This window comes from Prosopis cineraria, unplaced genomic scaffold (genome assembly GCF_029017545.1).
Source record: "Prosopis cineraria cultivar Desert tree isolate PC_DT_omini unplaced genomic scaffold, ASM2901754v1 PC2, whole genome shotgun sequence".
Lineage (NCBI taxonomy): Eukaryota > Viridiplantae > Streptophyta > Magnoliopsida > Fabales > Fabaceae > Prosopis > Prosopis cineraria.
The window spans coordinates 23,584,924-23,657,012 of record NW_026555333.1 but is presented as its reverse complement, the minus strand read 5'-3'; the positions used below and the strand labels follow the sequence as shown (position 1 = coordinate 23,657,012).

The 72,089-nt window shown below is 31.9% G+C and overlaps 1 protein-coding gene and 1 pseudogene across 1 annotated transcript; both read left to right on the top strand.

Moving 5' to 3' along the window:
* The first annotated feature begins 4,101 nt into the window (after nucleotides 1-4,101).
* Nucleotides 4,102-7,934, top strand: LOC129303595 (cucumisin-like). Its single transcript, XM_054943010.1, is given in 11 exon segments — nucleotides 4,102-4,203; nucleotides 4,374-4,462; nucleotides 4,582-4,676; nucleotides 4,790-5,024; nucleotides 5,508-6,027; nucleotides 6,115-6,218; nucleotides 6,306-6,527; nucleotides 6,624-6,735; nucleotides 6,827-7,040; nucleotides 7,181-7,456; nucleotides 7,459-7,934. Coding segments are annotated over 11 exon segments (2,193 nt in total). The 5' UTR covers nucleotides 4,102-4,119; the 3' UTR covers nucleotides 7,701-7,934.
* Nucleotides 7,935-42,522: 34,588 nt separating this feature from the next.
* Nucleotides 42,523-58,314, top strand: LOC129302657 (cucumisin-like; annotated as a pseudogene).
* Nucleotides 58,315-72,089: the final 13,775 nt, after the last annotated feature.

Here is a 72,089-nt window from a genome sequence, read left to right as displayed (position 1 = left end):
GTCAAATATTACTAAATACTTGACGATTATTTTTAAATAATCATCAAGTATATTCCTGCAATACACTGTGCTAGTAATGTTTAACTGATTACTTGACGGTTATCTTGAAATAATAGTGAAGTAATCTCTAAAATATTTGATGGTCTTTAACTGTCAAATAAATATATGGCGCCCTATTACTTGACGGTTAAAAACCATAAAATAATTTCTAAAATAACCGTTAAGTAAGGGGATATTCTGTAGTAGTGTGTATTTGATTTCTACTATGTATTGCTCTGATATTTTAAGATTTTGATAATTTTATAAAATAAGTCCTGGGTTCAAGCTTTTTAAATAAAATATTATATTGCAATTTGTGTTGTGCACGTGATGATTAAGTTATCCCCTCCTAATGTCAACTAGATATTAGGAGAGGTTACAATTTGTATGTTGTGGCCTTGTCTTATTCAAATCCTTGAACACTTTATAATTAAGAAGAATTTCATTAAAGTCCCTAAGATGTGATATAATTTTAAACAGGACCAAAAAAATTCTAAAATTTCACTATAGGTTTAGAACGTTGAAAATGAAATAAATTCTCTTAATTAAATGATCAAAATGCCCTTTAATTAAAATTAGCATTACTGGAATAACAAGTTATGATTTTTATAAGAAATATTAGTAGAATAATAAGTCAAGTTATGGGTTTTACTAGTAACATTACTAGAACAAACACAATTTCTCGTTATTATACTAATGTTACTTGTAAAAACTATAATTTGACTTGTTATTATATCAATGCTACTTACAAAAATCATAATTTGGCTTGTTATTTTACTAATATCACTTGTGAAAATTATAACATTACATGTCATTTTAGTTATGTAAAAACTATAATATAATTTGCTATTATAGTAATGTTACTTGTAAAAATCATAACTTGATTTCTTATATAATGTTAATTATAATTAAAGGGTATTTTAATTATTTAACTAAAAAATTAATTTTATTTTAATCCTCCGAGCATGTAGTGAATTTTCTGAATTTTTTTTTTGACCCTGTTTAAAATTATGTCACATCCGAGAGACTCTTAGATAAAATTTTCCATTACAATTATCTTAGTTTGCGTTTGGCTTCAACATTATCATCCTAACAACCCTCAATTAGTCCTACTTTGGAAAAGAAGAAAAGGAAAAGAAGCATCAATTATTAGTTTGCAAAAGCACCTCCGCTTGTTTGTTTGTTTTATTTTCTTCACCTTTTTGTCAGCTTTTGCAAAAGCATCTCATAAAGTAGAGTAAATCAACATCATTACTGGGGAGTTTCTGTCTACCACGCGCCCATCCGAGTCAAAGCCAGGATTAAAATTGATCAACTTTTAATTATTATATTTATATGTATAACAATATATTAAATCATTGAAAAAGATAATTTAAATTATAATAAAAACTACACACAAAAGTAAATTTGAGAAAAAATGCCAATTAGGTACCCATAAGAATATTCATAACAATTATAAATTTTAAATTATTGAAATTTCAATAATAGACTATGATCATTAACAATTAAAAAAATGTAAATAATCAGTTAAAAAAATTAACAAAACACACTTAAAATTATTTGTAATGTCAATTACAAATATACAAATATCAATTGTGAATTTTAATTTTTTGTTGCCAATACACATATAAATAATTTGAAAAATCAAGAAAATATATGTGAAATTATTTATAATATTAGTTGAAAATTTATAAATGTTAGTTGTAAATTACAAGTTAATTACTTTTAATTTTCTTGCACACGTGCGCTCGCACACACATACAATTCGCTTAGAAAATCTACAAAATATAATTAAGATTATTTGTAATGTTAGTTTAAAAATATATGAGATTTAGTTATGATTGTAAGCTAATCACTTATAATTTTTTGTTACCACTTGAGAAATCAATAAAAGATACTTGAAAATCTTTATAGTGTTAGTTGTAAATTTATAAAAATTCATTGTGAATCTTAAGCCAATCAACAAGAGATAATTTATGATTTTTTATTGGAATTTTAATAATTTAAAGTATATAATTATAATTAATGTTTTTGTGGGGTTCTTAATTGTCATTGTCCCTAAATTTTAAATTGTCAGAAATAATGAAAAAACATAATCCCATCAAAGGAATGCAGAAGCATCAAATTTCCCAATACTGACCATTTGGAAACTCCAACAAAGTGCTTAGTTCAATTCAATTTAGTTTTAGTTTAAAATCAAATAACATAAGTGAACTTTTTAAGGAAAAAATCATCAAGCTAATTATATTCACTAGATAAAACATCTCAATACATTGCCAACAAGCACTGGTCTATTCGGTAATTTAGTTCATAACCTATATGATTGTGAATTCAAATCTCACTGTCAATAGACAATGATTCTCTCTTGTTGTTTCCCTCAAGTTTTCTTCAAGTGTGTTAAACATCAACAACACCGCATTTCATTGGGTTTTCTCTTTCAACATATTTAGGGAGAATTACATTGAAGTAATTAATTTTCTTAAAAATATGTTGCAAATGGTCTTATGTTGTTAATGAATTTTACAATAATCAATTTTCTTGTGTAGAACTTGTATAAAATTTTTCCAAATATTTATCACTTTGTCATGCTTTTATGCACACTAGGATGAACTATATATGAGAGAATCTTTTCCTTGTTATCAATATAATAACCTAATTAGTAGATAATTTGTATGTATATTTATAAATATCATTTGAACTCAAAAGCATATACTCTAACCTCATTAATAAGCTAGGAGATTCAACTCAACTAAACTTCCCATTCAAAGAAATATACCAATACATAATCAATAATGATGAATATGTTTGGGGTATTTTTTTTACATAATTAAAATTTAAATAATAGCTATTCTATAATTTCTTATTGATAAAACCATCTTCCTGTACTTTGAGAAAACTGACATTGGTAAATAGACTTCATATTTCCTATATGAAATGCTAGAAAAATTATAAAAAAAATTTTACCTTTATTATTGTCTAGGTGAAAAGTTAGTAAATTTTAACAAATTAATAATTTTTAATTTTGATAAAATATATTAAAATTAACCAATACATAAAATCAGAAAGAGTAAGCCACAGAATTTTAAAATGAATACCACTATTAATAATTAAAGAGACAAAGTTATGCTATGTAGACTTTAGTGCAATAATGTCATATAAAAAAAGTTAGTCCATGATATAAAAAGCAAGTTTAGCTTTTGTACAATGAATGTGAATCACGTGTCATAGAATTGGGAAGATGCACCCATCCTTATCCAATAAATGCCATTGGACAGGTCTTGCTTTAAATACATCGAATTCTGTCGTTTCATTTAGAAAATTGAACATGTTTTCTCTAAGCTCCTGGCATCTTCTCTTGCCTGTCTATTTCAACATTCTTATTATTCAGACACTGTGATGATCGAAAGGTAAATTAATCCTATTGATAAATATTTAATTCATAATCTCCACGACTGTGAAGTCGAATCCCACTACCAACAATAAACAATGGTTCTTTCCTGTTGCTTCCCTCAATTTTCCTTCAATTGTGTTATAAAAACATCAGCAACATTTTTCTTTGGGTTTCATCTTTCAAAATATTTATCACTTTGTCACACTTCTATACACACTAGAATGGACGTGCTATGAGAGAATCTTTCCCTTTTGAACTACTCAAAAGCATACTGTAACACTAACAAGCTATGATCCAACTCAACCAAACTTCCAGTTCAAAGAAATATAGCAATACGTTATTAATAATTATGAATATGTCTGAGGTACTTGTTTACACAATTAAAATAAAAAATGATGTATTTAAATTAATAGCTATTGATAATTAAAACCATCCTCATGTAAGTCACGGAATCTTAAATATTAATAATTAAAGAGACAAAGTTATAATCTTTAGATCTTAGTGTGAAATCATGTCAGATTAAAAGGAGTTGGCCCATGTATGAAAAGCAAATTTTGATTTTGTAGAATAAATGTGAGTCACGTTTAAACGACATTGGAAAAATGCACCCATCCTTATCCTATAAATACCATTGGACAGGTCTTGCTTTAAACACATCCCATTCTGTCGTTTCATTTAGAAAATTGAACATGTTTTCTCTAAGCTCCTGGCATCTCCTCTTTCCTCTCTATTTCAGCATTCTTGTTATTCAGACACACTGCGATGATCGAAAGGTAAAATAATTATTGTGGCTTTATTCTATTTCAAAATTTTCGTTTTAATTAATATTTTGATTGTTCGGATCAGTATATTCCATCTATCATAATCTTCATTTCATTGCTTCTCACTTTATTTTCTTGATTAGTTTATATATCATTATTATAATCGCAAATTGAATACGCAGACGTTTGTCGTGTACATGGGGGATCTCCCCAAGGAAATGGAAGTCACAGAATCCCATCACACGAGTCTCGTTCAACAAGTCCTTGGCAGGTTCTTACTCTTCTTCTATGCATAAGTTTTATTAATTGCCTACAAAGTATAAATTCTTTGAAATAGCTTGAGCCATAATTAATACAACAGATAGATCGTCACAAGTGGCTATCTTTCAGAAACTTTGCACCACAAGCTTTGCTCCACAGCTACAAGAAGAGTTTCAATGGATTTGCGGTGAGGCTAACACAAGAGGAAGCCAAAAAAGTGGCTGGTACAGTTTAGATGTTCTTCCCCCCCCCCCCCCCCACATCTTTATATAAACCAGTCAAACTTATACCAGAGAGTAATCAGTAATCACAAAACAATGATGCCAAATATTATCAGGAATGGAGGGGGTAATCTCTATGTTCCAAAGCAAAAGGCACAAGGCCCAAACGACGAGGTCGTGGGACTTCCTAGGTTTCCCACAGCAAGTGAAAAGAACAAGTTTGGAGAGTGATATCATTGTTGGAGTAATCGATTACGGAATTTGGCCAGAGTCTGACAGCTTCAATGATCAAGGTTTCGGTCCACCACCCAAAAAATGGAAGGGGTCATGCCAAAACATCACTTGCAATAAGTATATATCTATACATTTTCCACTTCAAATTAAAGAATATTTGATACAAGAAACCCAGTGGGACCTATAAAGGGGAAGCTTGGGGAGTTTGAATATAATTGGTTAATTAAGAACCTGGCAAAACTTTAAGTCATATTTTTTATTTATATTTTTAAAATTCAAATCATATTTCTAGAATATAATTTATACTAACCTCCACCTCCTAATAAGTATTGGAAAATTAATATTTTTTTACTTTATTAAATTATATTTGTTACTTTATCTTTAATCACTTCAAGTTGTTTAACCTGAAATCACTTTTTATATATTTTTAATATTATTCTAATCTTTTTTATTTTAAATATTTTATGAATATTTAAAAATATATTAAATTAGTCACCCTTATCATTCTACCACATTTGATTATTTGATGTTTGAATTTATACATTCCATGGTCACACTGCTTATGTGAGTAAATATGTGTGTGTTTGTGTGTGTATGCAGCAAAATAGTAGGAGCAAAATACTTTCCATCCCTTAAGGATATAAAAAAGGATGATATTATATCTCCAAGGGATGCGAGTGGACATGGGACTCATTGTGCATCCATCGTAGCAGGAAACTGGGTTAACTCAGCGAGTCAGTCTGGACTAGGCTTAGGCACTGCAAGAGGGGGAGTCTCATCAACTCGTATTGCTACATACAAACCCTGTTGGTCATTAGGTTGTGAGGAAGCTGACATTCTCAAAGCATTCGATGAAGCAATCTCTGACGGTGTTGACATAATTTCCATATCACTTGGTCCTTCCAAAGTCAAGTTCCTTCCCTATTTTGAGGATGTTTATGCAATAGGGGCTTTCCATGCAATGAAGAACGGAATTTTAACGTCAATTGCTGCCAACAACTTGGGTCCAAATTTGTTCACCATGACTACTTTTACTCCTTGGTCGCTTTTAGTGGCAGCTTCTACAACTGACAGAAAGTTTTTCACTCAAGTTCAGTTGGGAAATGGCAAGATTTTTGAGGTATAATTAATACTTAGATTAGATTACTAATGAGAAATCAATAAGAATGGTTGATATAATGAACATATTTATATCACATATATGTAGGGCGTTTCGTTGAATACATTTGATCTTCACAATAAAAAGTACCCATTGATTTACTCTGGAGATGCACCAAATATCACCGGTGGATTTAACAATTCCAAATCAAGGTGGTGATGTTTATATATGTTTAAAAAGAGAGAGAAATTAAATTATCCCTTCAAACGGTATTCTAATAATTCATTATTATTGGATAGGTATTGTATTGAAAACTCATTGAATGAAGCGATGGTGAAGGGAAAAATTGTCTTGTGTGATAGTTTTCCAATGGATGTGAGACTAGTATCTGTGGTGGCTGGTTTTGTGGTTCCAACCATTTCCGCAAAAGATGCAGCATCTCTTTTTTCTTTCCCTCTTCCTCTTGCTGTGCTTACTCTAAATGATCGCAAACCCATTCGCTCTTACTCTAAATATGCTAGGTATAGATCATCACACATCACATTATATTTGGTAAATTTCCTTGTTACTACTGATAAATTAATTCTTATTGCTGTATGATCTACCAATTTTTGCAGCAATCCAACTGTTACTATATATAAGAGTCGTGAAGGTAAAGATTCTCTTTCCCTTTACGTAGTATCCTTTTCTTCAAGGGGTCCGAATCCAATTACTCCTAATATTCTTAAGGTAGGAACACTAATAAACACTTCTATATATAGCAATCGTCTTCAAGACCTAATAGTGTATTGAAACAATTTCATTATTGTTGCTATTGTAGCCTGATATAACTGCCCCAAGTGTAGATATCTTAGCTGCTTGGCCTCCTGAGTCCCCTCTCCTTAAGGTGAAGAGAGACAAGAGACAATCAAACTTCAAGATAATATCTGGAACTTTCATGGCTTGTCCTCATGCTTCTGCTGCAGCTGCTTACATCAAATCTTTTCACCCCACTTGGTCCCCAGCTGCAATCATGTCTGCCCTAATAACCACTGGTAATTACTTAATCCATTAACACACACACACACACACACACACATCAACACGAACTTAAGTAAATTCATAAAGCCTTGGTTTTTCTTTTCTTATGATTCCATACATGCTTGTTTCTTATGAACATGCATATACATTGTAGCTACTCCCATGAATCCTAAGCTCAGCCCAGAAGCTGAATTTGCATACGGAGCTGGACAAATCAATCCCATTAAGGCAGTGACTCCTGGATTGGTATATGATATTAGTGAATATGATTATGTGAGGTTCTTGTGTGGACAAGGTTATGATACAAAAATATTGCGAAACATTACAGATGATGACATCAACTGTAAGAAAATTAAGCATGAAAAAGTAAGGGATCTCAATCTCCCATCTTTTGCTCTTAAGACAAACATATCAAAACCTTTGAAGGCAGCTATGTTGGGGCAAATGTTGGGGCAGCTATGTCTATATACAAGGCTAAATTGATTGTTCCTTCATCTCTGTTAACTATTCAAGTGACACCAGATGTTCTGTCATTCTCTTCTGTTGGGGAGAAGAAGTCTTTCATAGTGACCATTGAAGGCAGCATAAATGTGATTATAGTCTCTACTTCATTGATTTGGGATGATGGCAATGTCCAAGTAAGGAGCCCTATTGTAGTGTATGATCTTGGTTGAGCACCACGGATATCCATTATCAACCTTGTAAATTTTATCCAAGGAAAGGAAGAAAACTTGTGGTAGAGTAAACTTAATGCTAGTGGAAAATGATGATTCACTCCTTATTTTAAGTGTTTTTTTAAATTACTTGTAAAAGTTCCAAGAATAAGCACACTCAGCTTGTTATATTATGTTTAGTTTAATCAATGTGTCATTGTTTGCTTTCATATGTATAATATAAAGTTTTTAGTATTTCTTGCTTTCTTACATATATAAGGATATGATGACTATTAATCAATAATAATTGCCTTCTTCTAACTTTAGCTTTGCATATCACTTCTCATAATACCCTTTGATCATATAATGTATGTTCTTCCAGCCCTTTGACCTAACTTTTATAGCCCATTTGTTTCACCCTAACCTATTCAGCCCATTCTAAAAAAGCTTAGTATCAATATCATGACGTATCAATTACAGGGAGAAGGTGGAAAAAATCATTATAAAAAGTGATGGCTTTTTAATTTTTATATGTTTTGAATGGATTTGCTAGCAAATTATAGAGTCATCTCCTTTATTTTGGCTATTTTTCTCACTGTTCTTCTCTTTAATTTGTTATGCTTTGTAAATGGGTCATTTTCTTTTAATCATTATAATTTGTAAGTGTTTAGAAGTGAAATGAGTATTGCTTGTGTTTTATGAGAAACTACCTAAAAGAGAAAGGATTTCAAGGAAGAAAAATAGATGAACTAATTTGAAAATTAGAATTTTGAAGGAGTTGTTATGGCAGGCATGTGTTACAGTGTAATAGAATAAACTGAGGGTACTTGGGCAATGGCAGCTACCATGGCAACATCGTATAGTAAAACACATAGCATCATTTTATGTATTTAAGTTGTAGGAGGCTAGGGTTTTAGGGAGTTTGATGTTCTTAACAATTTTCAAGGTCTAGAGGCAATTTTGGGATAGTAACCAAGGTCTTGAAGGTGTTTGAAAATTGGAGAGTGGTTGGAATCGGCTTTTGAGTAGATTTTGTGGCAACTCTCCTCCTCCTCCTCTATGCCTTCAATTTTTATGGTTATTGCTGAATTTTTCTGCACAATTAGAGCCATGTTTTGCTAGTTTTATTTAACCCTTAAGGATTCTATAAAACTTATGCTTCGTAGATATATCTCTCCTTAGCTGTTGATGTTTAATGAACATTTAGTGCATAAAATATGAATTTACTTTAAAGGTTATGAGTTATTTTTGCTCCTAAATTATATGTAAAAGGTCAATAAGAATCCTAAACTCAACTGTGGGTCATTTTTATCCCTAAAATGCTTTCCACTATCACCTTGCCATTAATGTTTTTTTAATATTTTTATAATAGAACTTACTTGTCACTCTCCCTTCTCTCTCCCTCGTCGGACCTTTGACAAGATCTTAACGAGTCTCACTTTCACTAACCTGAGACTGTGATCTCCCAAATCATGTTCTATGGGCTTCTATCTTCTTCAACATCTTGGCTTTATTGAATGTCACTTACAATGTTATCTCTTCCCATTAAACTCTCCACCCTTGTCAATACTTCTAACTCTATCACCTCTAGTAGCTCTATCATTGCCTCCCCCATCACCCTCTCACTCTTAATGAAGAAGGCAAAGTCTCAGGCCACTACTTGTCATCTCAACAACAAGAATGGCCTCCACAACCACCACTAAGGCTTAGCTACTTCCAACAACATCATTTTTTATGTAATAACCCAAAATTTTAAGTTAATATGTGTGTGTGAGAGAGAGAGAGAGAGAGAGAGACTAAGTATTCTAATTATATTTTATTATTATCATTATTATTATTACTATCATTATTTTCAGTAGTTATAAAGAAAAAATAATAAAAATAATCATAAATAAACTGATATTAAGGTATTTGGTTTTATTCCTATTAATTTTGGTATAGATAAAGTAAGAGAAAATGTTGGCTTAGTAGAAATTATGTTAACAATTTATTCAGATCCTTAGTTTGAATCTCTCATGCTAGAGAGAAGTTTTATTTATTCGAACTCTAATCTTTTATGGAGTTACAAATTTTCCCAAAAAATAAAAAAAAGATAAAGATATTGATGAGATAGATAAAAGAATCGTGCAACTCCTCCTCTATTCCATTGTTCATTTTTGAAATCTCCAGAATCAGCTAGTAGCATCTGCCTCTTGTCTGATATTCCTCTACTTTCCCATGGTGATTGAGACCGGTGAACGTGCACGAGGAGCTTTACCTCTCCTCCCTCCATTATGCTGCCGTGCAGGAGCATAGTTCTTTATCACCTCCCCTATTTTGCATCACAGATCGCTCAACTTAGCTAGTTGTCTAGATTGTTTGTTCATCATTGTTGCTGCTGGAGTCCCATTCGTTCGTCATTGCAGGTAGTTTCGGTGAGTGTTTGGCCATTTTCTATTGCTACTTTAGCATCCTCATTAGAACTATAATTCCTTTGTGCTTCCCCTGTTCAGTGCTGTTATCTTTTTTCCCTCTCCTTCCTTTATGTGCCGTTAATGATCAAAGGTTAGGCATTTCAATCCTCCTCTTCCTTATTGCTTGGTATGCATTGTTGGTTGAGATTGTAGAATTTTCTCCCTCTTTTCTTTGCTGCTGAAAATAATGTGGATGGAGATTTAATTTTATTTGAGCATTAAAGTGGATTTATGTTGAAGGAGAAGCTTGGTTAATTTTATGTTGCCATTGGAAAAAGAAAACTATGAGAAATAGTTGTGAATTTTTCCCTTGTTCAACTACCGTATATGATTGTGTAGGGAGGGGATTGGATTAATCTGAAATTTAAAACTTAGTTAAACATTTCCATTAAATAATTCTAGTATGGTTATTTTAGGTTATGATTAATGGAGATGAATGTGAGTTTGGGTTTTACTCTTAAAGTTAAAAGCTATTTTTTTTCCTTGTTAAAAAGGGGGGGTTTGAGGAGCTTGTTTTATCTAGATATTGATATTTAGAAAAATGTTGGAAAGGATAATAATAAGGAAGAGGCTTGGTATTTATTTGGGTTTTGATACATATAAGATGTTTGCTAAAATGCTTGAAAGAAAGTTGGAATTAGAAGTAGAGATTTTGAAGAGAATATTTTCATTGATAATTCAAGTACCAAATTGCTATTTATGTATTGATCTTTGAAATATCTACGTAAGGTTGTGGCAACGTCGGGATGAATTTTTTGGATTTGTAGGAAGCCTAATAAAATTTTATTATATATGATAAGGCAATTGGAAGAGAAAAAGGACATATTTGGTTTGGGGATTAATTATTTATGGAATTTACTTGAGTTTGGTGAAGAATTTTGACTGTGAAGCTACTGTGAGACAAACTAGATATTGGGAGATTGTATGATTGATGATTATAAATGATAAATCATTTACTCGTTACCAAGGAAAGATGGTATAAGTACAAGATAAGAGTATCATTATTGGCTAGAGAAAGAAATAAAATATTTTAAATATGGTTGCTGGGTTAGGGACAAATATTGATTTAGAAAAATTTGATAATTTCTAGACAAGATAATAGGTTGATAACTTTTATTAGTAGTATATGAAGTGGAGTTATTGTTAAATAAAGTTATTCATTCTTCTTATTTAGGTAATTAGAGTAGCCAAAAGGCAATTGATAGGTGTTTAAAAGGAGCAAATTTTCATCTTGTAAGCTTTCCAGGCGTCCCAACTGATTTATCAATAAAATTATATTGCATATTAAATATTTTATTAATTAAATTATTTTTATTTTTATCTTGGGAAATTATAAAGAGATGTTGAAGAATACTTGAATTATGGCATGCATTTGTGTTTTTCCTTACCAAAGATACTTTCAAAATTGATGAAATTATTTTTATCAACTGTGGTTATTTTTGGGTTACTCAATAAATGTCAAACATGAATATTAGTTATGAAATTTTTATTTTGGCAAATTTTTAATGCTCAAAACTATTCATGCGAGTTTGATCATGAGAATGAAAGTTATATTTCAATAGTGATGATTTTCTTGCATGTTTGAAAATGGATTTGAAGGGAATTTTATATAAAACACTAGTTGCTAACAGTAGTTCTGTTAGTCCTTAGCATGCCATAGTCAATGACTACCTAGTTTGATTTTCATGAGCTTTGTTCTCATGTTTGTTATTCATGGGTCTCATACTCACGTTTGTTTTCTTGGCTTCAAGCCGCATTTGGTTAGTATTACCCTCGTGGACTGTGTGTCCATGTTTGTTTTTGTGGCATAAGCCGTGTTTGGTTATTTACCCTCGTGGATTGTGTGTCCACATTTGTAAATTATTCTGATGAATCTCCAGAAATTTAAATTTTTATTTAATTGATGATTCCACACTAATGGTTTTTAATTAGAAAATGTTATTATTTTCACTTATACATTTAATTATTTTAATTTGTCAATATCAAATGTTAAAGCTACTTTGTTATTATAGATTTAAATGTTATTATTATGAAGTTCTTTAAAAATTGTGTTCCAAGTTTACAAATTTGTTACATTAAATTGCTTTCTCATTTAACATATGTAATGGTTATATTTTAGTCATTTTGATTCTACAAAATATTATGGTTGGGACTTTATTCATTGAAAAATATTTTTGGTCTCAAATAACTTGTACCTCCATTAGATCATACAAGGAATTTTGCTATTGGATTGAAGTTGAAATGCCATTTTGGTTAATCTTTATTTCGATGTAAAATTTTAATCTATATATTGTACTTTTATAAATAAAGTATAGGTGCTTCACATATACTATGGTTAAAGTCCTTATTTTCTTAAACACTTTGTGTACTGGTTAAAAAGGAGTTGGACTCCTAGTTGTTCTAATATTTGTTGGAAAATTTACATCATAGGATTTTGAGAGATTCCATTTAGAGATAAGATTCTGCTCGAAAGTTTTCACAAAATATTAGGGCTTCATTTAAATGAAAAGTATTTAAAAAAATTCTTTTAAATTAGGTTTAATGGATGTGTATTTAGGTACGTTTCTTGTGCCGGTCACTCTTATATTTTAGGGTGTGACATTTGACCCCTCCTTTTTAGGCCTCAATAAGCTCTCTTATCAACTAGGAGTGTAAGTAAGTAGCTAAAGCCATATGGCCTTATGTATAGTTGTGCGCATGGAGTTGCTTCTTAGTCGATGCCTTTTACTTAGGAAAGCCTATCATGTTTGATGCTGTATAGTGTAAGGTCTCTCTTTTTAATCAAATACTCCATTAATACACTACTAGTAATTATTGGAATTAATCGAAAAGGATTACACAACCATGGCTAACCATTTAAAAGTATTTAAAAATCAAAAAGTATTTCTTTTAAAGTTAGGATCCCAAGTTTTAAAATTTACAAAATAAATCAAATACAACTTTGTTAAGTCTAAAATAAGGAAAAAATAAGTATGAAAGCATAGGATACCATGTAGTAGTCAAAAAGTCTCAAAACAGCTTGAAAACAGCAAGGGCAAAGAGGAAATAGAGGGACGTACTGTAGCATATGCACGTGTACTATTGCTTGTTCCATTCTGTGCTATACGCCATGTGTCACATGTAACATCCTAAGTTTTCAAATTAGGAATTATCAGTATTTCTAAGAATATTTTAGATAATTTAGATAAATTATTGATTAATGATGTTTATGGAAGATTAATATAGTTTTTGGATTCTTGGACAACCTTAAAAGAAGGTTAGGTCAAAGTTTGAGTGGGCTATGGCATGAAGGAAGGTTTAAATTGATAAGGGATCTTTTGTGCCATGTGCCACAGCAAACGTGTTAGTACGCCACAGCACACGTGCAAAAATATGTACTTATCAAATCACGAAACCAAACTCAAAATATGAGAAAGAAGAGAGATACTAAGAGGAAGCGATGAAGGGAGCTCGTATACTACTAAGGCATAATCCTTAGACCATATTAGAAGCATTTGGAGCTTCAATCATCATAGAGTAAGCTTCCCTTTCTTCTCCCTCTCCCTCATTATTCAAAAATTCTAACTTTTGAGGTAATGGGGGGCTTTAATCTTGGTTTCTTTAGGTCTAGAGCGAACCCATTAACTTATTTAAGGTCTTGGGGAGTTAAATCAAGCCTCTAACCCTAGGTTTATGAGCTTTATAGTGATTTGAAATTTTTTTTGAGGGTTTGGACGAACCCTAAGCATAATTTAAAGGTTTTGAGACAATATGAGAAATTAAATAATGATTTTGGTATGTTGGGATGTTTAATAGGATGGTTAGAGTGTTTTGAAATGGTTAATGTTGTTAGATAAGGAATTTGAGTATTATGGGTACTTAAAACTTAATGAATTTAGGGTTTCTCTGAAGTGATAATTGACAATTGTCACTTAATTGTGTAGCTTGAGTGTTACTTGAGCTTTATCATGCATATAGAATGTGTGAAGCTAATGTTGAGCTATGGTAACTCTTTTGTGTGACAAAAGGTTGAGGTAACAAAATAATTTACACTAGTTGATTATATTGCTTAACTGTTTGTGGGTAAATAAGTATATTTAATTATATGTGTTTTAAAAACTTGTCATGTTGTGGAAGATAATTTTTCTTCTGTATTAGAAACTACTTTTAAAATAATAAAGATATATAATCCTTATGTGAAAAAGATAGTGATTTTTCACAAGTGTGTGAAATGTATGAAAAGTATGAGCATGATCATGTTAGGAGATGGGAGTTCACCCACAGGGAGGAGTAGTGGAAGTCTATATTGTAACATCTTAGATTTAATCCCCTGATTAACTAAACTTAATTAGGATAATTAAGTAAGTTGAGGTGGTGTGTGGTCAGAGAGGTTTAGTGACCATATTGTTTGTATTTCAACCTAAATTGTGTGCGCGTTATCAAGTCAGTCTACTAGGGCATTAAAAGGAGAAGAAAATAAAGAATTAATATCACTGTGCCACAAGCCATGGTGTGGAGTGCATCCGCTATAGCATATAAACATTTCAAATATGAGAATAAGGACCTCTTTATACCATACGCCATAATGCATTACCTATCCGTTGCGGTGCATGGTCATTTTCTGTATTTATTAGTCATTAAGACAAAAATGGAGAGGAGAGAAAGGAGAAAACAAAGAGGCATGCCAAGCTCTACTAGGGTTTATTCTTGGATGATATTGAGAGTGTTTTGAAAGCTACAAATATGTAAGGTAAGTATCATGCCTTTTATTCTCCCATTTTCTTGTACATTATGAGGTTTATGGGTAGGGTTTGATAGTGAAAGATGATTTTTGGTCCATATGGGTTATGGATCTAAATCTATTAACTTAAATGACGTTAATGAGAGTAGACTAGAGTATCTAAACCTAGGTATAATAAATTTTGGTGTCTTGGGTGGTTGGGCTTCATGAATATGCAACAGTTGCATTAATATAGGTTATTGGAAGAGTGTCATGCCATTAATGAGAGTTTAATAACTCATTAATGTTAATGGGGATTAAAGATAATTAATAAACCCAATAGATAGGCTCAAGCTCACATAAAGTGTGCATTAAGCAATTTAGAATTGGATAAATAAGAGTTGAATGCTTGAGTTTGGCAATATTAATAGAGATTAACTTGTTAAATTGTAGATTAAGCTCTTGGACACCTATTTGGCTTAGGGATTCAAGCTTGAAAGCTACTATATTAAGGGGTAAACCTTTGACCTCTTAAAAGTTTGAGGTAACCAAGGAAACCCTACTTTGGGTAGTTATGTGTTAATTGTAATGTGGTATTAATTATGTGTTTAATATGCAAATTATGACTTATGAATGAGGGCATCATGCAATGAAACCTTGTGTATATCTAATCTTTTTGGTATGCATTAAACGTACTAAAGAGATTGTAAAATGAGTTTTAAGTTGTAAAAGTTATATTCGAGATGAAGTGCATGTTTATAATGTGTTTTGAATGAGTAGTTCATAATAGACTTGATAAAGATGAGTAATTAAGATTGAAAAGGATGTGTTTATATGATATAAATAAAAATGATAATTGATGCTCACTTAGGTAGCGCTCGGCCATGAGCCCAATGTGTTGACTCTGATATTGAGTAAATAAAAATGTAAAAATGAGTGAGCATTGTTTATGGCATGATCAGTAGGCAGGAGTTCGCCTAGGGGTTAGGAGTAGAGGAAAAATCCATATAGTATTTAAACTGCCCTCCGATGCATGGGAGTATACCCTTGTCTCACAGTTTGTCGAGGGATTAGAACCTAGCTTTCTCCATAGGTTTAACAAGGAGAATAGCCTATGCTATGAGTCACCCTAGAGATTTGAGAGTAGGGGAAGCCATAGCTTGAGAGTGAGTCATGTGATCTTTGGCCGAGTCACATCTTACGATTGGTGAGCTTGGGTAGTCCAGTCACACAGACGGAGCCCTTTTTAATGTTACAGCCCACAGTTTCAGTCTAAGAAAATAAGGAAGGTATAAGATTGGTTGATCATTACCTATGTAAAATATATGACGTGTCACACGTGTTGAGTTGTGGCAAGTCATGTGGATAATGGGTCATGGTCACATGTCTAAATGTATTGTGACAATACACCTAGTATATGTGAGATAAAGATGATATAAAATAAGCAATGATAAGTTATGATGTGTGTGTAAGCATGTTTTAAGAAATTAATTTCATATGCGTATATTTGATTTACAATTGATATATAACTATATAAGATAGGTTTTATCTTAGTTACTGAGTAACTAGATTCACTCCTCTTCTTTAAGACTTTTCAAGCTCTAGCTCTGGTGCTGAGAGGGACAAGGTTATTAAGGCCTAAGAATCTATGTATTCCTCTAATATGCCTCTTGTATCTATTTATTTTGTGTAATAGCATATGGTTACCAATTCTAGGTTACATATAGTTGCACTTGCACTTTTTTGTTATTGCAAATGTCTGAATGGTATTTTGGGCCCTAAGTATTTGTGTATGGAGATATATATATATATATATATATTGATAAGGCCAAAATACTAGTGCAAGTGTAGAAATGATGTTTTGAACATTTTTTGATTAGCTTTGATGCAATGCAATACAAATTTCCTCCCCTTTCTGTTTTTAGTAAATAAAAAGGGGTTAAGGAGTGATTTTGTGTTATGTGGATATTTAAGTGTATGTGACATGTTGTATTGATAGTCATAGGTCTAATGAATATGGTCCAAGTATTAGGAAAGACTTTTGGCACTTGTTGTGGGTTTTGGACACCCTTTTTGTGTGAAAGTTGTAAAAAGTAGTAAAAATGTGTTTTGATGTCCAACTTCCTAGTGTGACTTGTTTTGGAAGTAAAACCCATGCCATTAGCTAGTTCATGGAAAGAGCTTTCCATAGACACCTAGATCACGTCATTCGAATATTGGATGGAGAATCGAGACATGTCAGAAGTTCCCCAATTTTGTTGTCATTTGTGTGTAACATGCCGCGGTGCATAGCACCTGAGTTGTAGTTTGTGGCATAGAGAGCAACATGTTGCGGCACAGCATGCACAAACCACGACGCATTGCCCTATTTCACAGTAAATGAGTTATTTTTCAATTGTTTTCGATTTCTTTCACTTCTCTAAGGTATCTCATGCTTCCATAACTTAATTTTTACTCTGATATAAGAGATTTTGATGGATTTAAACTTATTTTGATTGAGAAAACTTGGGATCCTTTAATTTTGAATTAAAACTTCTAATCACCTTTATGGTTAATCTTTTGATTATTATGAGTTTTATTTGTTAATTATGGTTAGTAGAGGGAGATATTACACATATGGCGTGTATCTCCTTAGTGCCTAGTGAGGCACAACATTGCATATTTTCTCCTTAGTGTCCATGCAGGATACGGCATTAAAGAGTGATGCTCTTTAGCATTAATGATGCAGTGTTAAAGTAATGACACCTCGATTCGTATGTGATAGGAGAAGACTATAGTTTAGAAGTGGGATACAACACCTTTGGCTAGGTGATCTTACCACTAAAGGTGAGCTCAGACCATTATGAACGTATACTTAGTTCAAGAGCTTATGGTTTCAGTCGGGGTGATATGAAGGATCAAATGGTAGAATGATCACATTAGAGTGGAAATGAATATTGATTATGAAAAATACTATCCTAATATGCTAAAAGTATGTTTTGGTATATAAATGCTTTACTCTTATATAGTTGTGCATGTTAATTAATAATAGTCAATTATTCTGTTACTAAGATATTTATTCTACCCCATGGTTATATTTTACAGGTGAGGGCTTCAGTAGGGGCAAGGGGAAGGAAGGGGCATCCAAAGTCTGAAAAGCTCATTTTTATAACTCTTCTCCTTGTCATTTTAGTTTGTAACGAACATGCCATAAATATTATGCCAACTTAGGAACATGACATTGTTTTGTTATCATTTCTATAAGCATGTATGAAATGGGTGTGTATCTTAGCCTAAGATTGATGCTATTGTAATTAAATGAGCATGTTTAGCCAAGATACAATTATAAGTGACATAATTGTGATGATTTATATGTGAAAATAATTAAAACAATATTCGTGTTAAATTTTACCCACTCCTTTATGTTATTGTGAATTAGGGGTTTGGTGGTCATTTTGAGTATGAATGCTTATTTGTGTGATATGATTGGCTTGTCATGTTGTGTGTGGTCTATTTGACATAGTCAAAGTTATTTCGGAGCTAATGACATTTGGTAGTGTGTTTTGGACACCTTTGAAAGTGTTTTGAGGTAAAAAGAAACCATTTTGAATTTGGGTGTCCATCTTTTTAATAGATGATTATTTAAGTATGAGACTAATTCCATTAGCTGGATCAATTGAAGAGCTTCATGTGAACACTTAAACCACTCAAATTAGACATCAGATAGTGAAACAGCGTGCTTCAGAAGTTCAGAGTGTTGTCATGACAGCAGAATGCTGTCATGACAGTAGGTGTGTGTCACGACACATAGCAATTGTGCCACGATGCAAATTCTCGCTGAGGGACTCGTCCCTTTATGCCATCCACTGCGGTGAGTATGGCTTATACTGCGACGAATGGGCCAAATTCTGGAAAATTTTTGAATTTGGATCAACTTGTTTTAAGTGCTGTTTGATTTCCATGCTTTCGTTATCATATTTGAGTGATTTTAAACTTTTGTTTGAGTTCAAACAATATTTTTAAAAAGGTTTTCTTGGGATCCCATAGTTTTAAACTAATTACCTTTTTAAACCCTTAGGTTGTGATAACTTTTGCTTAAGATTTTATCTAATCCTAGTTATCACAATTGCGTGTAAGAGTGTTGTCTTAGTAATGTCAAGGTGAACATTACATCATGGTGCAAGTGCTATGTGTCATGACATGTTACATAGAATTTGACAGCATTGTGCTGTCATATGACGACACCTAGGGGCAACATTTGACCTGCCCCATTTCTCTATCTAATGTCCGAGATGTCTATAGAAAGCTCTTTTCATGAACTAGTTAATGGCATAAGTTTTACTCCCAAAAGATTTCACACAAAGGAGTTAGACACCTAATACAATTCATTTATTACATACTTTTCTATGCTAATTAGGGCCATTAATAATTTATTATTGGCTCAATGTGCACACATGTTACATTGGAATTGGAAATTTGCCTAAGTGTCTAGGTTTTGTGTACTAAGGGTACTTTAGTCCAAAAATGAACTTTTGAGAAAATTTTTGAAAAAATTGTCAAGTGTATTTTAAGTGTGGAAGAAGAGTGGTCAAATTAAATATTACAAATTCATTTTAGTTTGGGAGTAACTAAAAAAAGTCAACACTTTCTATTGACTTTCTCAAGTGTGTTCATTTAACCTAGTTTTAGGTTGGCATTTGTGTATAAATTTTTGATAGCTTAGTGCACCTATTGCTTGGAAATTTTTAATAAATTATCTCTTCTAAATATGAATATAAATGTGCACTTTAATTAGATTTTATGATGTTACATTTTATTAAATTGAATTATGTGTATTTTATGACATAGGTGAAATGTGCACGTGTATCAATTAGGAAAAAGAGATCAAAGCTTTAGGGAATTAATTCTAAATCTATTTGGACATGCAAGGAATTTAATTGGGTGGAGTAGATCTTATTAAAGTGTGGATGAAGCATGGATTAAGTTTACATACTTTGGAATCATCTATAAGCCAATAGGAGTATGCCACCTTACAAGCTTCTTTCAGCTGACTTGGATCCACTTGCATTTTATTTTTATTTTCCTTTATTTTGATTAATTGGAAGCTGAAGCAAACAGGTCTGCACATCATTCTCCTCCTTCACTTAGATCAAATTCATTTATTCACTTCATCCACATACATTCTTTCACATTCTCTTACTAGTTCATCTTTATTCTTCATTTTCTCTCATTTTTGTCTAGCCCTATCCAGCCATATTCTTCACCATTTTCTCACTCAAATCATCACAAGGCACACACCATTCTCCATCACTTCCATAGCTCTTCCCTTCCTTAACCTTCTCCCAAGGATCCAAGCCTTAAATCTTCATCTAAGAGGAAGAATAAAGTTCGTCTATTTGAAGTTCTTCTAAGATTTCATGGAGATGGAGATGAGTGGCTAGGCTCTTTAGTGGAATCTTAGAGAGATGAAGATAGATGACGAATCAAGAGCTTCAAATGGCTAAGCTTCCTTTGTTTCCTATTCTCTTCTTTTTAACTTGATGATTAGATTCCTTAATGTAGTATTTAATTATCATTTCCTTGTAATTCCTTCATGAATTTAATCTTTGTGTAAAGAGAAGTGGATTGTGACGTTATTTCTTTCCTTATTATCTTGGAAGATTTCAACCACTAGTCTTGTATTTTTCATTTAGTGAATTACTTGTGTTGATGTTTTATAGTCTTGTAATGTTAATGCTTGTGACATTGAGATGCTTGACATAGCTTTAGGGTTAATTAATGTTGTTAGGCTATGGCATTCGAGGGAAGATTTAACTATCACACTTAGCTAATTTTTACACTAATTTGTGAAATGAACTAAGGGCTTTAGTCTAAGACTTAGGGAGTTAAGCTAAATAGGTTAATTGGCTTTGGTTAGTTTTCTTACGTTAAAGTAAATTCGGTCAAGGGGAAGTTGGAAGCATAATTTGGCTTAATCAAAAAGAAGATAATGATTCCAATATCAACTAATATCTAGGGTTCCAGCTTCTTAAAAAGAGGAATTTAAATCACCCATTTTAGGATATATTTTAATTACTTATTTAGTTGGCAATTAGGTAATTTGATCCCAACAATTTGTTCACTTATTCCACTTGTTAAACTCTTAGTTAGACATAAACCACTCTTTGGGAGATGACCTAGGTTGGCCTTTACTACATTAGGGTTAATTCCAGTAATTATTTTGATTAGCTAAGTGACTAGCTTGATCAACCCAAATGCATTTTTTACTACTATTTCAAACTTTTCCACAAGAGTGTCCAAAATCTAATACATGCGCCGAAAGCTACAATTAACATCTAGACTATACTCAATGGCCTAGAACTACTAGTACAACACACCACAGTCACAATATTTCACACATATTTCATTTTCAACCCTCAAACCCTTAGTATAAAAAACAAAAGGGGGGGTCTAGCATTGCATTTAATCAATTAACTTTAACTATAACAATATCATAATTTTCTTTATGCTTGTATTAGTATTCTAGCCTTATTAGAAATAATCAAATTTACATGCAACAATTTTAGGGTCCAAAATACAACAATCAAATTATGAGACACTACTACAAAATAAGTTTACAGGAGCGCTTTTTTTGACCTTAGGGAGCGCTTTTGAAGCGCTCCTAAGCGCTCTGAAATTTACAGGAGCGCTTAAAAAAAGGGCTCCTATATGTTGGCTATACAGGAGCGCTTTACAAAAAGTGCTCCTGTAAGGGATATAAGGGCAAAAATCACACACTGTAGAAGAGCGCTTCCATATGCCACTGTACTGGAGTGCCCTTATAAAGCGTGCTCCCGTATGATCTATATTGGAGTGCTTTCTATAAGAGCGCTCCCGTATATGGTACTTTACAGGAGTGCTCATTTGAAGAGCGCTCTCGTATATTACTTTTATTTTTTTTAAAACAGATTTTTTAAAATTTCTCCTTTTACGTCTCTTTAACAATGACAAATCATAATATTAAAAATTAATTTAAAAATAATATCAACATAAAAATTTATATATAAGAAAAGAATTTGAAACTGATACAACAATTTCAATTTCCTAACTAACCTAGTTTAATTTTTAACAAGCCTAACAAATGAAACTATTGTTATTTTTCTAACATTGAAATCTAACTTCCTATCACAAATAGCCAATAATATATTCTGACCACTCTTCAACTAAATCTTCTATTTGTTCCATAGTGAAATGTGAATATCTTGCTCCAACAAAATACTACACAAGATATAAAAGCAATATATAAGTAATTAACATTATATTAACTTAATTTCAAAGCTTTTGACTTACATTTTCAGGAATGATCAACTCTTGTTGTGTGATTACTTCTTCATAACATAGTATCCACACTCCCAATCTTGTAATTGTGTAGGTACCTATAAAACAATAAAAGATGTCATTATTAAAATATGGTAGAAATAAATTCTAACTTAATTTAAAATACTTCAGTGATGAAGTTATATATATGATACAAGTATTTGCTGTCAAAAATCTGACAGAGTCTCCCCTATAACTTGAAAGTTCTAGAATTTTTCAAAAATTCTACATCAATCTAGAACAACATATTCAGAATAACAAACATAAAATATCAATCAAACAATTATTTAGATAACATGCTATAGCCCTATTATATAATGATTAAGCATAACAAGTAAAAACTAATTGTTGTAATAAACATATATAAAGAATATAGAACTAAAAACTTACTGATTAAATAATATCCTCATAGATTTGTAGTTCTTAAAGTCACTATCTCTTACTGAATCAAGATAATAAATCACAGGGACGAATGAATTGATACAAACAAGCACCCAATATTGCCTGAAAAAAGAAAATATTTTATTAACTAAAATATCACCTAAAGTTAAAAATAAACAATAATAACAATTTATCTTAGATTGTGAGGAGCTAAAAATAACATGTTTCTTTTGCCTTTGGCTTTGAATGAATTAGTAATCTTTTGAGAATGGTACTCAATACTGTAGGTACTAGTGTTGTGCGGGCTAATAAATGAAAATTTTGTTATCAATGAACCCGGCACCATAAAAGTATGATATAAGTACCTAAAATGAAAACAAATAGAATCATTCACAACTAAAATTAAATAAATACCACAATAAGTAATAAAATTGAGAAAGTACCTGATGTATAAACTAATTTGTGTGGTTTGTAGCCAATCCTTGGTCAGAATCTCGTTAATATTTTCAACTGCTAATTTTTTGCTAATCATTTCACCATAAATCTCCTTTTTAAATTCTACTTCACAAATCTTATTTTTAAATGTTGTCCGCATAATCAATTCAAGTACATGTTGATAAGGATATTTCAACTGAGTAGATTCTATACTAGTCTTCCCTGCCTTAGTCACAGAGGTAGATCCTTTTGACGGCTTTCCTTTCGCTTTGATTGGCTTCTTTACAACTTCTTTAGATTTTGAGGACTACAAGATGTAAAATGGACTGGTAAGTCCGTAAGAAAACATGAATGATTTTAAAGAACCATCAATTATTATACCTGTAACTTAATAAGTTTTGTAGGCTAAGCCACGTAAGTTCTAACGGCATCAAAAATCATGAATATATCCTCATCTTTTATTTGCACTGGCAACTCAACATTATTTTCTATTGGAATAGTTATAGTCACCTTTAAGTGATCAGTAGGCAACGATCTAGAGTGTATAGTAACACTATTGTCATTATACACATATCCAAGTGCCACAACACGACAATATGGTGATTCTAACCATAATTGACATTGTGACTCGCCTTAAAAATTAAAAATTAATATTTTAAAAAAATGTGAAACATAATTTGTGAATAAAGAGAAGATAATATAAAGAAAAATTATAACCTTAGGAAAGTCTTCTTTAGTATGGAATGAGCAATTATCTTTATTACTGGGGCTACCTTGTGACACATTTACAAATCCAATCATTTGCTCAAATCTCTTTTCGATTTGAGCTTGAAATTTTTTTCCCATTCTCGCCTCCATTTCTGCCATCCTTGCATTAAAATCATCTTCAGTAAAAATTTTAGACCGACGTCCAAAGTAGATGCCCTGAGAAATGCCAAATCCAACTCCTCTAATACGACCAGAGACCTCTGGAGCTCCCAATGCCCTACCAAGGACATCTACATGTTCACCCACATCATGTTATGGTATTGATTGTGATAATGCTTCCTATTGAACAAATTGTAAACTGATTATTAAGTAAATAATGTAAATAAAGTAATACACTAAATTTGTTTTTTCTTTTTTTTTTATTTTTTCTTTTGTGTGTTCTACATATCCCTCATCAATCCAAATCCCTTCCGCATGATCTTCTCTAATATAGAAGGCATTATCCCCACTTGAAACATCAAATGTCCGTGATGTTCCCATGAAAGGGTCATCCTCAATATTGAAATCTTCATCCTCTTCATTACCCACTATTTTATTTGTTAAAAGAACAATCAACCAATTTTTATATGCTGGATCTGACATATAAAACACTTGTCGAGCTTGTGATGCCAAAATGAATGGTTCATCTTTATGAGCCACCTTATTAAGATCTACTTGAATAAAACCTAACTCATTAATTCAAAAGCTATTTTTATTGTAAACCCACGTGCAATAAAAGACAGGTTCGTGAAACTTGATATAATCTAATTTCTAAATGTGCTCTATAATCCCAAAATATGATATCATCGCAAAGATTGGGTTCTTGTCTTTAAAACTAGAGACATGCATTGATTGAGCTTTAAGTGTTGCACCACTATTTTGCATAACTTGTATAAGAAAATACTTCAAATCCGGGACCCCTAGCCAAAAAACTCAACCTTTTTGATAGGTAAGACTCCTCAGAGATGCGAGCTCTAAACCAATATATAAAATGCGTTGTGATATGTTGCTAACCAAGTTTCATTTTTTCTTTTATTTTGACTCTTAACTATTGCCTTGTGTTCGTTGATATATGGTTGAACTTCCTCAGTGTTGTGTAAAACATACAAGTGAACTTGCTCTCATTGTGTCTTATCTATACTAATGAGTTTCTTCCTAATGATTCCACCCTGTTCACCTGTGGTGTCCTTTGTGTACTTTGGCAACCCAATGGCATCCACATTAGAGAGTTATCTAGTGTATAATTCAACTGCTTCTTCCATGATGTACCTCTCAACAATACACGCCTCGAGCCGACTTCAATTTTTTGCATATCCTTTTAATACTTTCAAGTAATGCTCTACTGGGTACATCCATCTCAAATAAGCAGGGCCACACAACTTTATCTCTCTAACTAAGTGAAATGATAAATAAACCATGATGTCAAAGAATGAAGGTAGAAAATACATTTCGAGCTTGCTTAAAATCTTAGCTATTTCGTGTTCTAGCTTTGGTAATTTTTCCGGGTCAATCACCTTGCTACAAATTGCCTTAAAGAAGAAACAAAATCTAGTAATCGTCATTCACACCTTTTTTAGCAAAATGGATCGTATACCTACCGGTAACAAATTTTCCATGACGATATGACAATCATGAGTCTTAAGACCTACTAGTTTGAGGTCTTTCATGGATACGAGGCTACTTACATTTGAAGAATATCCTTCTGGCACTTTAACTTCATGCAACAATTCACAAAAAGCTAATTTTTCCTTTCTAGACAAGGTATGAGCTACTGGAGGTAAAAAAGTACGTTTTCCCTTCCTCTCTAGTGCCAACTCTTCTCTTAACCCCATGCTAATCAAATCCATCCTTACATTAATACCGTCTTTACTCTTTCCTTATAGTGTATCCTTATAGTGTAAGTATACTTCAAAATGCATTGCTAATTGGCAATATATTATAATTACACTAAAAGCAAAATAAGGAAGGAGGAACTACTAAAAAATATGGTATATATCATGCCTCATATTCAATGGTTATAAGAAAAAACATTGAAAAAAAAGGTAGAATTTCAAAAAGCTAATATTCAACAGTTAAAAAAATAATCGTTGAATAACTTTATATATATTCAATGGTTAAATATAAAAACTATTGAATAAACTCCTCACAAAAACACCTGATGACATCACCATATTATTCAACGATTCAGTAAAAGCAACCGTTGAATAAAGTGTCAGAATATTCAATGGTTAAAATAAATAACCGTTGAATAAATGTTTCTAAAACTGCCTTATGATGTCATCTTATTATTCAACGGTTCCTTAACCACAACCGTTGAATAAACATTTATGATATTTAATGGTTTCTATTGAGGAACCATTGAATAAGCATTTATTCAATGGTTTTTCAACAGAACCGTTGAATAATTTCATTTAAATTGCCTCTTCATTTTTTCGAAGCCGTTACTCTCAGATGCTTAAAACTTCATTTCTCCTCTATAAAACTAGATACCCACTATCGAATCTCCTTCCCTAAGTATTGAGTCCATATTTTTAGTTAAACAGTTCCATATTCCGCTATTGGAATGCTATCGCAAGCCTTCATTGCCATTTTTGTCTTTCGTCTCGTGGTGTGCGAATACGTAAGTGCTCTGTGTTATGTTTTGCTCCTCTTCCTCTACCTCTTCCATCTTTCTCTTCCTAAGTTCATCTTCCTTTTCCATTCCAATTGCTTGGTTCGTGGTTCATCTCCATTCAATCGTGGTTACGTGCATGGGTTACATCAGCAAAACAACAAAAGGTTAGTTGTTTTAAGAAATTGTATAAAATTTGAGTATTTTATTTTAACATAGATTGAATGGGTTATGATTATTTACAGTGGGGATGATTTCATATACAATGTGCTTGAATTTTGATTGAATGAAAATGCTCTGTGTTTGCTACCAATTGTTAAATGTGATTGATTGAGTGATTTTTAATATAAATTTGTTGTTATTTTAATGTTGAATTTGTTAAAAAAAAGGCAGTAAGCCTGAAAAATGCTTAGTTTTATATTGTTATACTGCCAATTTTTTTTTTTAAATTTAGTCTTGCAAATATGACTATTGTTAATTATGGTCTGGAGGGAGTTTAATTATACTTCTATCTTATTTCTTGAATTAGTTTGAAATTTTGTAGGTTAAAATAGTGTAAAGAAAGGGCATAATACCTGGGGAATACTTATTTGAAAATGTTAGGCTGCTGATTTTTTTATTTTTAATTTTTCTCTTAAAAAGAACAAATATAAGCGTAGTTGAAGTTGTTGAAGTAATTAAACTTGTGACTCACTGAATGCTTTCCTATCTTTACCATCTTTCTTAAATAAGGGCATTATGGATAAGGAGTGGATGTCTACCAATTGCCTATCTAAAGAATATTAGGATGGGGTGGCAGAATTTGTTAAGTTTGCGGTAAACAACGCAAAAAATCGTGAGTGAATTGTTTGTCCTTGTTTAAGTTGTGGCAATGTGAAGTTGGTTTCTCCTGAGACATGCAAACTTCACTTATTTAAGTATGAAATTGATCAAAGTTACAAGTGTTAGGTAAAGTATGGGGAGACACTTGAAGATGTGAATAACAGTAGCCGAGAGTATATAAAAAGTTGTTCATCACCATCATCTTTTAACACAAATGCAATTGAGGCCGATTGTCTTGAAGAATTGGTTGATGTGATGGAAGAGGAACTCGAGAATTTTCCAGAGAAGTTCGAAAGGTTGAAAATTGATGTGGAGACACCTTTGTATAAGGGTTGTACTGAGTTCACTTTATTATCCGCTGTGTTAGAATTGTACAACTTGAAAGTAACAACTGGGTGGAGTGATACAAGTTTTTCAAGCTTGCTCTCTCTAATCAAACTAATGCTACTGAAGAATAATAACCTTTCAGGTCGGCTATATGATGCAAATAAGGTGTTACGCATAGTTGGCCTAAGCTATAAGAAGATACATGCTTACCCTAATAATTGCATTTTGTTTAGGAATGAATATGAAGAGCTAACCCATTGTCCTAAGTGTGAGACATCACGTTATAAGCAAAATGGTAAGAGTGTGAAGAAGGTAATGTGGTATTTTCCTATTATTCCAAGATTTAGGCGTTTGTATAGCATACGTTAAGAGGCAAAGAATTTAACATGGCATGTAAATGGAAGGATTAAAGATGATAAGATTCAGCATCTAGATGATTCTCTTAAATAGATAAGGTTTGATAGGAAGTACCCTGAGTTCCAAAAAGAAGATAGGAACCTACGCCTCGTATTACCTACTGATGGGATGAACCTACATGGTATGCAGGGCAGTACCTATAGTACATGGCCTGTGATAATGGTCATTTATAACTTTCCTCCTTGGCTTTGTATGAAGTGAAAGTATATGATGCTATCCTTACTAATATTGAGGCCCAAGCAACTTAGGAATGACATAGATGTTTACTTAGAACTATTGATTGAAGACTTGAAGCTGTTGTGGGAGACAGGTGTGGAGGTATATGATGCCTATAGAGAAGAGATATTCAATTTGAGAGCCATGCTTTTTGGTACAATCAATGACTTTCCAGCGTATGGTAATCTATCAGGGTATAGTATTAAAGGACAACTTGGATGTCCCATTTATGAAGAGGGAACACGTTCAATGAGATTGCAACATGGTATGAAGAACGTGTACCTTAGGCATCATAAATGGTTGGGTGACAAACATCGATATCGTCGGTGGAAAAAGTCTTTTGATGAAAAAGGAGAAGAAGAGAGGCTACCAAAGCAGTTGACTAGTGAGGAATTATTTGAAAAGGTAAAAGACCTTGATATTAAATTTGGAAAACCATTTGCAAAGCATATTGGAACAAGCGAGTAGAAGAAAAGATCAATTTTCTTTGAGTTGCCATATTGGAAGAACTTGAATGTGCAACACTTCCTCAATTTGATGCATATTGAGAAAAATATGTGCAATAGTCTTGTTGGGACATTGCTTCATATTCCAGGAAAGATGAAGGATGGCATCAATGCAAGGTTAAACATGGTAGAAATGGGCATAAGAGAAGAATTGACACCGCAGGAGAAGGAAACTCGCACATTTCTTCAAGCAGCAGCTCACATACTGTCTAGAAAAGAAAAGAAAAGTCTATGTGAGTTTCTTGCTACAATCAAGGTTCCAGATGGCTACTCTTCAAATGTTAGAAACCTTGTCTCAATGAAAGACCTAAAGTTAAAGGGTTTAAAGACTCATGATTGCCATATTTTAATGGAGAATTTTATTCCAATTGCTATACGTGGTATTTTACCGGATAATGTGCGAGGTACAATCATAAAGCTATATTACTTCTTTAGGTGCCTCTGTAGTAAAGTAATTAATCCTAACAAGTTGCCGAAGTTGTAAAGCTAAATTATGAGAACATTATGTGAGTTGGAGATGTTTTTTCCTTCTGCATTTTTTGATATCATGGTCCACTTAACCATTCACTTGGTTAGGGAGGTACAATTATGCAGCCCTGCTTATTTGAGGTGGATGTACCCTTTTGAGCGTAATATGAAAATATTGAAAGGGTATGTGAAAGGTTGAAGTTGACTAGAAGGTTGCATTATTGAATGATATATTAGTGAAGAGGCTATTCACTTTTGCGGTCAATACTCAAAGAATTCAAGGGATGTTGATGATGAAGCTATAGAATAGACAACAGGAAGAAAATTTGTCACTATCTCAAGTGACCAATGGGAAAAAGTACACCTTTTTGTGCTGTACAACTCTCCAGAGATTGATGAGTATGCAAAAATTCACAAGGTAGAGCTAAAAGGGCAACGCCATCATCGATTAGAGAGTTAGTTCATCAAACTGCATAATAAACAGTTCATTCGCTGGTTGAAAGAACATATCGAAGGGAAGTACAATGCCGATCCTAATTCAGTTCCTAATAGATTAAAATGGCTGGCACAAGGTCCGAGCAAACATGTCTTCTCTTACACTAGTTATACTAACAATGGGTACAAGTTCTACACAAAGGAACATGATGACCGAAGTACAATGTAAAATAGTGGTGTATCCACCATAGGTGATAGCATGCACATTTCCAGTGTGAAAGATAAAAAACCTATTTACGTAAAAATGCATTACTTTGGGGTAATTAAGCACATTTGGGAGTTAGATTATATCTCCTTTTGAGTTCTAGTCTTCAGTTGCAAGCGGATTGAATATAAGAATGGGGTAGATGTTGATGACTTTGGGTTAATTAGGGTGAATCTAAATAAGGAAGGGTTCACAGAGGATCCTTTCATTTTTCCTTACCAAGCCAAACAAGTTTTTTATGTCCATGATCCAGCTGATAAGAAATGGTCTATTGTTTTATGGAGTAACAAGGAAGTTGAAGAAATGAAAGATGCAGAAAATGAGCGAAGTCAAAGAAATGATGAGGTTGAAGTTAATCCATTCCATAGGACATCATTTGAAAATGATGATGGCGTAGACAGTATTGAAGATAATGCTTTCTACATAAAACGTAATCATAATGAGGGAATTTAGATTTCTAAGAGGGGGAAATTAATTCAACAAAAGAAGAAGGTTGTTAAAGTGAAGAAGAAATTAGTCAAAAAAGTAGTTAAAACAAGAAAAAGAAAAAGAACAACTTAAATAGGTAGTTATATTATTGTTGACTTATTAAAGAAAGTGCACGTGTTGTTATTATTTTTTTTTTAATTTTTTTAACTTATTTTTTTATTTATTTAATCTTGATTATTATTGCTTTCACAGGTAAATGGATACTGAGCATGACCATCTTGACACTAGCTCTAGATCCAGTAATCCAAGTAAGCAGTATGATGACCCGGCTAAGAAGAAGGCTGACCTTGATAAGCAAGAAGAACAATTGAGGAGAGGGTTGGTTGTGATGGAGGAAGTCACTAAAGCAAGAAATAAAGGAAGAAAATTTACTGTCAAGCGGAACAATAAGAATCAAGTAGTTGACGGTCATAACTTCATCAGTTATATTAGCGTGGCAGTGAAGTCTTTAGTGCTTATTACTTTAAAATTTTAGAAGAATGCAACTCCAACAATGAAGGATGCAGTGTGGAGAACTTTAACAATAAGATACTATCACTTTGCTTCTTTTTTTTTAAAACTTAATGTTTTGCAATCGTTTGTTTAAATTGACATGTTCATCTTGCAGTCAGGATTTGAGATCAAGGAGAGGCGTAAGAAGTTTGTTCTATAAAAAGCTAGGATAGCCCTAAGATCTCTTAGAAGTTTTGTTACCCGTAAATTTTTGGCGAACCCTGACATATAGGGTATTGAAGATACAGTTCCTTCCCTCATTTTGACAATTGTAAGTGAAGATGAATGGAAAGCTTTTGTTAACTCACGCCATAGTCCAGAGTTCAAGGTAATATTAATATTATTTTATTTATGTATTGTTACTTTTGTTGTCACCTTCTTTTTATATTAATTTACTTTCTATGTTTTGTGTTTTTTCAAAGGCATTAAGCGCCAAAAATAAAAGTTGGCGAAGAAGAATGAATATACATATAAGGCTGGACACGAGGGATATGCGGGAGTTGAAAAGGGCTTGATTGAGAAAGAGCAAGTGTCCGAGGGTTCTATATCCCATGGCAGGATTTGGGTTGAGGCTCAAAAAAATAAAGCAAGCAATATTGACAACCTAAAAACAAAAGTGGTTGTTGAAACAATAGTAAGTATTAATGATATATTGATATAATGTTATTAGTTTTTACTTATTCACTTTGCTTTTTTCTGCTTCACAAGAGACTTTGACTCAGGAGGCATTAGCAAGCACTCAAATTATTGATGAGGATATATTGGAGAAGGCATTGGCGAATACTGACCATCCTGGTCGTGTTCAGGGTGTTGGCTTTGGAATCACAAGAAAAGATTACTTTGGCGATGCATTCAAGTGTAGTAAAAAGGCTGTTTCTTCTACTGAGGTTCAAGAGTTAAGGCAAGAGCTAGCGGAATAAAAGTAGTAAATACTAGCACAATTGCAACAAATACAAGAACAATCTAGACTCATTGACATGCTGTTTGAGCTGGCATAAGTTGGGGCTTCCACTGGGCAACAGTAGCCCTAGTGTGAACGATAGTTGTATAGTCCCATCTCAACTCCTACCTGAGGTATTATTATTCATTTTACTATAATCTTACACATAATACTACTTTTATTGTTCACATTACATAATTTTTTTTCTTTTTTTTATTTGTGTAGGGTGAGGCTGACGTTGATTGTTTGGTAGAAGATGGCCATATAGTTGCACTGGGGCGCATGTACAACATTGCTGGGCAAGTGATGCTTCACAATTAACATATCCCTGAAGGGACAATGAAAGTCTCTTTGAAGACAGTTAAGGATCCTAATTATGATCTACCCTACCCTACTCTAGATGCAAGGATAGTAGTAGATGCATTGTTCAGCTTTGTTGCATGGCCAGTTCGTCTTCTTCATATTTTGGCACCATCTCCAAAGGCATATTTGTTAAACTCATAATTGAAAATTAACTTCTTTTGCATTCTTTTATAGTTGATATCTAACAATCTTACATGTTAGAAAAATTAGCCTGTTGATAAGCTGGTAGGAGAAAAAGCACCAGAGGCTATGAAAGCATTCACTACTAAGTAGAAGAAGGGAAAGGATAAGAAGAGCTCTAACAAATCGAAGGAATCCATCATATTTTCCTAGAAGACACTGGTTCTCCCTCAAGCCTATCTGCCCAAAGCCCCTCAACCTCAAGCCTCTAAAAGTCAAGTCGCACCCAATAAAAAATCGACAATTGCTTAAGACCTATGCCGAGATGCAAGAAGGAGTGCTGCTCCTTTTCCCTACAGACATGTATGTTGATCCACAGTCTTTTGACCAAGTCAACAATGAGGTGTTGGATGATTTATTCAACCATGCAGAGGCTACCACTACTCTATGTAACTTATATATGAGGTATGTTTCTAAAACCTTTCATTAGACATTTAGCTATATATATACACACACACTTTTTAATTATATATTTTTCTATTTATTTTGACATTTAAGGAACCTCTACACTACCATGCTTGCTGGAAGAGATATAGCATGGAGGATTATATTTATCAGTCCTCATATGGTCTCTGCTTATGGCCATGACATAATGAGTCCTAAGCAAGGACTAAAAATATCTCAGAAGCTTTCAAAGTACTTCCGGGAACGTGGTATCGACAAGAACACAATATTTATAGCACCTTATTATAAAGGGTAAGTTACTTTACGATGCTTCACTTTAATTTATTCAAAATTTAATTATTTATATGATACTTTCTAATTGTAATTTTTGTCATAGGGGACACTGGATGTTGCTTGTGATCAATCCAACTTTAAGGAGGGTGTGGTACCTTGACCCTATTTGGAGTGGCCATCCATCTAACAGAAATGATTAATCAGTAAGTTGATTAATTTGTATGCATATATGTAATTTATTCTTTTTGTATGAATATTTCTCATGTCAAGTTTTCTATTTTATGTTAGGGCCATTGTCATGTACCGCACTGATGTTGATCAACAATTTCGACAACTAGTAAAGGGCAACGGTCAGTTTGATACAGCACCATCATAGATAGTTGCCAAGGTATATGTATTTATCATTAATTATGTTAGAAACGTCACTGTATAGGTCATGTCATATTATTAATTAACTATTCAGTTATTTTATCCATTGTATGAGTAGTGACCAGAGCAAGCAGACAAAGTCAGGGATTGTGGGTACGCTGTCATGAAATTCATGAAGGACATAATCCAACATGCTCTAACTGGAATTCTTCTGAATGATATAATTGTCTTTCTATTCTATTTTATTAGCTTTTATCAATAAACATGATTTTAATTTTTTTGTTGTTGTTGTATATAGTACTACGAGGACACATACTGTGACACATATACTCATGCTCAAATGGAAGAAGTCCTTGAAGAATTAGCACACGGTATTTTTGAAGTATGGTTTACTTTCAACAGCCAGTAGCAGTAACAGTTAGGAAACTTAGGCAAATTTTGGAATTTGGAGCTTTATGTTTTAACCACTAATTGCTTTAATTTAAGAAATTCAAGTTGTATATAAGTTTTTTATAGCAATTCATTGTACATTTATATATATAGATGTAACTATTATTGGCTGGAATTTGTGTCTGGGTGCTAGAATATCATTCTGTAATTTACAATGCAGAGGGCTTGCTAGAAATGTAGGGGGAAGATGGAAAAAATTAGGTCATAATATTCAACGATTATGAGAAAAAATTGTTGAATATGATCACAAAACTATTCAGCGGTTTCATCATACAACCGCTAAATAAGTACATATATTCAACAGTTATTAATGAATAACCATTGAATAATAGGAAAATATTCAATGTTTTTATTCCAGAACTATTGAATATTATCTCTCACAATTTCTCATTTTCAAATTTCAAAAATTTATGCAACGGTTTTGGAATAAAAACTGTTGAATAAATGAAAAATATTTAACAGTTAAAAATCGTTGAATAAATGGTCATAGAATATTCAGCACTAGCTTACTCAACGGTTCATAACCATTAAATAGTAAGGAAAATAACCATTTTATATTTCCTTTTTTGTAGTAGTGAGGCTTTATAGTAGGAATATCAATTCCTAATCCTCCAAATCCCTTGGTAAATGTCATTTTCCTTTGCTAAATTACATTTCAACGAGGGATTTTATCTCTCTCTAAATTCATAGCTAAAGAATGGCCCGCTAAATTTAGTGAGTGATTGCATTTCCCTTAATAATTAGTGAGGGATTCAATCCCTCACTAATTTTTATGGAGGGCCATATTCTTTGCTAATACTATTTAAAATTTGATAACTTTAGCGAAGGATTAGTCCCTTATTAATCCCTCATTAAATATACCCATATTTAAAAATAGTGATGCGACATCACTCTGTCATGTGTGCATCAACTTATGACATGTCACCAACAACCTTGTGCCTCATCAATTGCCGTGACATCTACCATCTTGTACCCCATCACTTACCATATCTGCAACAACTTATGACATGTCATCGTCTACCTCACATTATGTCACTCGCTATTTATTATATTTATGCCAAGGCTAAGACTTGAACTCTTAACCCCCTACCTTCTAAACCTTATGCTCTCCTTCTTGGCCAATTGAATTGAAAGGAACTTGTAATCATTATATTAGAAATTAAATATATATTATTTAACTACACAAATATATAAAATAATACATTATAAAAATACACACATATATATTAAATTTTATTTTCAATTAGCAATATGTTAAAAATATTTATATTTTATTTAAATTATTCTTTATATTATATTTTTAATAAAAATATTGTTTTATTAATGACAATGAACTTAAAATAAAGAAAATATTAAATACTAAATAATTTTATTATGAATATTTCAGTTAATTTTTAAGTCTAATTTTTATTTTTAAGTGAAAATAATTAAATATATAATTAAAAGTCATTGCCAAAAGTCAATTTTTTTTACAATAATTAGCTAGGGATAGAATCCCTCATTAAGTCTCTCGCTAATTATCTTATTTTTTAGAGGGATTGGCAATCCCTCACTATTTTTCTCGTTAATTATTTTATTTTAGAGATGGATTGATAGTCCCTCACTAATTTTAGGTCAAGCTATGATATTAACATCTCTCACTATTTTCCTCACCAATTTTAAGTCAAACTATGAAATCAACATCATTACTAATTTCCTTGTTAATTTAATATTTTAAAGAAGAATAGATGATTCTTCGCTAAATTTCCTCGCTCATTTGCTTTTTTCTAATAGTTTTATTGTCACCCAACAACCTCCAATCTCACATTTAATACACAATTTTTGGATAACTACCAAAAACATGTACGGTCCTTATAACATAGATTAAACAACTCAATCAACTATTAGTAACTCTATTTAAGTTAATGGGCTCAAAGCTATTGCCCCTATAGTCCGAAAACACTCTCCTATTACAAGCCTTAGCTTAGAAATTCTCAAAAGAGAAGAGTGAAGGGAGAGAGAGGCTTAGGGAACTTATCTTAAGTGATTGAAAGCCTCAAAGTGCTCTTGATCCACCAAAACACCAAGCCCTAGCAAAGCAAGGTCCTTACTTTCTCACCTAATTCTTTTATTTTTCTTATGATGCTCTGGTTAAACTAGATTTTGTGCCATACACCACGATGCCTACCATATGGGCCATGACATCTGGTATAGAGAATTCTCTTTGTGTTTTTCTGGCCAAATGCATCACACCACATGTTGCACATGCTATGACATGTGGTATAAAGCCATTCTTCTTTGTTTTTCTCCTCTATTTGATGTCTAGTGACTTGACTTCACTCTAGACCCAAATCTAAGGCTGAAACCACAAAAATAAAATACACTCATTAGGCCTCTCTGACCACACACCACATTAATTTACTTAATTACCCTTGATTATTTTGATTAAATAGAAGGTTGATTTTTAGGATGTTACATGTAGGGCATGATCACTAGCCTTATCTGCATTAATAGTATAAAGACCCAATAAAGCAATCCAAAAATAACCTACCATTTGAAACATCTTATTCCACTATAGTTATGATTCTCCCATCTAGCTCTTCAAGAAGTCTCAAAGTTTTCTAGTTTGGTCCTGTGGCATTATACAACAAGTGCTATTGTCAACGAACAACAAGTGTCTCATTCAGTCTTACTTGTACCATAAAGACATTTTGAGCCTCTTAATGAAGTTTGTGAGCTGTTTTCTTATCTCAACAAGGCATTCTATTGAAGCTTCTATGCCTACCATCCAAACCTACCATCCAAACACGTGGTCGTCCCCCCATTCTAGCAGCGAGGATGTGGAAAAAGTATGGCCACAGAAGGCCCTACATGATGTCCAAGTCTATGATATGAATATTATCACAATAATGCACAACTTCATGAATGGCATGCTCAACATAGAAGAGAGGCTTGTGAGAGAGAGAGACAGGACGTGGGAGCAATGTCTTGCTAAAGGTCACTTGTGACTTGTGGGCTAATAGTGTAATTAGCCTGCTGCCAACTTCAAATTGGCTTATAGGGTTGCACACAAGAATAGCCCAACTCGAGCTATAATGTCTAAGTTCATTGAATCTGAAATATGTCTAGATTCAATGAATTTAATGTAGGGTGAATGAATTATATATATATATATATATATTCGAATATTTATTTGATATATATATATTTACATGAAATATAAAATTCAAAACATAATTATATATATTTGAAATAGATATATTCATATGTGTGTGTGTGTGTATGTCTGATATATATATATATATATATATATGAATATGTATATGATATATAAAATTAAATATATATATATATATAATATTTTGAAATATATATGTATATATATTTGTGTGTGTGTGTATAAAATATAATATGTATATATGATATATATTATATTATATTATATTATATTATGTTATGTTATGTTAGTTTTAAATTTAATTTTATATGATAGATTAAATTTAATAACTAACATGATATGAGAGAATATCATGTCAGTTTTATAATTTAAATTTATAAGATAAATTTAAATTAGATATGATATCATGGATTAAATTTATGAGATAAATTTAATTAAATTTTTATGAGCTCTTTAAGTGGAAGGCGAAAACCCTAATCTATATACTATATATAGATAGGGAAGTGCTTTATGAAGATATAGAGAGTTAGAAAAGTTTTGACGATCAAACACTTTGAGAGCTATGAAACACTCTAGAGAAAGAAAAACTAATATTTAAAGAAGAACAGACGCTGGGGGCACTAGCACGCTATTCGAGTTAAAGAGTTGTTCATGTGGATATTGGTAGAGGGAGCAGATCTAAGTTGTCAGCTCTTGAGATCCAAACTCTTGAAGATAACATGCGTCAAGTTTGAAGAATTAAAAGGTAACTTTTCTATCCACCTTGACTTAAACGAGTTTGTTCGGTCCATATCAGGATAGGGATTTTTAAAATTTTAACCTTTCGCTGCGCCTCCCTATCTAAGATGACTTCTATCATGAACGGACCTAGTGGAAGTTAGCCATTCGATTCTCATCATTTAGGTCCCTATAAAAGTCAGTTCTCCAGTCCCCGTCAGTTTGATTTTAGTAGTAGTTAGCTATCTGGTCCTCGTTATCGCTGTTAATCCGATCCCAGTAAAAGTCAATCGTTCGGTCCTTGTCATCATTGTCAGTCTAATCTCAATAGAAGTCGGCTGTCACATCCTAGTTGTTGCCATAGGTTCGATCCTAATGGAAGTCGGTCGTCTAGTCTCTGTCAACGGTGGTAGCTTGTTTCTTTCAACTTTAGTGATCTGGTCTAATTATCGTTGGTAGGTAGATCAAGCCTTCATGGATTTGGGTCAAGTTGCAAAAGGAATTAAGTTAGGATATAAAATAATACAAGTTTAGAAATGATTTCAAATTACAAAGAGATTGAAGTAGAACTTGGATTTGAATTTGGGTCAAATCCATACATTTTTAATTACCGAAACAATGGATTTGGCCCAAATCCAAATCCAAATTCATATATATATATATATATATATATCCAAACATAGCATTCTAGTTAATAAAATTTGACCTGTATAAATAAAATCATCTAATTACCCCAACCAATGTACAAAAGTTTGGAAGAAATTAAACTTTTTGAGAAAAAACTTAGCAAATTAGGATCTCAAGTTTAATGAATACATTTATAAAACTACATAAAATACTAGATGATCAACAACTAGAGTTTAAAAGTATTTGGAAGTGTGCAAGACCAATAAAATTTGAAAGGAAAAACATACATTTTGATCCCTGCACTTTACTCATATTTTGCTATAGATCCATGTACTTTTTTGCAGTATTCTAAGTTCCTACACTTTCATTTTTCGGTGTTTTAGGTTTTTAAATGAACAAAATGTAGAGACCTTAGAGGGACCTATAACACCGAAAAATAAAAGTGTAGGAACTCAAAATACTGAAAAAAAAAGGTGCAGAAGTATGTGTTTCCAATTTGAAAACTATTCCAAACAGAGTCCATAGTACCAATTTTTGCAAAAAGAAACACCTCATAATTTTTTGTCTCTTGGATAAAATATACCACTCCATAAGTTAATGAAACATGCATCCAACCACAAAAACGATGAAGCTTCGAAATAATTAGGCCCAAGAAAGCTGACCTAGCACTGTAGCAGCTTTATAAGCCATGAGCGTTTGCAATAACTTTTATAGCTTCGAAATAATGAATAATTCATGAAATAAAAAATTAGAACCTTTTGACTTAATGCGATTAACTCGGATTAGTTCAAATCACATCACCGATATTCACAATAAAAAGAGTTTGAGCGCAAGTGGATTATTATCAAATCCTTCCACCTCCAGAAACTAAACAAGACTTAGGGACAACAAGGACGGCTAGATTAATTTGCGGCAAAAAAAAAAAAGTTAAATGGATTAATATTATCAAAACCTGGCCTCATGTGTGCTTTATTAGCCTCGTGTTTGCTTGACCTTTTTATTATATCTTTGGCATCATGAATCTTTCGTGAAATTTAAAAAAAAAAAAAAATTGGAACCCCACCAACCTCCAAATTACATCCCCGTCATGTATCCAAGTCTTTTGCTAAAAATAATTTTAAGTCATTTTTATAAGTCACTTTACAATTTTACATAAAAAGATGTATGGTTAATTACTTTCTTCTATTTTTTTTTACATTTTCTTATAAATAGAATAAAATGTTAAATATAAAACAAAAATATTTTTAAAAATAATGTATTTAATAAGAATAAATAAAAATTATTTTCTAGACAACATGAATAATTTAACCGTATGTTATTCAAGGTAATTAAAAATGACTTATATTTAAGACGGATGAGAGTAAAATATAGTGAATTATTTGATTCATTCCGTGGGACGCGAATTTGGAAAATATATATCCAATCCAGGGGTCAAACATATAAGTCTCGTGCTTTTTTTCCAAATTCGAGATCTATAGGAACATATCTTGACTTTGTCGTTAAAAGAAAATTTCAATTTTCTGCAATAAACGTATGTCTCGTGTAACGCAAGCTCGGACGAAGCATAGATCATTGTCCTATATAAATACCATCAACTAGCCTTGCCCTGAAACGCACAAACACTTGAAGCCCAATACACAAGCAATTGAAGCTCTATCATTTCACTTGGCAATTTAAACATGTTTTCTCTAAGTTCCCAGTGTTGGATAGGAAGGTGCAACAGAAAATTAAAATTTTAAAATCTCTATCTTAATATGGACGGAACGAACTTGTTTAAGTCAAGGTGGATAAAAGAGTTACCTTTTAATTTTTCGAATTTGACGAGTGTTCTCTTCAAGAGTTTGGATCTTAAGAGCTGATAATGTAGATCTTCTCCCTCTACCGGTATTCACATGAACAACTCTCTAACTCAAACAGCGTGCGAGCACTTCCAGTGTCCGTTCTTCTTTGAACGTTGGTTTTCCTTTCTCTAGAGTGTTTCATGGCTTCCCAAGTATTTAGCTGTTAGAACTTTTCTAACTTTCTCTCTGCACATCGCCTTGTATCTATTATATATAGATTAGGGTTTTTGCCTTTTTCTTAAAGAGCCAACTGAAATTTAGATTAAATTTATTTCATAAATAAAATCTATAATATCATATCTAATTTGAATTTATCTTATAAATTCAAACTATAAAACTGATATGATATTTTTTCATATCATATTAGTTGTTAAATTTAATCTATCATATAAAATTAAATTTAAAACTAACACAATATAATATAGTATATCACATATACATATTATATTATATACATACGAATGTATATATTATATATATTTAATTTTATATATCATATACAAATACATATATATATATATCAGATACATATACACATATGAATTTATATATTTTTTGAAAAAATATATATACATAAAATTATATTTTGAATTTTATATTTCATATTAATATATATATATATATAAATATTTATCAAATAAATATTCAAATATATATATAATTCATTCACCCTATATTATAGTCATTAAATTTAGACATATTTCAGATTCAATGAACTTGGACATTATAGCTCAAGTTGGGTTGTTCTTGTGTGCGACTTTATAGGCCCATATAAAATTGGCAGTGTGCTAATTACGCTATTAGCCTACAAGTCACAAGTGGCTTCTAGCAAGACATTGTAACTACCCAATTCATATGGAGATCGATGATCCAATGTAACTTATCATACAACCGTATCACATCTCCTTTGTTACATGATATTTCGATCAAATGTGAGATATGAAATTGTCATTCTCCTTTACCTGACCATTACTTTCTCGATCTTTAAGTGGACTGACTGTAGCAATGAAAAAATCTTTTCCATTATAGTATGGCCATACATTTATTTAGTCTTACTCATCGAGAGGCCCATTAATATTTCTTACTTAATGTGAGGGATAAATTTCATCTTGACTACTCATATTCCTCTACACGAATATCACTAAACTCAATCATAACCTTTATGATCACCCGGTCAAAGATGACTTTTGACTAGGTCAAAGTTCAGTAGTCATCATGTAGGAATCCATGATGATCTTAGGTCAAAGGGCTTAATGATATGATTGCATATGAGATAAGCTTATGACTTGCACTATATAGCTTTCTCATAGCGGGTTGGTCCAACACCTTGTACTCTTTGAAATGTTTATGACTTTAATTTGTATCTCTATAATTAATCAAAGTCATACTAGTCTTGTTTCATCAATGATCCCTCATAGATGACCGACTAGGGACATTTAGGACAATCATTATAATTTGTCTAAGGATACGATTATCATAGTGAATATGCAATTGATATGATAACAAAAGAAAAATTCATTAAATAACAACATGCATAGTACAATGATTAGCCTTAGGGCATAATTTCCAACACCCAGCATCTCTTCTTCTCTCTTCATTGCATTCTTCTCGTTCTTCAGGCACATTGCGATGATCCAAAGGTAAAATAATCTTAGGTAAACATAACTTTTGGTCTGTATATTTTACTTGCGTTTTGCTTTTGGTCCTTATACTTTTTTTTTAGTGTTTTAGGTCCTTACACTTTTGTTTTCCATTATTTTTGGTCCCTCTATTAACAAAGTATAGGGACCTTGAAAGGACCCAAAACAATGGAAAACAAAAGTGTAGGGACCTAAAATATTGAAAAAAAAGTATAGGAATCAAAAGTAAAACACGAATAAAGTACTGGGATCAAAAGTCATATTAACATAACTTACCCAATAATCTCTCTTTATATATATCTATATATCTACTTCATTTGACTATTTTATCTCAATTTTCTTTTCAAATTTAATGAAGCTCAAAAGTAAAATGGTTAAAATGTTTTATTTTTCACATTTTGAAGGTACAGACATACCCCCTCCCTTTAAAAATGTAAGGCATTTTTATAAGAATTAAATGTTAAAAAATGTAAGGTATTTTGAGTTTTCCAATGTGTAATTCTTGCTTTTTTAAAAAAAAAGAACCTCTATTAAATAAATCACATTCTATTTATTTTAGGATGAAACACCCTATTAAATAGAAATGAACATGGGAAGATAAAGTTAATTTAAAGACAATTAACTACTTTATTAGATATGAGATTCAGTTAAAAAAAATCTTAAATTTTTAAACGGATGGAGTATATCATGTACATGGGAGATCATTTGAAGGAAATGAAAGTCGCTGAATTACAGCATGCCTATGTTATTTACTAAACACAATATATACCTCAATAATTAGAAATGGATGGGGTGATCTCCGTGTTCCAAAGCAAAATGCACAAGCTCCAAACGACGAGGTCCGGGTACTTCATCGGCTTCCCAAAGCAGGTGAAAAGAACAACTGTGAAGAGCGACATGATCGTGAGAGTAATGGATACCAGAATTTCGCCCGAGTCTGACAGCTTCAACGACCATGGATTTACTTCACCACCAAGAAAATGGAAAGGCTCTTGCCAAAACATCACTTGCAATAAGTATATATCAATACATTTTTACCATAAAGGTTTGGTTTAAAGCGTTCAAGTCATATCACTCAATATTTGTCTATATATGTCTGCAGTAAAATAATTGGAGCAAAATACTTTCGAGCTAATGGCGTATTTGGAAAAGATGATATTAGATCTCCAATGGATACAAATCAGCTGACATTCTCGCAGCATTTGATGAAGCAATCTTTGATGGCGTCGACATGCTTTCTGTATTACTCAGTTAATCCGAAGAGATATATGTTGACTTGTTTGAGGACGTATGTGCAACTGGAGCTTTCCATGCAATGAAAAGAGGCATTTTTAACGTCAATGGCTGCCAGCAACATTGGTCCTGAGCTTTCCACCATGACTAGTTTTGAGCCCTGGTCACTTTATGTGGTTGCTTCCACTATTGATAGAAAGTTTTTCACCAAGGTTCAATTGGGTAATGGCATGGTTTTCGAGGTACAAAGTTATAATGGCCCTAAATTTTGAAGTAAATAAATTTTTCACTCAATTAATATTTTATTTAATTGCTTTAATTCTATAGCAAATAGGGAGTAGTGGCCTACTAGAATCTATACTAATAACTTACTTGAAGGTTTAGAGTTCGAATTCTATTAAAAAAGTTTAGTTTGGTTTTATTTTAAATTATGAAAAAAATTACCAAATTGCCCGCATCTTTTATGCAATAACAGAAAAACTTTATGCCATTTCTTGTAATTTTCCCAATTTTTTTTTTCATTTTGTTCATGTTTTTTTTTTTGGCTTCTTCTTCTTGTTCATTCGAACAACAGATCAGTAGTGAGAGAGTAAGGAATCACATCCGTTCTTCACAGCTCTTCTCATCTTCCGTCGCATTTCCTTCGACCTTGCTGTTAGCTATGTCCCTCCACACCGTCGCGTTCTGCAGCTGGCGCGGGAGAGCTACCATGACCGAAATCTTGCCTTGCTCGCCACCCCCTATTTCTTTTCTGGTTTTTTCTGCTTCATTGTCGATATGTGGGTCAGCGTGTGCGTTCAGTTTTCAACTTCCCTTCCTCCTCATCTGACGGCCGTCGAGTGTGGTGGTAAGCTCAGTTTATTTTTTTCCCTTCTCTCTCTCTCGGCCGATGGTTGCTGTTCCTTTCTCTTGCTGTCAAAATTTCTGGAAATTTAGATGTTAATTTGTGGTCAATGATGGATGTTATATTATTATGATGCTGCGCTAAAGTTGGGAATGAAATTATATGTTGGACGTTATAGATATTGCTTGGGTACTTGTCCCATGAGTTAGTTATCCATGAATGCTCGTAGATGTTTGAGAAAATACTTGAAAAAATGTTGTTAAATTGTCATGTAATAACTTGAAAAAAATATGTGTAAATATTGGCTTGAGCTATTGGTTAAAATCTTAAGGTGCCAAAATAAGTGAAAAGATTAAATAGGATTATTATTATTATTATTATTATTATTATTATTATTATTATTATTATTATTATTTATTAAATTTAAAGAAAGCATAAGAAGAGTTTATGTGGTCTATTATGATTAATGATTAAGAATGGGCTAAAGGGGGTATGAGGATGGATTGAAATTTGTTAAATAGTTTAATTGACTCAAGTGCACTTGAAATATAATTGATTATGGTATTATTTTTAATATTATTTTGTAAAAAAAAAAGACAAATTGTTGTTGTCTTGAGGGATATGGAGTTGCTTATAAGTTAGTTGTAGTATGTTTTTAAGGTATTTGAACATGAATTTGGTGAAAATAAGACTATTTATTTTTCATATTAGGTTCTAAAGGAATTATAAATACTACTTGATATAAGTTATTGGAGGGCTTATTGAGATTTTGAGGGGTTAATGAGAAATTTAAAGGGTCATCAAAGAGTTTGAAAGTAAATTTTGCTTGCTTATTACAAGATAGATTCGGTTTATGATTGCAGAATGTTTGACCCACTAGTACTTCCATTTTTCCCTATCATGCTTCTATTTTGTTTCTTTCTGGATCAAGTGTTACCGTCAAGTTTTGTGTGCCTGGGAAGCATTAAATTTTCTCTCTTCTTTTTCGTTGCTCTGCTGGTGAATAAATCTCACCTCTTGTTTCCCCTCATTTGATTCTCTTTATTTGTGATTAATAGTTGAGGATCTAAATGTTTATTTTAGGTTTATTGTTGTGCATGACTGAGGCAATAGCTAGAATTTAGTTAAGTTGAAACTTGTATTTAGGATTATATTGTTGATAGATAATTTCACCTATATTTGTGTTGGATTACTGTAAGTGGAAGGAATTAAAGTTAATTTTCTTTAGTTTAAATGGGTTGCGTAGAAAGAATGAGGTTGGAAAATTTAAATATTGATGATAAAAATCTTGAAAAGGAAAAAATTGAACGAAAAGAATCTTAGTATTTTAGTTAGGTATGGGTGCCTCTAAGGTGTTTGATAAAATGTTTCAAAGGGGGAAGTGATATGATTATGATTGTTTGAGTTTTATATTGATATACAAACATAAATGTTGTTTGGAGATATATGTAGAGATAGTGTGGCAAGTCTAATGGAATAAATAATAAAGTCTAGAGGTATGCATATAAGGAGAGGATGGAATCTTTTATGTTTGGTTTGTTTGATAATATGATATATGTTTTTGCATTGAAGCTCATGTTATGTTCTTTCTAAGCAAGATTGATACAAAAATAGAATTTGTCTCTGTTGTGATTGTACTATGTGAAAGAAGTGAACTAAGATTCTCCTTTCTTGATAACTTTTGCAAATATGCAAATAGATTAATATTAAGGAATCCCTTTCTACTTCATAAATGATGGTGATTGTAGAGTTTTATAATAAAATAAAATATATGTATATATAGTATTTGTACTTTTTTACAAAGTTGTGGAGTGAGAATGTTGATAGTGTTGCTTTGAGTATTAGGGAATCTTAGAGTGAAAGTTTCATGAAAGAGGCCTATTTGAAATAAATAGTATTATGTGGGAGCGCACCAGGTAAGTGGATAATGTCCCAATCAATTTATATATTAAAATATTTTCTTTATCAAAATATTGATTTTAACAATTCACAAATATTTATATATATTTCTTTTGATTAGCTACTTTATTAATTAAATTGTTTCATTTCTTGGAGCCATGATTTATACTTTTCAAATTGACAAAAATGCTTTTACAAATTCTAGTAGTCCTTTATTTGATAAAGCCAACTATGAAATTGGTGAACAGTTTATGAAATATTGATTATGAATTTTAATATTTAGAAAGATTGGTATTTTTATATGTTTCATGTGAGTTTAATATTGAGAAGAGAAATTGCATTTCAAAATGATGATTTTCTAGCATATTTGAAAGTGAATTTAGAAAGGAACTTTATATAGAACACTGGTTGCTAACGGCAATTCCGTTAGTCCTTGGCATACCATGGTCAATGACTAGCTAGTTTGATTCTTGTGAGCCTTGTTCTCACGTTTGTTATTCGTGGGTCTTGTACCTGCATTTGTTTTCATGGCTTCAAGCCGCATTTGGTTAGCATTACCTTCGTAAACTGTGTCCACGTTTGTTTCGTGGCTTCGGCTACGTTTGGTTATTTACTCTTGTGGACTGTATGTCCACATTTGTATTCGTGGCATAAGCCATATTTGATTATTTACCCTCATGGGCTGTGTGTCCACGTTTATTTATTATTTTGATAAGTCTCTAAAATTGTGAATTTGATTATTTAGTGATTTTATATTCCATTAGTTTTTATTTAGTAAATTATTTACAAACATTATTTCATTTATGTGTTTTTTGGAAATGAAGTGATAACAACATTTGTTACGATAGTTCAATAGTTTAAGGTTTTATTTAAAATTTTATAGAGCCATTTTATTTTGAAGTTTATTAAATTTTTATTGAAGTTGTTGTCTATTTAACTTACATAATTATTCCAAACCTTCCTTTTCATTCATGTTCAATTATTTATTGTTGGGATGTTATTTACTGGAAAGTATTTTATTTGGTCTCAGATACCATAGCTAACTTTGTAATCTCTGCTGATCTCTGATGGGCTTGTTGCTGAATTGATTAGAAGACCAGTTTTGAGAATATCTTTCTATTCATGTAAAATTCTAAAACCTATGTAGTACCTTTTGGAGATCTGATTTAGAGTGCTCCACATTAACTATAGTTAAAGTCATGATTCTTTTTTTTTTTTGTGTTAATTATTTGCTGCTGAGAAGCAAAGCACCATATTGTTGGATATATGTTGTAAACTTTCTGGTGTAGAGATTTTAGAGGATCCTACCTTTAGGGGAGGTGTTGTAGAAATTTTATTAAATGTTTGATATTTTGATTTATGTGAATTTGTACATATATCTTATGTCGGTCATGTTAAAAATTTTAGGACATGAAATATCTATTCTCTTAAGGATATGTTACTTTCATTCCTCTGTCAAAGTCTTTCTGTCTATCAACTCGCCACATCTGTTATTCAGGGGAGTTTCAATGTCCCTCTCTCTCCTTGTTTGTTTTATGTCACACCCTGAAAATAGAAGGTGACCAGCACAAGTATGAACTATATCACATATCCCCATAAGCCTTAATTTGAATGTTCAATCCATTTCCAAAATGTAATTAGATTTATATTGAAATTTTAACTATCTCAATATTAATCATTATAATAAAAGCTTCAGCATTTTTATAGAAATTTTGACAAAACCTCACCGATAAATAGAATCTCTCAAAAATTTTGCAATACAAGAATGTTCACAAAATATCACATCAATTAGGTGCTTAACTCCTTTTAGTCAGCAAACAGCATATATATATATATATATATATCAAAATAAAACCTTAACTATAATCTATATAGATCATCTAACTATCTTTTCAAAAATAAGTACATGGGCATTTATAATTACATCAAAGAAAGGAATTTCAATCAATTCATAACCCAGCACAGCTAAAAGTCCTCAAGGGTTGGCAGAAGAATTAGTGTCAACTAAGGTATCTGAGACTAATAATAATTTTTCAGTGAATAATGTCCCAACAATAAATAATAGAACATGAATAAAATAAAAAGTTTAAAATAGTTATATAAGTTAAAGAGACAACAATTTTTATAAAAATTGAATAAACTTCATAATAAAATGGCTCTATAAAATTTCAAATAAAATCTTAAATCATTGAATTATCATAGCAAATGATAATATCACTTGATTTCAAAAAAGCACATTAATGAAATAAATATTTATAAATAAATTACTAAATAAAAACCAATGGAATATAAAATCACCAAATATTTGGATTCATAATTATAGGGACTTATTAGAACAATTAACAAACATGGACACAATCCATAAGGGTAAATAACCAAACATAGCTTATGTCACGAAGACAAACGTGAATACACAGTCCATGAGGGTAAGTAACCAAACACAACCAGAGCAGTGAAGATAAACGTGGATGCACAGTCTACGAGGATAAATAACTAAACATAACCTAAGCCACAAAAACAAACGTGAACACATAGTCTACAAGGACAAGTAACCAAACGTAGCTTGAGTTATGAAACAAACGTGAACACACAATATAGGAGGGTAATGCTAACCAAACGTGGCTTAGAGCTATGAAATCAAACGTAGGTATTAGATTCACGAATAACAAACGTGAGAACAGAGCTCACAAAAAATCAAACTAGCTAGTCATTAACCATGGCGCACCAAAGGTTAATGAAACTACTATTAGCAACCAGTGTTATGTATAAAGTTCCCTTCAAATTCATTTTCAAACATGTGAGAAAATCATTACTTTGAAAATAAAATTTTCATTTTCAATTTCAAACTCGCATGAATCATTTTTCCATAGTAATTCAATAATTTCTAGAATGAAATTCCATAATTAAAATCCAAACTTATATTTACTGATTAACTAAAATAATCAATTCTAGTAAAATAATTTCACGAAATGAAATAATTTAATCAACAAAATATCTAATAATCACATTGTTGTTGTAAAAAGAATTTGTATAAAAATGTAATATTTTAATAAAGAAAATTTTATTGAAATATCAGTTGAGACGCTATCTACTTACCTGTAAAGTCTCCAAGTGTATAATTTACTTTCAACTAGTCTTCTAGTATGATATTTGACCTTTAAATTCCTATTACCCAAGTAACACTATTGTTATTCATTTATAAACTTTATTATTCAAGACTTTAATTCAAAATTCCAAAGAGATATCACAAATAAACCTCAATCTCTGCTTTTCTCAAACATTGTATCAACATTTTTGTAAGCATGAACCCTTTAACTAATAAATCTAGGTTCTTTTATCCAAATCTTATCCCAATCATTTTCCATAAAATTTTCAATGTCAATGTATGTTTAAATTTATCAAACTTCTTCTTCAACATAAATCAACTTTAATATTCAAAGAAAATCATCTCCCAACTTCATATTACTCATGGTAGATAAAAAGGAAGGGAAAAATCCATAATCTTAACCAAGAGTTTCTCAACAACCATATATCCTCAAAGAATGTTTTCATAATTAAATTCCTTTGCCACCTTGAACTTAAACTTAGCTGAATAGTGTTTCAGTCAATCATTCCTCCCACCATAATTAATAAAATTTGATCAAGAAATGTATGATCAAACAAAACTCTCCTGAGGGACATTTTATCAAACATCATGCATACATGAATTTTCAAGTTTTAATACTCAATTATTCTCTTCAAATCTCATCCCAAAGTTCTTCCAACAATTCAACTACATCAAGACTCCAATAAATTCAACTCATTCACACAGTCACAGCCATAAAAATAGAGAAAATGATCATTTAAAACATTTTTTATAACAATTTGTCCTCACCCACGCACATATATTCAGCAAAGAGAGACACACACTTAGCAAATTTAATTATCCACTCGAACACTCATGCATAGAATCATCAAGAAGGATAGCTCAAGGCTTCTTACCTTACCCTCAATATTGATAGAGACATGGAAAGAGACAGGACAAAAAGCAGAACAAAGAAGAAATTCTAGAATGACACATGAAATAGAAGGACGAGCAAAGCCAACACAACCAGATCAAGAAGCAAAGGACTTACGAGTAGTACCCCAATGCCAGGATTCAATTTTCACACTCACCTACGGTATGAGCATGGATCATGAGTGGCAAAGATAGACGAAGACGAGAAGAACAGAGGTGGACTTGAACGTTGCAAAGTGGCAACAAGCACCCTCCTTCACCGGTGATAGCTGAAAAAGGAAGAGAAGGACTTCAGCCGTCATAATTTTTGACAACAGAAGAACTAAAAAGCAGCTAAGGAGGCTAAGTAGAAGGCAACATGAAGTAGGGAAGGGGGAGGAACAGTGATTTGGACCTCCTAGCAATGGTGAACAATGAGCTTACTCACAACCACGCTGGTGACGTTGAAGATGGTGCAGAAAGGAAGGAGAATGAGGAGAAAAAATGGAGGATGAAGCTTCTTGATATCTGTCACGCCACAAAAATAGAGAATGACAGGCATGGGTGCGATCTACATCACGCATTCCCGTAAGCCTTAAAATGAAAATTCCTTCCATTTTAAAAATAATTAGATTATATAGAAATTCTAACACTATTAATATTAATTGTCATAACAAGACTTCAACATTTTTTTGTAGAAATTTTGACAGAACCTTCCTTGTAAATACGATCTCCCAAAAGTTCTACAACAAATTTTTTTTTCAAAAAAACAGCATCGATAAGGAGCTTAGCTCCATCCAATCAGCAATAGTATATAGATCAAAATAAAATCCTAACAACAATCTATGTGGAACAACTAATCTTTCTTCTAGATTTAAAATGTATGAGTACTAAAATATTTATATAAAAAAATAATAATACCAAGCAAAATTTCCCACCCAGTATAACTATGTTGCCCTTTTTGAGGTTGGTGGTAGGATCAGCGTCAGCTAACGAATCTGAGACCCAAATAATTTTTTCTTGTGAATATTGTCCCAACAATAAATAATTGATCATGAATAAACAAAAAAGTTCAAAATAATTATGTAACCAAAGAGGCAACTTCTTTCATAAAAATTCCATAAGCTTTGGAATGAAATGGCTCTATAAAATTTAAATAAAATTGTAAATCATTGAACAATCATAAAAATTGTTATTATCACTTGATTTCAAGAAAGCATGTAAATGAAATAAATACTTATAAATAAGTTACTAAGTAAGAACCAGTGAAATATAAAATTACCAAATAATCAAATTATAATTATAGGAACTTATTAGAACAATTAACAAACGTGGACATACAGTCCACGAAGGTAAATAATCCAAACATGGCATATGCCATGAAGATAAATGTGGGCACATAGTCCACGAGGGTTAGTAACCAAACGCAGCTGAAGCTACGAAACAAACGTGGACACACACAGTTCACGAGGGTAATGCTAACCAAACCCGGCTCAAAGCCACGAAATCAAACGTGAGTACAATGCTCACGAATTACCATCCCTCTGTTCCACGTGCATTGGCCATCGCACGGGGCTAGCATCTCCTATAAGCACCCTACTAGCTAGGTGTACCATAGCACACCAAGGGCTAACAGAACAATCGTAGCAACCAGTGTTCTGTATAAAATCCCCTTAAAATTTACTTTCAAACCAATTTCAAACATGCGAGAATATAATCACTATTAAATAAAATTTTCATTTTCAATGTCGAACTCGCATGCATCGTTTTTTATAGCAATTGAATAATTTTCAGAATGAAAACCCATAATTAAAATCCAAACTTGTATTTACTGATAAAATAAAATCATCAAATCTGGTAAAGATAACTTCACAAAAATAAAATACTTTAATCAACAAAATATCCAATAATCACATTGTTGCTGTAAAAAGGATTTGTATAAAAATGTAATATTTTAGTAAAAATTTTATTAGACAATCAGTTGGGACAGTATCCACTTACCTGAAATTTCCAAAACTAAAATTCACCTCTCACCATTAATCAAATTTCTCCTCCTCCAAATATCCTATAAATTATATTAAAATTCTATTCAACCCTTAACCAGTACAATAATTCCTTTTTAACATTCTCACCACTAATCAATTATAATAAATTTGAAACTTTAAACTGAAGTTATATATAAAAAATATTTCTCATCAACATTTTGTCAAGGCACCAAATATGTATCCTTTCCAATCTCCTCATAACAACTCTAGTATTTAAATATTTTCTCAACAAAGTATTGGTCTCCAAGAATTCCAATAATCATATATTATTAATTTCATAATCAAATGTCCTTTGCACCTTTCAAGTTAAATTTATATATTAATAACTTCTAAGCTAACTCTACTTTCCACAAGAATTTATGAAATTTTAAAGTCAAATTCAATTCTTCTAACAAGCATTTTAATAAGCATCTTATAGACACTAATCTCCCATTATCATATCTAACCTCTTCTCTTCCAACTTCATTTTACCAAATTCTTCAACATCAATCATTCCAACCAAGTTAATTTATTCCAAAAATTATGACCATATGAAGATTAGTATCAAGCTTTAAGATGGATTTTCAGCTCAAAATTTGAATTTGTTATTCTCTAAGACATATGAGCAAAAGCCAAACACACCAAAATTCTATAGCTTCAACCATTAAAATGCTCGCACAGAAAATTAGCAAGATGAAAGGTATAAAATTTCAAACATGAATCAGCAACCATAAAGAAGAGAAACAGAAGAAAGCTGATCGAAACCATGGAAGAAAATTCATGCACCAACAGCAGCATCTACATGACACAATTTTTTTAGCATCAGCTCCATCTCTTCATCCATTCACACGTTCATAAATTTTTTTGAGGAAAGAAGATAAGATCAAGTTTCTAATCTGAAAATTCCTACATGCACCAGCAGAGAAAGAAGGAGGTAGCTTCAGGTATGAACAGTAGAGAGGAAGGACTGTCACCATGAAGCAAGAAAATAAACAAATCAGTGATGATAAGACAAGCAAGTGAAAGAAAGAAATCTAGCTCACCCAATCAGTTACGCGCACACGCGCGAAACAGCAAGGAGAAAGGAAGAGAAGTCGAACATACTTGAGGTAGTGACAGAGGAGGAAGAGCGACAATAAAACAAAGGAAGAACTCACAGCCACGGAGGAAGAACCAGTGATAGGCACACCGGTGACGGCAACAGCGACTCATTCGAGCAGCACATGACCGATGATTGAGAAGGTAGGAGGCAGAAGTCGGCGAGAGACAGAGCAAAGATTTGGCATCTGCTCTCTAACTCTCTCTCTGCTCTCCCAGAATGTTCGAAGAAGGCTAGGAAAAAGAAAAAAAATCTGACAAAGATGAGGGCAGATTTGTAATTTCATAAAGTATAAAAATAAAAATAAAACCCTTAGGGGCTGATTAGATTCGAACCTGGGACCCTTGATGGACTGTCTAAATGGTTTTCACTACACTACTCTTCTTGTCAAACTTATCCTAAGAATTAATTAAATTTTATATAAAATTCATAGGTCATTACAATATCTAGATTTCTCTTGATCTCTCTCTGCCTCTAGAAAATCAAAAAGAAAAGACTAAGGAAGAAGAAAATAAAGCTGATGGAGTTGAGGGCACAATGGTAAATTACTAAGGCCAAAAAGAAAAAAATAAAACTCTTTCCTTTGCATCAATAAGAATCGAAACCCATGACCTAATACAGGGGATATCAATGCCACTCCCACTAAACCAACATTTCTTTCTCCTACAATTATTCCAAAAATTAATATGAAATATACTTAAAATATGTCACCATATTAATTTGTTTTCCAAAAATTTTTGCATTACTATAATAATTAAATTTCTAAATTATTATATTTTATGTCTTTAAACATTGAGAACAATGTTTAATTCAATTGTGGGAGAGGGTGTACTTGCTTTTATATTTGTTATTTTGCTTGTCCTTGAGTTTATTTTGTTTTAGGAGTTAGTTGTATATATTTGTACATAGTTTAAAAAAAATGATAATTTTTTTTTTGAAAATTTTGAAAATCTCAAACATTTTATTTTAGTTAGTTTGTTATGGTGTCTTTTTGGTGAATGTGGCTAAGGTTAGATTAGTCTGCACTTGAGAGAATTAAATTTAATTAGAAGTCAGTTCTACCTTCCTAGAATTTTAGTAACTAGGCAATGGATTAAGTTTGGATAATTGACAATAGTTTGTTCAAAAAGCTTGTGAGAATTTTGAGCATAAATGTTCATTTCCTTTAAGAGGGAGTATACTTATTGTGATTCCATCTCTAGAACATGTTTTGAATCTTTATTAAGACTTGTAATAGCCATTTGCATATATAAAAATTGTCAAGGCATTCATTTCCTTAGCTAGTTTGGACAAATAGCGATTCCTTTTCAGATAAATCTATTATTTCACCCATTTGAGCTTGGCTTTATTATTAAAAAAATCATCATAAGCCCTTTTTTTAAGATTTTCTTACTTTTCATCCATTTTTATTCCCATTTACTACTTTGGTTAGTGCTAAGTGTTACATCGATGAAAAAAATGAAGGACTTAGAATTTAGTTGAGGTTTCATAAGTAGTTTAAAAGAAAAAGAAAGAGGAAACAAAGGAAGAGAAGATGAAGAAAGAAGAGAAAAGAATATTGAAAGTTTTTAAGAAATGATGAATAATACAAAAAAAAAATTAAGTAAAACCAATTGTTGATCTTCATTAATACCTCTTGTAAATAGTTGTGGTTTATCCTTCAATTTTCTTGATCCTCATTTAATATGCTTAGCACTAATTAGAGTATGTAATTTTGACTCATTAAATAATTTCATTTCATTATCCTATCTAAAACTTTACAACCTTTCAAAAGTCCTTTTAATTTGTGTGTGCAATGCATAATTTAGTGGAGAATAAGATGAGAAACAAGCCTATGGTAAATGGATTACAATAGGTGGAATTAAGTGAAATATAACCCTCAGACACCTTGAGCGTAGAGTGTAAACACTTGACTAATGAGGGATAATCTATTGAAATTTATCTTTGCTTAATTAAGTGCCTTGCTACTATTAATTTTGGAAGGGAGGAAAGATTTCTAATTAAATTGAATTCTTGAAAGTTTGAATTACATTTGACCTTGAAATATTCACATTTTCTGTTGCCATTTTTGTATAGTTATTTTCTTTTCATTGAGGACAAGCAAACATTCAAGTGTAGGGGTTTCATGACTTCCAATATTTTATTGAATTTATTGGTGTTTTTAATGTGATTGGAAATTATTTGAATTTTTTTAGCAAAAAATATGATTAAGTGGATGAATGCGTGTGAAAATAGGCTTGAAAATATGTTAGAAGTTAGTAGACCAATTCTAGCATTAATTTTGGGTTTTATGCACCTAGTGAGGCCCAATTTAGAGGCCCCAAGAAGAAAATATCAGAGCCTAAGTCAAAGGAATTAAATCTTAAAAGAAAATTTAAACAAGTCATGTTCGTTGCAACGAAAACACGTTTCATTATAGCAAAGCACAATTTTAGTAAAACGCACGGTTTTGATTGTCAATGAACTTTTAGGGCTTCGGAACCTCATTTTCATGCATTCTTCATCTCCAGCAGCTGTAGAACATCCAAGAAGAGTAAAAGGAGCCAAAGAAAGGTTGGAGAAGCTTGGGTTTAGTGGAACATCAAGGGTTTCGCTCAAGGTTGCTCCAATTAAGCTTTTCTTCTCTTTCTTCTCTTTACTTTGCTGTATATATTTTTGATTTTGCTATCATAGAAGCTATGTGTGGCTAATTTTCTCTTAATTTATGGTAGCTATGAACTGATTCTTGAATTAGAGCATGTTTGAACCATTTATTTGAGCTTAATATTAGTTTTGTTTATTCAATCTTGTGCTTATTTGTCTACTTAATGTTTGACCATCATTGAGTGTGAATTTGGAGGTTTAGGTTTTGCCTTAGAAGAGAAAAATCTGAATTAGACCATTAGATTGAGTAATGTGGGATTAGAATTTATTCTAATTTGCTAATAGGATAGGAATATACCTATTGGATCCATATAATCTCATTAGAGTGGATTTATGCATTTTTTTACCTCTTGGGTAATTGTGTTAGGAATAGCATATTAATTCAAGAGAGAGGTGTAATTAATCAGAAGATAATTATTCCTATTAATACTCTAGATTAACAAATTAATATTAAGTGAATTTATTTGGGTAATTACATGCTCTATGAATTGAAGAAGGGATTAACCATCCTAGGTTTCCTTGATTGTTTGTGGTTATTGGAATTTTAATTTTAGTGCATTCATATAATTTCAATCTTTATTTTACAATATCAAATTCAAATTTTGCCTTGCTCAACTTAAATGAAAATGGGAACTTTATTGCCTAATTCGATTAACTTGATTCCTCGTGGGATCAACTTTGATTTGCCACTTACTAATTATAAACCGTACACTTGCGGAAAAACATATTTGTGTGCATCAATGCTACTCACTAGAAATTTCTTTGATCTATGATATTTTAGCTAACATTGTACCTCCTACTGATTATTGAGGGGCTCTATTGCTTTTTGGAATAATGGAAGATGTAAATATACATTGTATTATGCAAAGTATAACTTAGTGTTTTACGTATACTATAGCTAGGTCTTAGTTTTATTTTGTTGATATGTAATGGTGTAAAGCTAGTTTTCTTTGCTGGATTGGCTAATAGTTTTTGTTATTGTAGAAATTTTTGGAGGTTTAAATTATAAGGGAGACTGCAAAAATTTCTACAAAATATTTGAGATTTTAAGAATTTCATAAGTACATATAAATTATTTATTGACATTTTAACTTAATCTCTAATTAATTAAGGCTCTTGAAATGTGAGTTTATCTCATATTCCATGTCTGTTATATCATTAGTGCCACAGTGTGACAATACTAATCACTTTCTTCATCAACGCTTTTTATAACCAATTCAATGAGAATGATTATAACTTGCTTCCTCCACTTTACATGCAGGGAATCTCCATGAACAACTTTATTCTTCAAAATAAAACTTACCCGTTGATTTACTCCGGAGAAACACCAATATCAATAGCGAATTTGGCACTAACATATCAAGGTGTTCTTGTCATAATTATTATAAGACAATTACTGTTACTATTACTATAATTATATCACAAAATTTGTTGAAGAAATGAAAGAAATGATCCAATCATAATGGTATTTTCTAAATAACTAACTATTGGATATAGGGCTTGTATTGAAAACTCCCTTGACGAAGCGATGGTGAAGGGAAAAATCGTTTTGTGTGTGATGGGTATTCACCCGATCCAATGGGAGTAGCGTCTGGAACAGCTGGGATTGTGGTTCCAGCCATTTCCTCAAAAGATTGGGCATCTTGGTTCACTCTTGCTCTTCCTCTCGCTATGCTTACTCAAACGATGGGGCAAACATTTTCTCTTACTTGAATTCTACTAGGTATAGAGCTTCAGACATCATATATATACGGTTTCCTTATTAGTACTAATTATTAATCCTTCTTATTCTATGACCTGCCAAAATTCTGCAGCAATCCAACTGCTACTATGCACAAGAGTAATGAAGGCAAAGATTCTTTGTCCCCTTATGTGTCTTCCTTTTCTTCAAGGGATCCATAGCTAGTTATAGAAATTTTTCCGCCAGCCTTGCACAAGCCAAAAAGTGAAATGATTTTGTTTATGCTTTTGTGTGCAGCCTGATATCGCTTCTCCAGGAATAGATATCATAGCCGCAAGGTCTCCCATTACCCCTATTTCAGAAGTGAAGGAGACAAAAGACTATCAAACTTCAATATAATATCAGGAACTTCCATGGCTTGCCCTCATGCTACTGCAACAGTCGCCTATGTCAAGTCATTTCATCTCAAATGGTCTTCGGCAGCAATCAAGTCCGCCTTAATGACCACCGATAATTAATTGATCCACCAATATCAACTTTACAAAGCTGTCATAAAGCTCTTGTTTTTCTTATGTTTACATGCATGCTCCCCTCTTGTTTCCAAGGACATCTATTCTGACTAATGACTATTCACATATTGTAGCCAGACCCACACTAATGAGTTCCGCTCTCAATCCGGAAGCTGAATTTGCATATGGAGCTGGACAAATCAATCCCGTTAAGGCTGTGGCTCCTGGTTTGGTATATGATATCAGTGAATCAGATTACGCGAGGTTCTTGTGTGGACAAGGTTATAATATGACGAGCCTAAGAAGCATTATTGATGATGGCGTCAGCTGTAAGAAAACTAAGAATGAAACAATATGGGACCTAAATCTACCATCTTTTGCTCTTAAGAGAAGCATCACAAAATCTTTCAGCAGTGTGTTTCATATAACTGCGGTGAATGTTGGGGCAGCTGGATCTATATACAAGGATAATGTGATTGCTCCTCCATCCTTGTTATCTATTCAAGTGATACCAAATGTTTTGTCGTTCTCGTCTATGGGTGAGAAGAAGTCGTTTACAGTAACAGTTGATGGAACTATAAATGTGGGAACACTGTTTGCTTCTTTGATTTGGGATGATGGAAATTTCCAAGTGAGGAGCTCCATTGTGGTTTACAGTACTCAGTGAGTGCTTACATGGATAATCAGTCTCGAACAAACAAGTTAATTCTTTCTTTTAGTTTTCTTCAAATATGCTGAATAACTCGATAAAAGTCTAGTGAATAAATTTTACACACACAATGTATATTTTCTTTAATCTGTCATTGTTTATTCTCCTATGTAAAACAAAAAAGTTTTTGAATTGTTTGATAGCTTGATGGCTGATGATTATAATGTGGTGCTATAAGGTTCTCCTCAGGTGTTTTCCATGTACAAGTAAGTATGCTTAACTTATCATAATTCATAAATAATTTCATTCTATATTTTGTCTTAATTAATCGTGACCATTTCTCTTGAAGAACATTTTGCATCACAAGTCACCACCTAAGTTATGGGCCATGGAGAAGGAAAAGAAAAGATACTATGAGAAAACTTGCAATTCGTTATATTCTTTTGAACTTAAGAGATGATATAAGGAACATAAATTAATAATGTTGTGTCCTAATTTGGGCTCAAATTTATGGATTCTTTTGTTTGCTACTTAAATCCTAACATAATAATGAAATCCATTCATATTATTAATATTTTTTATATCTATGTTGTGGTTTTTAGAATTGGAGTGTTTTAATTAATAAAGTAGCTAGAACTTCTATGTCAAATAGCTAGGTTCAAGCAAATGTTGGTAACCTTAAACAAGCCTGAGACTAGCGTTGATAAGGTTCGGGTAAGCTTTGCAAATTTTAGGCAAGCTCGTGACAAGTTTGGGCAATCTTAGGGAAACCTGTGACAAGTATTAGAAAGGATTAGGCACGTGTTAGGAACCACTTGGACAAACTTGTGAGAAGTTTGGGCAACTTTGGACAAGCCACAGCTACGTACTTGTGTAATAAAGCCAGTGATAAATGAATTATATTATTGAGCTAGCCCGTACAAATTCAATTTGCTGGTAATAAAAAAACGATTGATTATTTGCATTGGGTGCTAAAAGAAATCAAACATTGAAGCAAATGAATAAGAAGGAATTGAAGCAATATGTACACTATTACAAAAAAGACATACAATGACAGCTATTTTTGCCCATAAATGACTGTCATTTATTATTCTATTGTTTAAAGTCCCCTTTATATGATGATTATATCCCATAATATATTTCCTGAATACACGACGGTTAAATACCCATCATTTAAAAGTTACTGTTTTGACCTTTCTGTTGGTTACCAAAGAAAAGATGACAGGTACTGCAAATACCCATTACAAAACCCACCATTTTTCCTTTGGCTATCTAAAAATTGTCTCTCACTTTCTTACTTGTTCTTCACCGATTATTTAATGCTTTTCTCTTAAGCTTCACTTGAACATATGGAAGTTATTAAAGGGGCTATGGAGTTGTTCTACAATTCTTTAGGCAACGGAATTAACTTGGCCAAGTCCAAACTGTTCGTCTCTTCAAATGTTAGTTTCCATGGAGCTATGGGGTTTAGCAAAATTTCGGGTATGGGTTTAACCCCGGATCTCGGGAAATATCTTGGTGTGCTCCACTTCCATAAATGCGTGACTAAAGCAATGTTCGCTCCCCTAGTTACAAAGGTCTATCAAAAACTCTCAGGGTGGAAAGGGTGTTATCTCAATATGGCTGGCAGGTCTATTCTTATCAAATATGTTATCTTAACAATGCCTAGTTATGCTATGCATGCAATTGTTGCCCAAAGGAATTCAGGATTAGATTGAGAAGTTGAGTCGCTCTTTTATGTGGAACGAGCATTTGATCAGAAGAAACTTCATTTGATTTGATCTTGGGATACTACTATAAAGTCAAAGGATAGGGGTGGTCTAGGTTTCAAGGATCTTAGGAAGCAGAATGAGGCTTCCATACTCAAGCTCTGTTGGGGATCGTTACCAAACCACGACCTTTTGAGTTAAATTCCTGCGTGCAAAATATGGTTGTGGTGACTCTGACATCCCTAATGTATACCCCAAGAAGAGAATGTCACAGATTTGGAGAAGTATTGTAAGGTTACCCTTATTAATCTGAAACTTAACCATTATCACTAAAGTAATCATGGGACAAACCCCAAATAGGTTACCCAATTATGGTTAAGCACTTTCAAGCAATTTACCAAATCTGGATATATTTATTTTCAAATTTTGGATCTCAAGTTTTCATGATTATAAAAGGCTTAAATGTGGTTCTAATAAGTTCACACCATAATAGAAATAAGTGCAGAAGTATGGGATACCACCTGTTGTTTCAAATTACTGAAAATAGCTGAAAAACCAACAAGGTCAAAAATGAGTGACGTGCCGCAGCGCGATGCCCTTGTGTAATTTTGGAAGGATGAGAAATCAGAATTAATCCCGACCTTGGTTGCAAATTGGTTCCTTTAAATAAGACTAAGAGTATGAACATTGTTAATATTAAAAAACTATGTGTCACACCTTATACTGAGGGTATGATCGGCATAGAATATGAGATAGACTCACATTCCTTAAACTTTAATTTGCCAAAAAATTAATTTGAGATAATGACGAATAATTTGTGTCTAAATTAAAATTTATAAAGTCTTAACCATTTTGTAGAAATTTTGTTAAAGTCTCCCTTGTAATTGAAACTTCCCGAAATTTTTACAATAACAAAACCTGTAAGCCAAATTAGAAAGGAGCTTGGCTCCACAATAGTAGATTTCACAATAATAAAAATAAGATTGAGATCTAACTACTGTATACGTAGAGCACCAACTATCATTGTATAATATAATGAATATTTACATTAAAATAAATGATTGAGGCATGCTTCCATTATGCAAAAAGCAATAGAGCCCCTTAATGATCAGCAGGAGGTGCATGGTTAACTATATTATTTGAGACCAAAGAAATTTTTCAATGAATAGCACTCCAATAAAAATTATTAATAAAACATGTTAAAGCAATAATTAATAAAATTTAGTTCACAACAAATCAAGGGAATATTAAAACTCATATTTTAACTAACAATAAATGACAAAGTTGCTCAACAATATAACCATGAAATAAACCAATAATTTTGGATTTTTATAGCTTATTAAGAATCATATAACTCATAAAAATATATATAAAAAAGGAATTCAAATAATGATATAATAAAAAAATGTTTGTGAGTAACTAATATAAAACGATAAATTTTTAAAACTAATCTAGGAGGAAATTTACTATACAAAATCATATATGATCAAACAATAGTTTGTTTGATAAAATAAATTTAAAAATAATAAGTTCCAAAAATTCACTTTTAGTGAAACTTTATCAGAACGATTAACAATCATGGACACACAGTCCACGAGGATAAGTAACCAACAAGCGTGGCTTAAAGCCACAAAATAATCAAACATAATTAGAAGCCACAAAACAAGTGCAGGCACAAGGCCCACGAAACAAACATGAGTGCAATGCTTATGAATATCCATCCCTCTATTCCACGTGCGTTGGCTTGTGTATGGGGCTAGCACCTTATACAAGTACCCTACTAGTTATATGCACCATGGCGAGCTAAGGGCTAATGGAACTGTCGGTAGCATCCAGCATTCTGAACTCAGTCCCTCTAATTAAACCAAGTGTGCATAGGGTTGAAACATTTATTGAAAATCATTCCTTTCAAAAATATAATATTCAACTATCAAATGTTCTTTTCATTATTCTCCATGCACGAATTACTGTATTAATAACTGTCATATAAATTATAAAATTTAAACAATAGAAATGTTTAGAATAAATAATTGTTCAAAAATATACCGAATCCAAATATTCCTTAAAAATAGCATAATTATTAATGAAAATAAAGCGGATTATGTAATGAACTAGTTAATATAAAAGTGAGGTAAGTAAGAAGAATTATACAAATCATAAAAAATAGAATTAACAAGAATATTTATACAATTTATGAAGGAATAATATAAAAATTTAAATAAAGAAATTTTATAAACACTCAGCAAGAAATTATTTGAAATATTACCCACTCACTTGAAAGTTCTCCAAAAATTCTAAAGCTTGCTCATTTTAACTTTTCACTTTTATTCTAATAATACCCTTAATTTCTTGACAAATAAATCATAATTCTAGAATCATTTATCAAATGATTTTCCAAGCACTTAATGAGCATTTAAATTCAATCTATATAATATTAAAGATAATATTCTAACCAATTATGTTCCAAGTACACTTGAGTTAGTTAAATCATTTATAAATTTTAATTTATTCTTGTACTTCCTTGTACCATATTCTCAATTATAAATAATAATAAATCATATCAACCATTCTTAAGCTTCCTCTAGACTTTAAAAAAAAATGATACAAGCATTCTATAAAATTCTATCTCCCTTTTTTGTATTTTAAAAATTTTAATTCATAACTTGAGCCAAAATTTACATATACTTCTTCAAACTATAATATGAAACTTAACAATATTTTATCTACCAAATCCTTCTTTCATACAACTTTACAAATACGAGTGCACTTATCATTGGCAAAATTATGAGATGAGCAACCAAATAATTTCAATAACTTCCAAGCTTTTACTTTCATTAATCAAATTCTGTTCAGCATTATAGTGGAATAACGTCCAACATGAACCAAAACCACACATCCAATTCACTCTAAAACTTCATGACAGCAACAATAAGGATTAGAATGTCATAATTCAACAAGAGAGGGGAAAAGATCACTTGGTGCTGCTATAAAAACCAAAGAGGAAGGAAAAATAGCAAATCACCTATGTGGCTTGTGTTAAAGAAGGAGAAGAGAAGAGCTTTTGGTCTTCTACACGAACAAAAGGAGAAAAAAAAAACTAGAGATTTCAACCAGCCAAAGAAAATAATCAAGCTACCCTACTCAAACACATGAAATTTTCAGCAGCTAAGGAGAAAGAAAAGAGAAAGGCTGAACACGCGTACACACCTCTTCAGTCACGAAATAGAGCGGCAACAGGGAAGGAAATTCAACCTCTCAGCTGTGCAAGAACGGATGAGAAACAAAGGGATAAGGAAAGGATGGGTTTCTAGTGGTGCGGAAACCACCACACACCCGGCGAGGCTGGAACCAATGTGACAGGGAAGAAGAAAGACAAAGAACGCACGCCTCTCTCTCACTCACTCTGTTTTGCGTTTTCACCGACATGGAAGAAGAAAGAATATAGGACATACAAGTAGGTGGGAAAATTACAAGGAAAAACCCCATCTGATTTTTTTTTATTTATCACTATTATTATTATTATTATTATTATTATTATTATTATTATTATTATTATTATATGAGGTTAGGCTACTATACTCCCCGTTTGGCATAATGGAGAAGTTTTTGATGGAATTAAAATCAAAATCAGAATTAGAATTAGAATTGAAATTGGAATTAGAATTAAAATCGGAATAGAATTGGGTTATAAAAGTTTATTTAGTATAAAGATGGAATACTGATATAATTTTAATAATTATATGTATTTTAAATAAGAAAATACCAAAATGCCATTGACTTCAAAAATTAAAAAGAAAATCACAACTCAGGATCGCAACTCGGCTACAATGCTTTCTTCTTCTTCTTCTTTTTCTAGAAGTGTATTGAAGCTTGCATGTATATTGAAGCTTAGCGAGATGAGAGCAAGAATTCCTTAAAAATACCAATAACAATGCAACAGCAACGCATAGCATCAATAGCAACAACGCAAACCAACTTCACCAAGCTAGAACATCGATGACGACGAGAGTCGAACGGCCACAAAGTTCATAACCAAAACCTAAGTAGCCATGACACGGCCGAGCTGGGAAGCAATGGTCGACATCCTTGAGGCCATTCACTGATGCTTCCTATCAGTGATGAATACTAAAAAAATGGTGGCTAGGGGAGACTAGTGGAAGTCGGAGGAAGGGGGTGCTTTCAATGCCATTGTTCGTCGTTACTGAAAAGGTTCCTGTTGCAATCATCAATTAGCCTTTATGTTGGCTAGAAGGGTTAGGGAGAGAAGAGGGGTCAAATGGAGGAAGGGGGTAAAATAGAGAGAAGGGGCGTTGGAATCAGATTCTATGAGGAGTATGATGGAATTGAGTTTTGCCAATTTTGGCTGAATCAAAATTCTTTAAAATCATGAATGCAACATACCAAACGAGCATGATCATGGATTCCATTTCCATTTCCCTTTCTTTTTTCTTAATTCCAACCTACCAAACATGCCCTGCCCTTAGTACTTCTCCATGCAAAAATAAACTAACCTTCGACTTAAATAAGATTCAAACTCTAGTTCTCCACATTAGGCCAATACTCCTCATGTGTTATAACTAAAATAATTAAATAAAATCTCAATAAGGAAGAAAAATCATTTAATTTAAATTTTTGGGTCATTACACTATGTTAGGAAAGCTACCCCTATATAGGTTCAACAATAATTTAATATAAATTTTTATGAGAGATGCTACAATATGATGTATACCAAATAATTGTTAAGAAGTCTCTCAATAAAATAAAATATACGCAAATATGATCACAGAAGACAATAGTTAATTACATGCAAAATTGTTGACATTTTATTATGAAAAAAATTGAAACTCAAATTTTCAAGTTAAAAAATTATATTCATGAAACAATAAAAATTATACATTTAATATTCCTTATAACTTCATTTAAGATTCAATTTTTTTAATAAAATTAATTTTTTAATTAAATGATTTCATTTAATCCCTAGATAAAAAAATCGAGTGAAACATTATAAAGGCCAAAACAATATATTATTCAAAAGAAGTTCATTTTTGAAATTATGGAAAAAGACTTTAGTACTAAAAGTTTAAGATACCAAAAAAAGTAACCAATATGGGATATGTATCTAAGCACACATCCCTTAGGCCTAATTCAAGAAATGTTCCATTTTAAAATACTTTTCCTTTAAATAAAGCCTTAATATTTTTGTCGAAATTCTAATAGGATCTCCCTGAGAATAGGATTTCTCCAAAATTTTTATCGTGCAAAATTTTTAAAGAAATATTATATCATCTAGGAGCTCAACTCCTTCCAACCAGCAAATGAAATATTACAAAATAAAGACCCTAACCATAGCCTATGTGGAACACCAATAAAATTATTTATAGAAGTACAATATATAAATTAAAATTTTACATCAAAAATAGAGATTAACCAAAATGATGTCTAAACTTAAATCCAGTAGCAAAATCCCTTGAATGATCTGACAGAGGTACATGCTATCTGAGACCAAAAATATTTTCCATTGAATAACATCCCAACCATAACATTTTGCAACATTAAAGTGAATAAAATATAATAGTTACATAAATTAAAGAGAAAGTAATTCAATGTAAATGAATTTGTAAGCTCTGAATAAAAGTTCTATATAACTTCAATATTAAGAAACTTTAAATTTATAACGACAAAGCAGATTTAACATTTGACCTTGATAAGTCAAAATAATTATACATAAATGAAAATACTAACATTTGCTAATTACTATAATTTGCAAACGCATGCAATTGGAAACCCTTTTTTTGACAAAAAAAAGTTTAGGTAGCTAGATAATTTTCATTATTTATTAGCTTGCAATGTTATTTCAAGTTGGTAGCATCAAATTATACCTTTATATGTATATACTTTACAAAATAGAATGTTTTTGAAAAGAATAAAGTCATGGCATTCTAAATTGTATTCTAAATCAAAGGTAAAATTATTAATTATATGTATGTTTTAAAATGGATAGTAAAGCTTGAATATTTAGAATGGTAATATGGTGACTTAATAATGATTGTGGAAAATTGCATATGCAAGATTCAATGGTGATTAGTGGTGCATGTTTAGTATAGTTAGGAGTTCGCCCTAATAGAGATAATAGTAATCACAATCCATATGGTATTGTTGACACCTTGGGAAGCAAGGTGCATCTTGTACTCTTCTTAGTGCATAAATGAGTACAGTGTTGGAATAACAACACCCTGATCACTTGTAATAGAGAGAACTTGTAGTCCTTGAAGTGGATTAGAATGCCTTTGGCTAGGTATTTCTACCATAGAAGGTGAGCTTGAACTTGACATGCTGTTTAGTCTAATTGGTAGCCTACAGGTTTAGTTGGGAGTTCTAGAGGTTTGCATGGATAAGATTATGCATGATATTATGGTGATTTGTTATTGCTTTACCAACATCTTTTAATTATCTATTTCTGAAACTTGTTTGTGATTTCGCATGTTAATCACTAGTATAGATTATTTTGATTACTAGAATGTTTATCTCACCTCGTAGTTACTATTTTATAGGTTTTGAGATGGGTAAATGACAAGGGAAAGAACTAGGAAATGAATAGCTACTCAACTATATATGTATATATGTTCAAAGCCTATATTGGATATAATATTATGTTTTTAGTTGGTCAATTAGGTGTATAGTAGTCTATTGAACTTGGTTCGAGCATCAAGTTGAGTTGATGGTATAAGGTTTGTGTTTTGAGCACTTAGATGCACCAAATTTATCTTAAAATATGATTTTTCGCAATTTTGTTCCAAAACTCACATATGACATCATATCATAATAGAACTTATACCGTTAGCTAGATTATTAAATAAGTTTCTTGCAAATGCTTGAATCACTCTAATAGGACATTGGATGTAAAAATGGTGCAAATCATAAGTTTGCTCTAAAAAGCTATCATGATACTATCTTGCTGTTATGACAAGACATGTGCTTTGTGACGTAAGGAGCAAAAGCACAGTGCATGACAGAGAGGGGAGAGTGCCCTATTTGTGCCACAAGTGGCGGCATATGGACCACATGTTGCAGCATCTGTGCCTGAATGTGCTTAATGACATTTTTTGCCTTGTTATCCTAAGGTTTGTTTCTTTACATGTTCCATGCTTCCTAAATTGTTTTAAATTACTTGGTTTGAGCTCAAATTACATATTTCAAATGATTTTTGAGATCCCAAAGGTTTTCATTTGTATTTAAAATGTTTAAGCAACCTAACCCTTATATGATTGTGAAAGGCTTTGGAGGGATTAATGACTCCTACTTATTGTTGTATGTGATTGAGTGGTGATTTTGGTAATGTCAAGGAGAATATTACACAATCATTGTCACTAATAGGATAAATTATTATAGAACTTAAGAGTTTAATAACCTCTTTTTTCACCATGTCAAGTATTAGAGGGTTCAACCTCCTTTGTGGTTTTGACCAAAAAAAAAAAAACCTCCTTTGTGGTTGCCTTATTGGCTTTGCATTTTCATCAAGCATGATTCTATGAGTGCATGCATGCATGCGAAATAATCCCTAGAATATCCCCAATATCTAACCAATTGCCTTAATATTTTTCCTAACAACATCAAGAAACAATGACTCTTCAATAGGAGTAAAAGAAGAAGAAATAATAATTGGAAGTTTATTACCATCTTTCAAGAAAGAGTATTTCAAATGTGAAAACAGTGGCTTGAGATCCAATTGAGGGAACTTCTTCACTTGAATTTTCTTAGATAAATAATCCTCCATAGTAGTCCTCTCAACCAAAGTACTCTTAGAATTTCCAGCATTCTGTTACTTTGCATCTTCTCGAATTTGTGTTTGTTTTCCACATGTACAGCCATGGTTTTGTCCTCTTCTTCCCCTGTTTCAACAATTAGCAAACTGCTTTCCAATGGTGGAGAGGGATCAGATGCAAAATAACAAAAAAAAAAATGATTCAAATCCTCACAAAAAAATGGTCATTTGAATTTTATCCAGATTTCTGGAGTTTTTGGAAGTGAAATTGTGAGTTTTGCATGGGATAAACCCCATGTTCAAATCTTCTAAATTTTTTATACGCTCCAAATAAGATGTATAAGAATGCTCTGTAAAAAAATCATTTCCAAATTCGTTCTCAATTGTTCCCAAAAATTCACACAATCCAATCGGCAATTCTGGAGAGTTAGAATTTTTCCCAATTGACTATGTAAGACTCTAACAATCTTTTAAAAGGTTAAAGGGATAATTCGAGGAAATGCCAAAAGCAAGAAATACATTTAAGATACTGAAGAAAATTTAGAGACAAAAAAACAAGTAATTTGGACAGGCAGAGAGTAAGAAATGCTCAACCAAAATTGATTCAAGATTCTGGACTTCTCTAGCAAGACTTTCTAGACCTTAAGCTTGTAAAATTTGTGCAAAGCAATTCTCATGTCCAAAAATTGAAAAACCACTCTTGAATGAAAACTAAGACATGTAGCTTTAATTTGAGTATGAACCAACTCGAAATTCCTCTTGAGTTATTCCCATATTAACTTTGAATTCAGCTAATACTAGGACCCAACTCACTTAAACTTTTCCCATTAAAAAAATATGCAAATTGGTCACTCTCACAAGTGCACAAGATTAATGTAGTAATAATCTCTCAGTATTCCAAAAGTCGAACCCAGAAGAAGATAGTGATCTTTTTTACTTATAAAACAAATGAGAGTTTTAAAAAGAATTTAACAACTAATTAAATAATGAAAATAAACAAGTGATTAACGATGAACATGATAAACCAACCAATCAGATAAGGGCCAGGAATCAAGATTCATCTATCAGGATGGATTATTCTAATTCAGTTAATTATCTTCCCTCATTTATAGTAACAATCATTTCTAATGTGTCCTAATTATCTTCCAATAAATTAGGATGTATTTAATTAGAGTTAAATCTAGCTATTAATAAATTCTTCTCTCTAACTAAACCATTGAGCTACACTTTAAGCCACAACATGTTCTTAAATTGTTCCTAATCTAATCATCTATGTCTATCTCTTTAGGTCTAGTTAAGTTCTTTCCTTTCAAGTCATCAAACTACCCATGAACATATTATATAGCATTCGTCCATGAGAAAAAAAAACAATTAAATTGAGAGAGATAAATGTAAATAAAACATAAATTCTCATAGATAAAAATTAATGTTCAATAATAAATAACTGAAACTAAATAAAGAACAAAATTCACCCTAATCTGGCTACTTCCTACCTTGATTGGAAGTTTAGTAGGAACTCATAAAGTCAAAACTACAATCCCAAATAAAAGACATAAAAATAATATAAAGAAGAAAGAAGAGAGAAAGCTCCTAGCTTGAAAGACTCTTCTAGACTGTGTAATATGCCTCCTAGTCTTCAGATATGAGATTAGATGTTTTGAGAGGATTTTGGGAGGTTTATTTACAATAAATTCAACCCCATTAGAATCTGTCCACATCATGCCTTATCTTATTAGATATGCTGATATATATTTTAAAATAATTTGAAATATTAATTTTTTCTCTCTTTTTATTTTGTTTGCGTGTGGTCGAGCTTAGTTTTGCCATATCCACACGTAGAAAAAATTTCATCCGTGAGCAGATGAAATGTACACAAACTCGTTCATGATCGGATGAACTGAATACATGCAGAATCACTTGTGTGAGATACATCCACGAGAGGAGACAGCCTTAACAAGATTCCGCAACCGGTTGAACTCTTTTTGGCCTTATTCTTTGGTCATTAACTCTAGGCTTCATGTTTTAAGGCCTTTTTCATGCTATTTTATCTCATTTTCCTGAAAATGCATCAAAATCTTCAAGTGAGGTATTTTATTTCATTTTATCTTCAAATTACACATTAATTAGTCAAAATAAGCATATAAATTTTATATAAATCTATGTAAAATATCCCCTTATTACAAATCATTAGATTTATAATTGTAACTAGGTGGAGGGCCACATTATTCTCCAAGATATCCATATTGTCGCTACCTAAGGAATCACATGCATAGCCATGAAATCTTCACTAGAATTAACTCTGAGACCCTTAAGCTGCACGTGCTGACACCATGAATATCATGTGGCTCAGGGGAACTCAACTTTTTTATCCATTCTTGTCTCATGATTGATCACATTATTTTAGGGTGTAATTTTTTTGCCCTTGCTCTTATAAATTAGCATATGACCCTTTCAACCTTTTTATTTCTTTTTTGATTTTTTTTTAATTTGAGGGACCGGACAAGTACTAAAGCTTGAAATTATTACAAGCAAAATTGAACCCGTAACCTTCCACTTACATAGAAATTAAACTTACATGCTATTAGGTTACAAGATCATTGAGCCTTATTCACATTGTCAGGTACGCCATAATGCTACGCCAGCAATATCCTCCTTAGAATATATTTGCCAAGACATCAAAACATGAGCCATTCCCACCATTACCTCTAACAACACAATTTACATCCTTTTTTTTTCTTGTCCTTTGTGGTTTTTACACTTTTTATTATTTAAATCATAAAATATTAAAATTACAAAATTTTATTGAATTTTAATTTCTTTGAAAAATAATAAAAAATATAAAAATCTGTCATTTTTTAGATTCAAGATAACAGAAATACAGAATATCTCTTATGTTATGTAGAAATCAACGATTAAAAAAAATTCAAAACTTAGGGCATTATAAAGGACATTAGAAGGAGTGACATAAAAGGCCCCAAGCCCCTTGATTGTATAGAAAATAATTCTTCATTTTGCACAAATTTCAGTTTCAAAAATAAAGTTTTAATTTGAAACCCAGAAGTAGCTCTACATCTGAAAATTTTGAAATCTATGTTCCACTGATCCATGTGAAATGGAATTACAACACGTCAAAAAGAATTATTAAATTCTGGAATATATTTTTGTTATATGATTTTGGCTATTTCAGGAATAAATCATTAGAATAAGCTCTCGGTGGGTTCGAAATTTTAATGCACAAAAAGGTTTAAGTTTTTTTATTTAAAATATGTGTTATCGCTGGCTCTTATAAATTTTTAATGTTTGATAATTTTTTGGCTACTAGAATACTTATTTAAAATTTCTTTATACTCAAGGAAGCTTTCACAATTAAAATTTCATATTTATATTCCTAAAATGGAAGCATTTGCTCTTCACATTTCTTGAGGGGAATTTTTTGCAGCGCTTGAAATTTTTTTAATGTGAAATTTAATGACCTGAAGAACATAAATCGACTTTTAATCATGTTTGAAACTCAACATTTCAATCTCAAGTGATTAGTAGTGAATTTTTTTTATCGAAAAATATGGCTTTTGGCTATTTTTTGTTTGGTTGTCTTTGGTATCCATATTATATTAATAAATGATTTTATACTTTTAAAATCATTTATTTACTTCTTCTCATTTATATACTTTTCTTTTCACAATTCTTTCACTGTACTTTCTAGATCATAATATAAGTCGTTGTTAACTAATTTAAGTATCTAAAAAGTTGGTTAAGATCTTATTTTTTAAAAAATGTTCACATCCTTTCAATCTTGCCCTATAGTATAATAAATATAACATTTGAATTATTCAAAATATCATCATTAATTACTCAACAAAATAAGGGTGTAATTGAACAAACTGTCTAACAGCTCAATGCCCTATATTTTGAATCGAGCAAAGTTTTTAGAGAATAACTAATTATATTGTGGTTCTAAGAAAGTACTTATTTCCGAAATATTACATGAGTAGTATGTAAAAAGGTCTCATTCTTTGAATATGGATCAGATTCTCTGTAACTTTTATTTTAACTTTTTTTGTTTATGACTCTTTATTAATGAAAAAAGACACAAAGCAAGTTTATTTTAAAGGCCATATATAGTCTTTATCACCTGGCATTTCAATATTTCAATATCTTCAATTGTCATTAATGTCTTTCCAAGATTTATAATTATGATTTTCTCTTAATGCAATCTTTTAGTCTTTTAATGTCGTTCCCCCTCGCTTATAAACATTGTGAAATAATTAATCACAATTAATTAATAGAAAATCTATCAATAGCCAATAATAGTTGAAATTGAA